At 35.9% G+C, this 72089-nt stretch overlaps 3 protein-coding genes, 1 long non-coding RNA gene and 1 other non-coding gene across 5 annotated transcripts; 1 reads left to right on the top strand and 4 right to left on the bottom strand.

Annotated features, from left to right (window-relative positions):
* Positions 1 to 31972: 31972 nt before the first annotated feature.
* On the top strand, positions 31973 to 32447 carry LOC115230200 (FAD synthase-like). Its single transcript, XM_029800407.1, has 3 exons — positions 31973 to 32113; positions 32202 to 32262; positions 32293 to 32447. The coding sequence occupies exons 1-3, from the start codon at positions 31973 to 31975 to the stop codon at positions 32445 to 32447; spliced, it is 357 nt and encodes a 118-aa protein (XP_029656267.1).
* Positions 32448 to 47314: 14867 nt separating this feature from the next.
* Positions 47315 to 47902, bottom strand: LOC115230199 (tigger transposable element-derived protein 6-like). Its single transcript, XM_029800406.1, has one exon. It carries the CDS (start codon positions 47900 to 47902, stop codon positions 47315 to 47317), a length of 588 nt encoding a protein of 195 aa, XP_029656266.1.
* Positions 47903 to 50805: 2903 nt separating this feature from the next.
* On the bottom strand, positions 50806 to 51279 carry LOC115230202. The gene is made up of 3 exons (XR_003883409.2): positions 51118 to 51279; positions 50964 to 51058; positions 50806 to 50931 (listed from the first exon to the last, which is right to left on the bottom strand). It is a non-coding gene; the product is annotated as an uncharacterized LOC115230202 (long non-coding RNA).
* A 7351-nt stretch (positions 51280 to 58630) lies between these two features.
* On the bottom strand, positions 58631 to 59215 carry LOC115230198. Its single transcript, XM_029800405.1, has one exon. The coding sequence runs from the start codon at positions 59213 to 59215 to the stop codon at positions 58631 to 58633; it is 585 nt and encodes a 194-aa protein (XP_029656265.1).
* Positions 59216 to 70633: 11418 nt separating this feature from the next.
* On the bottom strand, positions 70634 to 70706 carry Trnar-ucg. Its single transcript has one exon. It is a non-coding gene; the product is annotated as a tRNA-Arg (tRNA).
* Positions 70707 to 72089: the final 1383 nt, after the last annotated feature.

Below are 72089 nucleotides of genomic sequence, written 5' to 3'. Positions count from 1 at the left end.
TCTGAGAGAATGCCTCGGCACGTGGAAATTGAAACAGTGAAGTCACTCGGATTTAAGGCAATGTTCACGATTTCGGATTTATCGGCGTTTATAGATAGGCCGATGTCCGAGAGGGAAGGGAGGATAGAACGAAGGTCGTCAAAAACAGCATCGGGGGGACCACAAATGGTTGCGTCATCCAGATACCATATGTTAACTGGGGATCGAACAGAGTGAGCGATACTGTTAACGCCCAAGGCAAAAAGGACAGGACCCAGGGGATCTCCCTGTTGGACCCCGGTGGCCGAAGAAATAGGTATATCGTTGAACATAAGGATACTTGAGGAAGCATAAGAGAGATGCACAAGGGGATAGGCGAAAGGGACTAATTCACGACAGCACTCCAGAAGGTGGTCCCGCCTGATGGAATTGAATGCGTTGGAAACGTCCAATTTGACCATAATAAACTGCTCAAATGATTCAGTTAAGTCACGAATTGAGTGGACAGCAGCTTCGCAGCCGTTAGGAACGCCGACCCCGAGTTGGACAGGCAGAAACTTCGAGGACAAGCAGGGAACAATGGCTCGACACAGAAGTTTAGCGGAGAGCCTCCGGAAAATATTGCCCACGGCGATGGGCCTCACGCCGTTGTCCTTTTTCCCAAGGGCAGTAAGGTTGGCGGAAAAGAAAATATCACGAGCAAAATCGGGGAGGGAACCGGAGATGAAGCGGTTGCACAGGTTGGTGATTGAGCGTAGGAGTTTTCGACCAGCTTCGGCGGTAGTGGGAGACGTCAGGTCTTTCAGATGACCTGGTCTCAGACAATCTACACCACCACTGCTTCCAGGTGAAAAGTCCCTCAGGGCTTTCAGTACAAGAGTTTCCGAGACAGCAAAAGGATTGAGAGCGAGGAGGGTGTCAGGGGACGGCTGAGGCCTGAAGTCGTTTGGCTGAGGGGGATGTTTTTCCCTGAGGAATTAAAACAGCAGGGGTCGTGGGCAAAAGGGGACTTGTCGAGGCAACCAGCCTAACTGCACCACGAACGTCCCGTCCAAGAGTTTACTATTAATCTTTCTGTTGAGGTAATCGACGTCATTCGCGTGAGAGGACACATTATGGGATGGTGAACCAGAGGGAAATTTGGAGCTAGCGAGGTGGTCCCGCAGCCAGCGGATGGAAAAAAAGTTCTTATCATACAAGGCCAATTCTTGTTTGACGGTTGTAGCCAGCGAGATGGAGGAGGTTTTCACACGGGCTCTTAATGGGGCAAAACCGAGACCGAAAGAGGCGAAGCAAAACAGCTTAAGCCAATCGGAATGGCATCAGATGCCAAAGCCTTATCGATTGCGGCGGACAAGGAGGAGGCTGCAAAGATACGCGCAGCTTTTGGGATTCTGGATGGGATTTTCCGGAGACGGCGGAAGAGCTTGATAGATTTGAGAACTTCCTCGGCAGACGGAGATGTTGCGAGTGGCGCTTTTTCGGGGAGTTCTTGCGGGCTGGAACACTGAACCGGCTGGCAAGTGCGGCAGGAAGGACAGTCCCAAATTAAGAGAGAGGCAGAAACGCGCCTGGAAAGACGCACGCAAGAAAGGTGGAAGAATCTGTCGCAACTAGAACAGACTCTCCCTTTCTAAATGACTTAAACTTGAAACTGCAAGGAAGTAATAAATTAATAAACCAAATGTATACCGAAATAACTACTTTTGAAAATAAATTTGAGTTGTAGGAATTACAGTTACAAAAAGGAAATATGACGTATTTTGTGAATTTTCTTTCTACGAATCCGACTGATGGCCCGGAATATACGAATTAAGATCAGAATTTTCATCACGTTTTATGGATTTAAGAGTAAAATACTTATATATAATTTTTTAGGTTCATAAAAATCTTTTCAACATTTTCCAATCTCATTTGATGTTGAAACTGAGACAGTACCAGGTTGTTATAAAATGGAATTACTTTAAAGTCAATGCGACACTAAACTTAAATCAAAATATTTTTCTGAATTGGTAATTTTGAGTTTCTAAAAAATTTTGTATGTGTTAAAAAATATCACAATTAACCGACAATGCTAATATTTGGAAACACATTTTTATATCAACAATTATTCTCCACTATGAATAATGTAAAAAATTGTCTGAGAACGAAAATTACCGATTTACATTTTAACGATATATTACGTTTAGGACTAGTCAGATTAATAAATAAAATAAATTCACTTCCTTGTAATCATTTTTAACTAATAAACTCGCAAGCTTTACCTGGAACGGTTAGTTCCTTGCAAAAAAGATAGTTTGTATGTTACCGCTCACGATTGTAAACGAATCAAGATCCTCTGTCTCAGCCAAGTGATTCTCGTATATTCTTATTTTTCCAACCGATAAGGATCTTTTCACGTTTGGCCCGGATCGCATACAAAAATAAAATTTTGCCACGCGAAGACAAACATCCTGCCGATCCCTGGGCTAGACCGTGGAAACGGGAAACATCTGACGGGTCTAGTTAATCCTCGTTCAAGATGAGACAATTATTTGCACGCGCGTTGTTGTTGTGGTGCACTTTTTCTATTCATTTGTTCACTTGCTATTTGTTATTCAATTCAATAATTTTTTTTTTTAAAAAAAAAAAACTAGCTATTATGAACTGGCTCGCAGGATTGAAAGACAATTCCCGCGTAAAACAGCCAGCGAGATCCTCTGAATGAGGAATATAAATTCCCTCGGATCTCTGGAGCGGTGGGTGCACAAGCGGCCAAGTTTCTTGAGATGGGCAAGCGTCTTGGCCCCAAAAACACAGGAGGTTTCGACAGCAATTGCCCAAAAGCAAAATCGATCGAGTAAATCAACATATTTCGAAAGTTTTGCAAATTCGGCCTTCTCGGCCGACGAGCCGGGACGACAAGCCGTAGCATTTAAGGCACCCTTGGCGAAGGAGTCGGAACAGGTGACGTCCCAAACGAGCTGTTTCCCGGATTCAAAAGCGAACAGCGTACAGCCGTCCGGACGTTTTGCATCATCAAGAACAAGGCCCGTCGGTTCCAGAATACAAGGGAAACCAGCTCTTTCCAGAGCTTTCTGAATTAGACTGTTGATTTCGGTGTGCCGAGGAAATCGGCCGGCGCTCATTCGACAAGACAGAGGATGTAGCCCAAAGGCGTCAACTTTATCCCCACAACGACATGGATGAGGTCTGCAGACAGGGAGTCCAAGGCGATTACAGATACCAAAACGGAGTGAATCCCTATCGAGGACAGTATCCAAAAGCGGAGAAGGGAGAACATTCAGCCAGGAGCCTGAGTATGGCTGACAGGCGGATCGGAAACAAGCCAGTCTGTGTTGGTCGAGGAGTGGTTCCAAGTCGGTAGAAGAACGACGGCAGAGAATTTTGTCCCAGTCTCGCTGAGAAGAGACATCGGAAGGGACCTCAGAAAAATTGCCTTTCCAAAAAGCGAGGGCTGAATCAATATCAGAGTCCAACGATGATTCAGTAGTTTTTTCCAGAATCTTTTGGACAAGAAGATATGATCCAGACGCCGAAGAAAGAAAGGCAGGAAGAGCCAAATCCATACTAGAACGGAGGCCCAGACCCCCGTGACTCACAGGAAGTTTAGCCTGACACCAGGCAATATCGTCGAAATGCACATTGAGAATTTTCTCCGCAGACCTCCGAACCAAGGAATCATAAGATTCCAGCATTTGGGTTGCATAAAAACAAGGTGAGCTCCTCAGGATATAAACAATTTTGGGATCAAAAGATAGTTCTTGAGGATGTAAAATGAAGGATGAGGATCAATGACAGAAAGTTTTTCACAAAGAGAGCAATAAGATTTTTCTTGGCAAGGAGGATTCGAGTAGCTGAGTCGGTGAGAATCGGTGACCCCAGAATTTCCAGATCAGACAGAGGTGTCTGTCTCAACTCAGGAAGGAGTTTGCAAAAAAGAGAGAAGGAGTTCTTAAACAGGGATGGCTCTACAGAGAGATTGACAATCTCGGACTTGCTGGAATTAATAACCAGACCAATGTCGGATAAAGCCGGAATTAGACTGGCTAAGTCCTTTAGCAAAACATCAGGCGGACCGCCAAGGGTGCAATCGTCGAGATACCAAAGATTAAGGGGTGATTCGTTAACGCGGGCAATGGCATCCACGGCAAGAGCGAACAGTAATGGGCCCAAAGGATCACCCTGTTGGACGCCACAGGACGAAGAAATGAAAAACTACCGGCGATTAAAAGTGATGGAAGCGAGTACGAAAGCGATATAAAGGGAAGCAAGTGTGGAACACGGTCTTGGCAGACCTCCAACATATGACCACGGTCCAGAGAATTGAAAGCATTAGTTACATCCAGTTTCAATAAGGCAAGGGAAATATTGGAACGAGTAGAACCGTGAATAAAACAACGACAGGCATGGACAGAAGACTCGCAACCGCCAGGAACACCCACACCCAACTGAATGGGCTGCAGTTGCTCGCCAATAGAAGGAATAACGGACTTGCAACAGACTTTCGCAAATAAACGGCGAAAGACATTTCCAACAGCAATAGGCCTGATACCGCCATCTTTCTTGCCCAAGGCCGTAAGATTCGCGGAAAAGAACAGAATTCTAGCATGGTCAGAAATTTTGCCGCTCAGGAATAAATTGCACAAGTTAGTGCAAGCATTCAAGAGGCGATTCCCGGTATCCCCATTGGCGGAAATTAAGTCTCTCAAATGAATAGGACGGAGACCGTCGATACCTCCACTACTGTTACCCCTAAAGGAGTTTAAGGCGTCCAAAAGTTGTTTGGGAGAAACAGAAAAGGGAAAACAGGACGATTGGGCCACATCAAAAGTTACTGGTTTTCCAATAGGGTGCTTTTCCTTGAGAATGCGAACAACATCGGGGGTGATTGTACGGACGGAATCAGAAGATGACAAGAGACGAACAGCCGCGATGACATCATGCGACATTAAGCAGGAGTTAATCCGAGACCGTAAACGTTTAGAACCGTCCTTCGACGAGGGCTTAGCGGTAGAAGGTAAATGAGAGGGAGACGGAGCGAAAGAGCCAGTCATAAACTGACTCATATTCTTTTTCAAAAGAGAAACAAAGGAGGCACCGGCACCGGGGCGACGAACAGGGGAGCCCAACGCAAAAGTTGGGAAAAAAAACAAACGATTCCAATTATGAATGGATGGATCGGAAATGGCAGACTCAATTAAAGAAGAAAGGTTTAGGGCCACCGAAATACGGGCTGATTTTGGGATTCGGATGGGAATGCGGAAAGAAACACGATAATCATGAACCAATTTAAGGACCGATTCAGAGTCCAATAAAAATGGATCTGAAGGATTGTCAAGAGAGGGAGGAGAGACGGAGTGGTGACCATCATTTAAATAAGAAGGAGGAAAGGAAGAGCAAGAAGAGCACACCCAACGAGAGAGGCCGGAAAGTGACTTCTTTGACAGCTTGATACAGGAAATATGAAACAAAGAAGAGCAAGAATCACACCGAATAGATTTTTTCCGATTATTAACGGATTTACAAACGGAGCAGGTAGTCATTAAGAAATGAAAGAACAAAAAAACAATCAGAAATGCCAGAAAAAACCTTCTTTTCTTCACTAATATAGACCAAAAAACAAACAAAGAAAAACACCACAAGAACACGCGCGCGCGTATGTTATTCAATAATTCAATAATTCTCACTCTCTTTCCCTTTCTTTTTGTCATCCATTTGTTCATTGTTTTTATCTTGCTCTCTTTTTATGTCTTTCTGTTTCCAACCCACTTCTGTTCTATGCTCTACTTGCGAAGTTAGTAACAACCGCAAGAAAGGGAGAGTCTGTTCTAGTTGCGACAGATTCTTCCACCTTTCTTGCGTGCGTCTTTCCAGGCGCGTTTCTGCCTCTCTCTTAATTTGGGACTGTCCTTCCTGCCGCACTTGCCAGCCGGTTCAGTGTTCCAGCCCGCAAGAACTCCCCGAAAAAGCGCCACTCGCAACATCTCCGTCTGCCGAGGAAGTTCTCAAATCTATCAAGCTCTTCCGCCGTCTCCGGAAAATCCCATCCAGAATCCCAAAAGCTGCGCGTATCTTTGCAGCCTCCTCCTTGTCCGCCGCAATCGATAAGGCTTTGGCATCTGATGCCATTCCGATTGGCTTAAGCTGTTTTGCTTCGCCTCTTTCGGTCTCGGTTTTGCCCCATTAAGAGCCCGTGTGAAAACCTCCTCCATCTCGCTGGCTACAACCGTCAAACAAGAATTGGCCTTGTATGATAAGAACTTTTTTTCATCCGCTGGCTGCGGGACCACCTCGCTAGCTCCAAATTTCCCTCTGGTTCACCATCCCATAATGTGTCCTCTCACGCGAATGACGTCGATTACCTCAACAGAAAGATTAATAGTAAACTCTTGGACGGCGACGTTCGTGGTGCAGTTAGGCTGGTTGCCTCGACAAGTCCCCTTTTGCCCACGACCCCTGCTGTTTGAATTCCCTCAGGAAAAAACATCCCCTCAGCCAAACGACTTCAGGCCTCAGCCGTCCCCTGACACCCTCGCTCTCAATCCTTTTGCTGTCTCGGAAACTCTTGTACTGAAAGCCCTGAGGGACTTTTCACCTGGAAGCAGTGGTGGTGTAGATTGTCTGAGACCAGGTCATCTGAAAGACCTGACGTCTCCCACTACCGCCGAAGCTGGTCGAAAACTCCTACGCTCAATACCAACCTGTGCAACCGCTTCATCTCCGGTTCCCTCCCCGATTTTGCTCGTGATATTTTCTTTTCCGCCAACCTTACTGCCCTTGGGAAAAAGGACAACGGCGTGAGGCCCATCGCCGTGGGCAATATTTTCGGAGGCTCTCTGCTAAACTTCTGTGTCGAGCCATTGTCCCCTTTTTGTCTCGAGTGTTTCTGCCTGTCCAACTCGGGGTCGGCGTTCCTAACGGCTGCGAAGCGGTGTTCATTCAATTCGTGAACTAACGAATCATTTGAGCAGTTTATTATGGTCAAATTGGACGTTTCCAACGCATTCAATTCCATCAGGCGGGACCACCTTCTGGAGTGCTGTCGTGAATTAGTCCCTTTCGCCTATCCCCTTGTGCATCTCTCTTATGCTTCCTCAAGTATCCTTATGTTCAACGATATACCTATTTCTTCGGCCACCGGGGTCCAACAGGGAGATCCCCTGGGTCCTGTCCTTTTTGCCTTGGGCGTTAACAGTATCGCTCACTCTGTTCGATCCCCAGTTAACATATGGTATCTGGATGACGCAACCATTTGTGGTCCCCCCGATGCTGTTTTTGACGACCTTCGTTCTATCCTCCCTTCCCTCTCGGACATCGGCCTATCTATAAACGCCGATAAATCCGAAATCGTGAACATTGCCTTAAATCCGAGTGACTTCACTGTTTCAATTTCCACGTGCCGAGGCATTCTCTCAGATGTCCGGATTACGGACAAATCAAATCTTACGATCCTCGGTGCCCCTATGGGGCCTTCTGCCCTCGAATGCTCACTCGCTGGAAAAATTTCCCACTTATCCAAAATGATCGACAAGCTTAAAGTCATAGAGCCTCATGTGGCTCTTTCCTCCTCCGAAACCACTTTTCCGTCCCTAAGATCCTTTACACCCTAAGATGCGCACCTGCTTTCAAAGAGACGACCTTCTTTCCGACCTTGACAATATCCTCAGGCTCGGTACGAGCTCTCTTTGCAATCTGGCTTTCGACGATCCAGGCTGGACTCAGGCATCCCTGCCTGTGCGCTGGGGCGGCCTTGGCTTGAGATCCTATTCCGATCTTGCCCTCCCGGCATTCCTATCCGCTCATCACGCTTCTCGTACTCTCTCAGACATCGTTCTTAGAAACCTCCCCGAACGGAAATTGTCTGAAGTTTACTCTGCAGCCCGTGGTCGGTGGGAGGCTCGGTTTGGTTCGAAGCTGCCCAATTCTCAATTTTCACAGCGTCAATGGGACGAAATCTCTTGTCAGGCAATCTTCGAAGGCCTGCTTCCTGTCTCCAATCAACACCGTGTCGCTTGCCTCCGTGCAGTGCAGGTCGCTGTGAAGGCAGCGGTGTCTGGTTAAAGGCTCTCCCTCTCCCTTCCATCGGGAACCTGTTGGACAAGGAATGCCTAAGAATTGCAATCTCCCTCCGTGTCGGGCTGAAAATCTGCCAGACGCACAAATGCCGTTGTGGGGGAACTGTTGACGAGTACGGTTTGCATCCCCTCGCTTGCCGGCGGAGTGCAGGTCGTGCCCCCCGTCACAGTGAACTCAACTCAGTCATACAGAGAGCCCTCGCTTCAGCAGGCATCCCGTCAATCCTTGAACCTGTTGGATTGGATAGAGGGGATGGCAAACGCCCTGACGGCATGTCCACCTTCCCCTACGAGCAGGGGAAATCCCTTATTTGGGATTCGGACACGTTCTCGTTGGGAAATCCTGGGCACGCTTCGAGGCAGGCCGAGGAGCGAAAGATTCTCAAGTACGGCCACCTCTCCAACTCGCTGTTCTTTACTCCAATTGCCGTGGAGTCCTCCGGGATCTTCGGCCCCAAGACACTCCGCTTCCTTCGCTCGCTCGGTCGACGGATTTCAAGGACTAGTCACGATCCAAGAGAGTTTTCTTGGCTCCTGGAACGTCTGTCGATTGCTGTGATCCGAGGGAACGGTTTCGCCATTCGCGAGGCTGGCCGGGTGTCTCGTGAGGCCTTTAATTAACTTAGCTATTTTTAATTTCTTTTTTGTTTAAAAAAAAAAAGATAGGACTTACTCTCGTATGGGATGTATTCGGTGTCGACTCGTTTTCTTCGTCATCGCTCATGGACTCTGTTTCTCGCCCTAGATCTGCCTCCGCTCATGCTGAAACTAAGAAAGGTGTTACACTCGTTGCTTTTCAAATAAAATGTTGACCCAGCCACGTCCTCGAGTGGTCATCTAAAAGAAGCAACTGTCCACGGAGTTAGGCATTGTACTGTCTCTGGCAGGATAGGAATTTATTTTTCGCATTCATCGGGTCTTGATGCAATTATTGCAAAAATAGCAGGAAAATTGTCAGTGTGGTAAATATTAAAAAGTGATTATTTCTGAGAAAAATCAAGTTGTACACTATATCCATCTTTATTTGTGTCGAGTCTATGGTATTAAAAAAGTAAAGAAAATGAAAGCTCACTCGATTCAGTCTATAATACCGACGCAGAATGTTAAAATGTGAATTGATACGTAAATTAAGATTGAAAAAAAACTTCAATAAAATAAAGAATGAAATAACTTTAATTGAGGTAGGCATTACTTCACAAAACCGCCTCAAACAAGTCGAAATCATGAAATTTCACAAATATGAGTTACTGGCTAATGAATGACCTTTCAATACTTGATGAAGCACATGTAAAAACTATTCCGGTGATTTTGACGTGAGCTGGAATTGTCTTGAAATGCTTTAAAAATTATATAGATAAAATAAAAATTGAAAAGCAACGAGAACTTACATCAAATCCATTTTACTGAAAAGAACTCTCAAAAGTATGCTAATCATTTGAAACTTCCGATGCTCAGAAAGTTTTAAACAGATTGAAAATCAAAAGAATCTTTTTAAAAATAGTTTTTATGATATAAGTCTATAAAATCTACAACTAACTGCCTTAAGTAACCGTTTCGGTACTTTGAAACAAGTTCGTGTTTTTCTCTCTTGGCATCGACCAGGTCGTCTGCTCAGTCGGATCACCATTCAACCCATGATATCTGACGACACCACAATTAGAAGACCTATTGATCCATTATCTAAGGTCCCGATCCTGTCACTGAACAGTCTGGGACTCTTAGTAAACGTCACTAAAATCGAAATCCTTAATGTTAGCGTTCTCAAAACCACCCTCCAATGGCATGGAACAAAATCCTGGACATTATACACGATCGATCAGTCTACGAATCGGCCTATGCATTGTTCTTGTGGTCCTCAGCAGTGCTCTACAATTTACTATCCTACAGGATTGCAAACTCCAAAACTTACATGCAGACTTTTCTGCCTTAGTCTTCGCACTGCCTTTTTTCAATTTCCATTCCTCAAAAGAACAGTAAAAAAAAAGAAAATCGAATCAATTAAAAGTTATTAACATCATATCTTTAAATTATTTGTATATTAAGGCTCAAAATAAATAATCTATTAAGCTCACTCAAAAAAAATTTCAAAGTATAATAATAATCATTTGGAGTCTACACAAGCTCGTTTTCTGGCAGGAAGTGATTTTAATATAGCTGAAGTCCAATCCCCCATGTTAGCAAATTCGACCAATATTTGATAAACTGACATAGTAATTAAACATACCTTGATTAACAGTCAAAATCCAATTACACTCGCGTTTAATCAACTCTGAACTGAGAGGTAGACGTCCGTGTTTTATATTTTTCTCACAAGCAATGTTAAAACACAAATTCTACATATTAACAATAATATGTTCACTTTGTGATGATTGTGATCGATAAGACCACCAATTACATACACTTCTCCTTCACATAACTCATTTATTATGTTTGGAGAGTCCCCCGTTAAATAAGTGATAGATTTATCAACAAAACAGTTCAAAAAATAATCAGAATGAGTGAATATATCCCACTTATTATAATCATGAGGCATTAATTGAGTCATATATTCATCCATACTTGTAAAATGTAATTGTAAAGGATTTAAAGACCGCCGATTGTAACTGTAACACCCGGCTAACTGAGTCGACAGTTTTTTACAGTCCTATTTGATAATTTAAATGGTTTTAACATTAACGGACATGTAATTTCTAAATGAACAATCTATAACTACGTGAAAGAGTTTTTGGGAATTACTCATTCGAGTAATAAGACAAGGTTTACGTTTTTGAATTCTTTTTTCACGTTTATTTTTTCTAAAACATTAAATTTACAAATTCACTTTCGTTCTTGTTTTTTTTCTTGACGTTTTTTAAGCTTAGCCTCTTTCTTAAGTTGTTTTTTAGATTTTATATTAATCACAAGATCAGTCATGTGCAGGCAAACTTAATTCTATTTTAATATAATTAATAGATTAAAAATATTTTTTCGGAAAAAATATAAGTTAAAGTTTTCCAGCTAAGAATGCAAACATCAAACGGTCCCCAGTCAGGCCCCAACTAAGTCTTTTAGACTGGAAGATGGCTATCCAAGAAATTAATGCGATCAAAAATACGAGAAGGGACACAAACGACATTTTCACGTCTAAAAAATAAGGTTGAGAATCACAATATAAAATTTCCCTATCTTCATTACCACGATTATGAAATAAGCAAATATTCAATATCCATAAAATTGGAAGAAAGAAAAATCCAGCTAAATTAACAATTAATAATTACTACCAATGAAATATCTTTTAGATTCCTTTTTAATATTCTCCACGTCACTCATGAAAATAGGATATCTTATTGTTTAAATAAATAATTTTAATTTTAAATAATTAAAAAAATTTATTAATCCAAAAAACCAAGTAAAATACAGAATATCTACTCCTTCAGCGGACATCGAATTTAGCTATTTTTAAGGAAATTAAAATTATTTATTATCGAGATTATATAAATATGCTTTCAAATTGAGATTTATAGAACTGGCAACGGGTTTCATTTGGTCGTAAGTGGCAAGACATTTAAACTTGGGAGAGTCAAGTCCTCCTGTCGTACTCAGCAGTCGAAGACACACCAAAGTAGACAACTACGAGTCATTTAAACCACAACAACATGACTATTAACATCATATTCCAACATGTTTGACATGTGTTCTTTAACCACGTGATGTATAGCACACAGTCTGTCCAATTCAAACAACTTAGGTCCTGTCGTTTGAGTTGTGGTCTAAACATTCTTAAATAATCATCACAGTCTTTGGCATAGCCTTCTTTGACGTCTTCTTAATAAAATACTGCACATCAGTCGAAATTGGATTGTAGGATGCAATGTAGGCACAAATAAGGACAAGTTTAGTATTCTCTGGAAGATTCACCAAGTCATTGTTAAGAGACTCACAATCGGTCTTTAGAAAAATAGATTGTGGAGCCATAAGTAGAGAAGGTTCGAGAATTTTCCACATTGAATGAGCAGTCACATCTTTAGGAAGAAGATTGTAATATTTGAGACCAATTTGAATGATTTCGTGGAGATTAAACGTCCACACGTTCATAACACTGACAAGAATGTCTACAAATAATTCAGTTAAAGAGGAAGGAGGCAGGTGAGCCTCTAAAATTGTCTTGATTTCATCTGAAATGTATACATAGTACATACTAATTGTGTAATGAGGCAAGTGTATTGTCAGTCCTGACATATCACATGGATTTTCACTAATATACACACAAGAGACGTCTATTTGAGGACTATAATCGTTTAATTTGCTCAGAATTGACAATATTTGAGGCGACAGCTTATCCGCTGAGTCAAAAATCTGCAACCTTACATGACAGGGGACACCAATGTAAAATGTTGTCCTGTCTTTCCTGCTATGCTAATAAAGTCAGAGACTGTTTCCCCGGAATCGTTGCATGTCCCACAAAGAACATTCCAAAATATAGACTCGCTGTAGCATTGGGCACAATCCAGATATACTGAATTGAGGGGATTGTCTTTTATCAGGTAGGCCACTGTACATGACTTTCCACAGCCTTGAGGACCGACAATATTTATGGATTTGTAGGGAGTGTATTTACTCTATGACATAGCAAAAATTTATATTTACAGAATTTAGTATTTTCCTTAATAACTCTAATTTCTCACATCTGCACGTCGAGATAAACGGAGGCATTTAAAATTATTTATGTTTCTCATTTTATTAAATATGTTTATAAACAAAGTTTAAATATATTAAGACTTATTATCTTCATAATCAAATATTATTTTTAATCAATGAAAATGATATCATTGATATATTGAATAAACTAAAAGTTATTTAAATGTAAATTGAAAACATTTTACAAGGTCAACATAAACCTAATTTCACCATTTTATTTGATTAGTTTGAAAAAAGAAATAATTATGCCAAATGTTTAATGTCAGAAATTGAAAGCGATTTAACTTTGGGTTCTCCTTCCACAGCATTAACACTAAAGATCGATAGGGCACAGTTGTATAATTTCAAGGGCACTTGCTCGTCGGTAATCGACTTGAGGATAATTTTGAGCGCTCCATGGTGTGTTACCACCAAAACAACAGGCGGTCGTCCCTCAATCGTATATGGGCTATTCCCAATTTCCTCAATTTGAGATTTGAGTATTTCCTTTATAGCATTTTTACATCGTTGTTGAAACTAATCTGTGAAAGAAAAATTACTCACATCCTCCTCTGATTCGACTCCTGCAAGACTTGATCTGGTTATTTGTGAATATGGCAGTCCTTGGTACTTTCCCAAATACTATAAAAATCATTTTTATGTCTAACCCTTTCTCTAAGAGACTCTAAACGTATAGGGGTGTCATTATAATATCTATTTCCTTCGGCAATAATTCTAGCTGTCTAAAATTCTTAGAAATATACACTAACCTCGCTAGCACGTGTTAAATCGCTTGTATATATTCTCATTATTGGGACGTCACTTAGTTCAACTGCTGTTTTCTCGGCCTGGTCTATTCCTAGTTTAGAGAGATGTGTGTCCATTTGACCTGGAAATATAATAAATTTACTATAAGCCTTGACACAATCCCATCTCGTTTGCTTCCGTCCGTCCACTTAAATTGATTATTCGCTAAGAATATACTGCCGTGTGAGGATAAGCTGAAATAAATGTTCGCACATGCCAAAAATAATAATTTTTCCGATCAGTATTTATTAAATAAAATACTTAAAAATCAATAATCATTTTAATAATTTTGTAATTTTAATTATGTAAAACAACGTAATTTCTTTGCACTGCTTGTAGTTACCGCATATTTATTAGATCCCGTCGCAGTATCGATGGGCTACTTTTGTCTTTTTTAATATGGTTGTTTACCTAGGAAATTGACCTTTTACCAATTTGACGTATTTTTATTGATTTAAAAGGACCTTTTAATCGTTTAAAATTGAACTAAAATCTAATTCGATTCAACAAATAAGAAAAGAAGGCTGTACTCTATAATTGTTGCCTATTAAATTAGCCTCATTTTAAATTAGCGATTTTAGTATCTTAAAAATTTCTTCGAGAAAAACTCTTAGATATAAACTATAAAAATCACAAAAAAAATTAATTCTTGTATTCCATTAAATATTTGGTTTGCTCATTATCCAGCCCATGAGTTATCATCATTCTACGCAGCGTCTAAGACTGCCACATCAAAAAATCACCTCTGTGTAGAATTCTCCCTTAACTGGAAGACCCAAAAATGCCCTGGTCTTAATAATTCTCATCGCAGCCATTGACACAGCCGGAGACATTTCATAAATAAACCTTTTCGTTATTCTTCCAAAACTCACTTCATGCGGGGAAAAATCAGCTCCAAAGTTTCAAGACCTCCAACATAATCGTTTATTTCGAATTGGAAGCCAGACTTTAGAAACATCAACGCTGTGTAATTCACGTGTGTCGTGGGGAGAATAGATGGACTCCATTTGGAAATTAAATCCTCGATTTTCTTAATAAAAATTCGAACATCAATCCCTTTTTCATTATCTTGGTTATTCCTGAGATTAATAATCCAAAATACATCATCGTAATATTTTTTTTACATTCCGAGAGCATCAAAATTCTCCGATAGATGTATTCATTATTCATATGAGAAAAACACTCAGTACACGTGTTTGATGAGTCCACAGAGTTCTTAGAACAAAAGGGACAATTTGTAGATGATAAGAGTGCCTCAAATTTATCGTCGCTGCACCGTGGACAGCGACAAGTAAAGCAATAGGGCTTTAACAAGGATTGTCGCTCCTCGTGGCTATTCATGACGTCAATATATGTTATCGTGATAGTAGTATTGCGAGGAATGTCCTTCATGGCGACCACTCGTTGTTGCAATCCATTGAAATTTGTGGCTGCATTGGGAATGCAAGAATGGTCATACTTTGATGTACTGAATTTAACGTATGAATATATTTACTTTAAATAAAGACCAACTCCTATTTTCTCGTCAAAATTCAAAATTTCAAAACTGTTTGTTTGCATTCGACAGTAAATTTCCACAAGTTGTGCAAAATCTTGTAAATCGTGCACATTCGAACAATATTTTTCGGCAATTTCAACATTCTTTTTCATTCGGTCAGATAAATACTCGAAATCTAACCAATTGTGATATTTTACGATTACTAGACACTAAGTCATAAAAACATCTCCCATCCGGGCCCTCTCGTTTGGTAAATAATCCCAATTTGTCCTTTTATATAATTTAAATAGATACTTTGATAATTAAATGATAAAATAAACGAGTTGAGTCAGAAGGGAGATCGCACGAGTGTTGCACGAGTTTAAGTTGAGAACATTCGTATTTATGGATTTTCCACGATTTTTTCTGTGAATAAATAGTTTTTAATACTTGGCACATGCTGGAACAGAAATAAAGGATATTGCAAGCACTGCACTTTTTTAAAGGTCTAGAATATATATTACTCTAAATTACCTATCATTTCTCAAGCACCACGAGCAGTTAACTTTCAACAGTGATTTTTTTAATATGTGTACAAATGGAAATGAGGATTCGATAATGTCTCCACACCTGAATTGCATAATTTATTTTATTGCAAGTTATGTTAATTTAAAAATAAAAAATATCATGTCGAAAATTAATTATCAGAATTAGTAAAATTAAATTTATTAAAGAATAACTCCCAGAAAGTGCTCTTAGATCAGTAATCTCCTATACTGTTTGTCATATATCTGGAAGCTGTATTGAGAGAACTAAAACCATACTATGAAGGAAAGATCAATGTGGGGGCACACGCGGATGACGTGGATTTTATTTCTTCCGACAGGGACGCTCTGAAAAGCCTACTGGAGGTGATGCCAAATAGACTTGCTGAGTGGTTCCTCAATGTAAATGTGGAGAAAACAGAATTTACTGAACTAGCAAGACAGAAGTCTAAGCTGGATGAACATTGGAGAAAAGTAAAGAAACTCGGATCATTATTGGGAGACGAACAAGACGTGATTATGCGAAAAACACATGCAAACAGTGCACTACGCAGTTAAAGAAAAATTGACTAAAACGCAAAGGACTTAGCACAAAAACACGGATACGACTATACAATTCACTAGTGAAGCCAATACTCCTATATAACGCCGGAATTTGGGGACTTTCCGCTACAGACAATGACAACCTAGACTCTTTCCATAGAGATCATCTCCGACGTACTCTAGCCTCCAAGTGGCATTCAAGGTTGAGTAACAGAACAGTTTATGCCAGAACATCAAGCAAACCAATCTCGCTCGAAATTACCGAATGCAGATAAAGGCTGTTTGGACACATTCTAAAAATGGATTTGAATGCACCGGCAAACGCCGCTATGGAGGACTATTTCGAAGCTATGGGTCATGGTTTCCGTGGACGACTAAGAAATACTCTCCCGGGTACGCTGGATAGAGACCTAAAGAGGGCTGGTAAAGAATTGAAAGACGGAGACGATCTCGATACACTGCGGGACGTCACTTAAGATCGCGGGAAATAGAATAAACTAATTACTCTTATTGTTTCCTGTGCTGCACAAGCTTTGTCGTGATTCATGGCATCGCAAAAGTGCCTATAATAAGTGCTCTTCAGACTGCAAGCTTTCGTCAAGGTGCAGTTCTCTGTTTTTGCTGACTAAATTTCAAGAAAGGACAGGATCGGTGAGCATCAAACGAGATGCTTTCAAGAGTCTTCTTAAAAACAGTTGACTGAAAATAAGCTTGTAAATAATTAAAAAATTGGATTTTTGATAGCTTTCTGCTTTCATTGGCAAGAGTTGAGATAGGTCGTTTTATATGCGTATCCAACTCTGTCAACTGTGTTTTAATCGTCATTTCCAAACCTCTTTTAATTGGGAGTATAGAGTTTTTCAATAAATTATTTATTTTGTACTCCCTAACAGTGTCATTTTATTTGGCCTCCTATTTGTTGCATGCTCTTTTACTTTCTAGTATATTGTGAATAATCCAAAAACTTGAATAAGTAAATATTAATTATATAATCTTCTCCATCAGAAGTAGCGACTTCCTCTTTTCCTTTCGAGGTGCTGACAAACACTGGAGATGTTGTAATCACTCTTATTTGGTGATAAATCTCCTTTATTCTTCTTTTCAGTAAAGAGTCTTCCCTACGGTTTAACTTTGCTCCTATAAGAAGCAATCATCCTCTCAAGAGTTTTCTTTATAGTAAGTGATTGTATGTATGCATGTGTTCTCTCACTGATATAAAGCAAACGTAGATATTGTAAGCATTTCTGCATGAAGAATCGAAAAAACTTCTTTTGCAGACACCACTTCGGTGTTTTAAGTCCATAAGGAATCCAAGAAGCATAAGTTCACATAAAACAAAAATTGAGCTCAATCGTCTTCCAAAATTGTTACGGGAAAAGTATAATCTTTGTTTGTTGGCTGGTCGAAAGTGCATCTTGTATTCTATTAATTTTGCTCGGATTCTATCGTCCACCATTTCATATTCAAATGGCACAATATCAACTAGTCCAATGTAATATTTTTACAGTCAAAGAGGGTGTTCATTAATTGCTTTGACCAGATTCACTCCATTCAGTTTTGTATTTGCTAGCCTTTTAATTCCCGTGATTACTTCTTTGTATTTGCTAACCTTTTAAATCGAGGATTATTTTCAGGATTTCCAGTTTAACTTTCAAGTACTCCCAGATACTTATATCAATCAATTTTGTCAAAAACTTTTACCTCCGTTGTTAACAATGCAGTGTTCACGGTTGATTTTTACAGATTTTTCTCCAGCCCAGCTGCACGGAAATAGCGATTCACCTTTTCCATCATTGGAACAGTAACATCCTCATTTTTGAGACGTTTAAGTCATCGATTAAGAGAAAATGATTAAATGAATGAATTTTTTATTAAAACGGAAAAGCCGAAAAAATAGAGAGAAAGTTAATGAGACAACGTATGCCTGTTCTCCGTTGTTTCCCTCTTTTTTTTAATTCGAGAGGAAAAGGCTCTCTCAATAACACTTCCAACCGTTTCCGTCCCGTCTTCCATCTCTTGAGGGATGGGTTGGTCTAGCTGGAGTCCATTTGCCAATTTGATGGCATATCGTCTCGTCTTTTCGATCTTAGTGATAATGCCATCCCTCTCAGCAGTAGGGTACCATCCCTCGAACCGGTAGGTAAGCAATGGTTCGACGCATGTTTTATAAACATATAAAAACGTTTCCGGACAAAGCTGGAAGTGAATTATGCTTCTGAGAATTTGAGCGCATTTCCTTCTCCTTGAGTCGATGTATCTGAAGTAAGAGCCCTTGGATCCAACTTCAACCCCAAGGTATTTCAGGTTCTCCGTTGCTGTAAACCCATAGAGGTTTCTCGGGGGTTTTCGTTTAGCTCCCTGTTTTGCAATCCAAGTGGCGGTGCACTTTTCTTTTGCGAGCGTCAGTCCTTTTGAAATGCACCACTCTTCGACTCTTGTCACGTATCCTTTTAATTTCCTCCACGAGATGTCTTTTCCCACAAAGCATCCGTTATTAGTATGTCGTCCGCGTAGATCATGAGACGACTGGTAGGATCTTTCAGTTTTGGAATATCAGCAACGTAAATATTAAAAAGCAGAGGGCTCAATACCGAGCCTTGAGGTACCACTCTTTTAAGATCGACAGATTCCGACAAACGGTTTCCGCTATGACCTCCTCATTGATAAATAGGTCTTCAGCCAATTGACCGTTCTAGACCCGGGTTTGATTTTGGCGACACTTTCCAAGAGGCCCAGGTGCCATACGCTGTCAAAAGCTTTTGAGACATCGAGGCAGATAGCAATAGTCGCTGTATTGTTAGCAAGACTAAGCGAGATGACTTTCTCGAGTTCTCCGAAACAATCACCACAGGATCTTTTTCGTCGGAATCCCCACTGCTCCGCTGCAAATGCTTTTTGTTGCAGCTACAATGATTCCCAGTTGAATGAATGAATGAGAAAATGATTTGTTGAGAACAACGGACTAACTTAAAATAATATTTACTTAACGATTGCTTATTTAATCAAAATGTAAATTTTAATCGGAATAAATCCACACCAATAATTATTTAGCGATAGTTATAATTCGGGTGATTGATGACTCGTGTGTGCATGAAAAATGTAGTAATAAGCATTCCAATCATAAAGAACCCGAGTATGACCGCAGTCGCAATTTTATAAGGAAGAAATTTGTCGTAAGTCTAACAGTACAAATAAGTAGAAAAACATAAACTGTCGAATTTGATTGTTCACATTTCATAAAAACCAAAAATAATGTTACAATAAGAGATGATAAAAATAAAAGAAAAGATGTATTTCTATATTAGTTAAATATTGAAAACAACCTTATTTTTGTATTGTTGAAGTGTGCAGCTAATAGAGCAGTTAGAATTGTCAGACTCCAAACAACAACAATTATTTGTAGGCCTATTCCAACCATTATATATAACCAATGGAAACATGATTTAAAGTGCCAGTTATTGAATCGCTGAATTATTAATAACTAATTTAAATATTCTGCTAGTTTATGTAAATTCAAATTAAATAAAAAATTGATGTTTCTAGTTTTTTTAAGATTAAAAAAAGAAAGATTTCTTAGAAGTACATTATCACTTTCTTTGCCAATATCTATACCATTTTCAGTTCAATTCTGACATTTTTATATCAATTTCCACAAAACAATATTCAAATTTGACAATGCAATATTTAATTTAATTATTCCGATATTCAATATACACCCCTCGTCACCGAAAACCGGACAAGCTATTCTTGATGATTTTATTAATTAAATATGAAAAATCAAAAACTTACGCTTAAATCAAAAACTTACGCTAAAACGATCATCGAGAACGGACATGGCTTTTCCAACGCATATCAATAGCCATCTTGCGTGGGAATTGCCATTCCATCTTGTCCTCCTAAACATTTTGACTTTAATTTAAACACTTGTGTTTCAAAAAAAAATATCTTTACTTAATAATATTAATTATGTTATTATAGAACTTATATTTAAAGCAGAATTTCAATTTATTTATGAGATGTAAAACCGGACAAAAATAAAAACAAGTCATTTAGTAGTTAATATGCCCACCATTTGCACTGAAAATTTTGTAACATCTATTTTTCATAGACATTGCTAGTTTTTCAATAATTCTGGTGATATATTATTCCATATTTCTGTTAATTTGTCCTTTAGTTCATTTTTGTTTTTGACTACATTTTTTGATAATTCTCTCTTCATTTCTGCCCATAGATGTTCTATGGGCGTTTAAATCCGGTGACTGAGCCAGCCATTGAAGTAAAATAATGTTTTTTTAATATAATCTTGTACTATTTTAGATTTATGGCAAAGTGCATTATTCTGTTATAAAATTAATTAGTCTATCCCGAATTTTTTGGCACATTCAAATATATTATTGGATAAAATATTAGTATATTTTGCGCTATTTAGGATTCCATTAATAAAAACAAGATTACAGACTACTTTATATGAGAAACTGCTTCAGACCATTACTTTTCCACCAACGAATTTTACAGTTGGGATAATATTGCATTTTTTGTATGCAGAACCATTTTCTCTATACACTATTTGATGCTTATTGGTATTAAAAATATCAAAAGACCATTCATCAATAAAAATTACCGACTTCCATGTCTCGTCGGAAATGCTTAAAAATGATTTCGTAATTTTACGTCTTAAAATTATGTTTTTTGTGGATAAAAGAGGTTTTCTTTTAGCAGCTCGGCCATATAATCCTTTCTTATTTAAATTTCGAAATACTATTCTTGTTGAAATTTTTTTTGAACATAGTTTTAATTTTGATAGTAAGAGTTTTGGCACTTTTATTAGAAGTATTATTTGATAGTTCTACTAAAATCAAAATTTCTTCCTCTGTCGATATTTTTTTTTCAGTTCCCGGATGTCTGTTAATTGATCCAGTTTTTTTGAATTTCTGAATCACATCTGATACAGTTGATTTTGAGACTCCTATACTTGCAGGAATCATTCGATAAGTCACATTATGATTATAAAATGCAATAATTTGTCCTTTCAGGAAATCTAAAAGGTGACTTCTTCTTTAACTATACATTTTTAGCTTCTTTTCAACGACTTTTAGATCTATAAAAGTTTTGTCCGGTTTTACATGTCATAATTTTTTTTTTAAATTTCAAATCAATGTTAAAACAAATTAATCAGAAATTAATCGGCCAGCAAGCCGGATGGAACAGCTGTTCCCATAATTAAATTGAAATTCTGCTTTAAATATTAGTTCTATAATAGCATAATTAATAATTAATACACAATTATTATTAAGTAAAAATATTAAGCATAAGTTTTTTATTTTTCGTATTTAATTAATAAAATCATAAAAAATGGCTTGTCCGGTTTTCGGTGACGAGGGGTGTAGATAATGTTTTGAATTTAAAAAAGTTGACAATTGGAGTCAACAACTTTTAATTCAGTTTTAATTTAATTCTTTTAACGGCGTAATCTTAAAGCTAGTATCCTCCACAAACTAGCGAGTAATCTTTAGACCATTTCCGTTCGGGAAAATTTCAGAGAATAATGTCAGAGAGATAACGAGAAGCCGAGCGAGGAGATAGGAATGCCGGAAAGCCCAGATCGGAATAGGAGCTCATGCCAAGGCCGCTTCAGCGCATCGATAGAGATGCCTAGCCGGGATCGTCGAAAGTCAGATCAGATTGCAAAGTGAGCTTGTACCGAGCCCAAGGATATGGTTAAAGTTTGACAGAAGGTCACCCCTTTGAAAACAGGGTGCATATCTTAACGTGTAAAGGATCTTGGGGGCGGAAAAATAGTTTCGGAAAAGGAAAAAAGCCACATGAGGCTCGATGTCTTTAGATAGATTTGAGATTTTTTCAGACAGTGACCCGTGAAGAATGGAAGGACCCATGGGAGCACCAAGAATCGTCAGATTCGTTTTGGCTGTAATTTAAACGTCGGAAAGAATACTTCGGCATATGGAAGTTGCGAGTGCGAACAGAGTTGGATTTAGATGAATGCTCACAATTTCGGATTTGTTTATAATTTTTTTACATTAACAATAATTTTTGACCTGTGAAATATTTGATTTAGATAGTCGTACTATTTGGAGTTATTCGTTTGTTAAAAACTTCACTGGGGATCTCTTACCTTCCGGTCTTAGCGTGGCGTTATGGGGTCCACCATGTCAGTTGGAAAATTCCAATCGGATATGGCAACGCTCAGGAGGCACTTAATGCCTACCGAAGAAGGACTTCTAGCTCTCAGACCCTGGGACATCGTCGTCTCAGGTCGATCATGCGGACAGGATCGAACCTTTCAGAAGGATCTCCCTCGTTTGGATCGGCGATCACGGGAATAACTATAATTAACTGGCTTTGCCCGTGTTTGGTCTTTAATAAATAAATAAATAATAAAAACTTCACGATACGCTCGACTAGCCTCCGAATAGCAAGCCATTTCCTCACAGCGATCGACAAAGGTTCCAAGAGTTAAAATGACTTTCTTAAGTCGTGTCTTATCATTTATATCCGTCGACCGAGCAAACAAAACGAAAAACAGAATGTTGATCAGCAAGCGCTATAACAACTAAATTTACAAATGCTGGAAAAATCAATAAAACGATATCAGTCTTAATACTAATGCAGGAAAAAACGCTTCTGACGGTCATGAACGTATATGACCAACAATGGATATAGCAATAAAATGTCCTGAAGAAGTCGAAAATTTTTACTAGAATCTTGACATGGCTATAGGCGATATGCATGCTCCTCCTCTCATTTTCCTTTGCAGATACGGGAATGAAAAAGTGGGAACACGTCCTAAGGATGAAAATTTTATCGGAGTTCATAGTAGAGGAACAAGCAACTCAAATGGCGCAGGTTTGGCAAATTTCTGCAGTGCATTGGACCTTTGTTGTGGAGCACGGCATTTAACCACCCAACAAGACACATGACAAGGTGCGTGGGATAAATACATAACCAGAATGTGGAGATTGTACCTATTTGCAATCAAATTAATTACATCATTTGTAAGCGTAATCTCAAATGCATATTGATGGACTCAAATTTCACGAAGTAATACTTCTATCGAGTGGGCATAAAGCAGTTTTCACTTGATTTAAATTTCATTTAAGTTAGAATTTGATCAAAAAAACAGTAGAAACACTCCTCTGGAAATCTAACCGTGCCAAACTGACATGCAAAGGATTCTACGCACAATAGATTTAATAAGAGTCGATAAATTTGTCTTAAAATTAAATTTAAATATAAACCTGATGATCTCTGGACTTGATTATCAGACAGAATTAAAAACATGCTTGGTCGTTGCTAAAGAGTGTTTCAAGAAAACCGAAAACTGCCTATCTATATTACAAAAATTGGCATTCTATCATGAAACAGAAAAAGCTTAGACTTCATATAGAAAATATAAAGCATGCAAAGATCAAAACAGAACTAAATTTAAGAGGAACTCCATTCTACGGGATATAAAGAGTAGAGTACGCCTGCTTTATCAAAGATCACTTGAAGAGTATGGCAAAAAAGTTGAACAGCTCAATTATGGCCCAAAAATGTTCCGAGATATTTGATTGCTAAACAGAACGAACAGGCCTAAATAGTTAATTCCACACAATGACTATGAAAGAAAAATGTTTGATAAAAAAGAGATGGCCGGAAAAATTGTTGTCTACTTTGAATCCCTTTTCAAAAATGACATTGAGCATATATCTCAGTTTTTTTTGAGATCATAAATGTCTAACTGTTCCAATTACTATCACAAAGATGCAAGTTTCTCTACGGAAATTGAATAATGGTACGAGTTTGGGTATTGATGTCATTAATGGAGAACTTTTAGAATATTCGCCAAGCTTACTCGCTCATCAGTTATGCGACATACTAAACGGCATATTCACGGCATATACCAACGTTTCACATGGACAAGGAGTCCAAAGGGACAAAAACCAGGGAAATCGGTTGGACCAGTAAAAAAATCTCAGACTTATAATTCTCTTATATCTTTACGATAACTATTTTCGTTAATTGTTCTTCACAGAATCTCTATTATCGTAGACAAATTCTTGTCTGTGGGACAAAGTGGGTTCAGTAGGAGAGACAAGACTGTAATCTACTCGTAGTGTTCTCTGCAAACCAATCATTTCAATTGTTTACTAATAGGAGTCACCATTTATACACTTAGTATAGTTGTCAAAAATAGCATTACGTGTCTACGACAACGCTAGTTCATTTTTCACGATTTGGGCCTTCCCTCTGTCCCCTGCAACTAGAATTTAACAATTAGTAGACGAGTGCTGTTTGGGAACCCGAAAATATATCCTCTGTTTTTTGACTAAACATCGGTCATAAACTGGAGTAAAACAGTACATTTCTCTTGGTGCCTTGCTTTTCGACCTGGCAATTGACTAATCATTTTTGGACTGTCCTTCTGGGTTTTAAGCATTTTGGCGAAACTTTGTTTTTAAAGATGACGAATTTTGCAGACTGGTTTTTAGGACTCATTCAAACCTTTTGCTAACTACAGACAAATTAAAGAAATTAACTGGCACGAAATCTTGGCTTCAGAACTATTTAAGATTTTGAAACTCTTGCTTAACATGTACAGTGTGGCCTACCTCCACTGCACATGAAAACAACGGTACCTCGCTAAACGCATTCCAAGCAGCATGAACGGCGACTCTACTCGAAAACAATTCATTCAGAACTGGTTTTTTTCTCCGACTCGATTTCATCAATACACAGTTTATAACTGCCGCTGCATAACCATAAAAGACGTGGAAAGACTACTTTTTCTCTTAAGTTTCTCTCCATACTTTACCGTCCAGATTGCTGGCATACCTTCTATCTCTGAACAAGCAGGTCTAGACCGTGGCAAAGAAGCAAAACCAAACAAAATGACTATATTTCCTTTTCGAGCAGGCCTTTCATTCTTGTAAGAGACAACGTGCACACGTTCTCATCTTCAAATATCATCCCATAGGAAGAACGACCAGGGCACATTCCGAATAACGCTGAGCTTGCCACAAAAATAAGTACAAAATTCTCTCGGATCATCACTGTTTTACGCCTGTAACATTTGATACATGCCGGTAGCATTCGAATTCTTACGGGTATGATCACTGAACTCGAGAGGAGGATTGTTTTACGTAGTAATGAGAAACGCGGGTCATCAAGACATTCAAACCTATAATCACCCTGAGTCAAGACCGCTAATTTTTTTAGATTATAATCACTCTGAGTCAAGACCGCTAATTTTCTATTTCGAAAAAACGAAATAGGGATTTTAGATTCAATAGTTTTTTTAACCGAAACGGTCCTTTCCATAATAAATAAACCAATTACAAAATAATTTTTTACAAGAAAAGTTTTTTTTAACTGAAACGGTCCTTTCCACAATAAATAAACCAATTACAAAATAATTTTTTACAAGAAAAATATCAATCAATATAAAATAGGCGCAGAAATATCATCTAAAATGAAAAAAATAACATTTCTCACCACCAGCCTCATTTATAATAGAAACAATCAGTTTCTTTGCTACGCGACGTAATCGTTGTAATTCAACTGAAAACATAGCCAGAGCAGTAGAACAGGCCACAGCCGTATCAAATGTTAATTTAAGCTAAAATAAGCAATAGAAACCAACTTGTTGAGTAAACTTAGAGTTAACCAACAATGTCCTTGTATCTGGAAGTGCTCTTTTAACATCCAGATCCTACATAAATAAATCACCCAATCCACACCATAATAAAAAGTGATTTAACCACTATAAACTGATCGGTAATCTCAGTTGGTTTAAGAATAAGTATGTGTTTGTCCTTTACAGTGTAAAGAACTTGTTCATAGTGATCAAAGACATCTTGGCTCATCTCAACAACAACAAGCCGAGCAACACCTTACAGGTGCAAAAATATTACTAACCACGCTGTATTCGATGACTTTCAAAATATTTTGGATTTTCTGAAGTTACTTTTCCAGTAACAATTCCCAAATGGAGACAAAAGTTTCTCACCATTAAAAAACGACGAGAAAACTGTCAAAATATTTTTTAACTGTAAACCAAATCAACCAAGTCCTCTTCAGAAAAGGAATGCCCACTGCTGTCGTCATCAAAATCACCCTCTTTGAGTGGCGCGTCATATGAACAAATATGAAAATCAACGGCCTCAAATATCTGAATATTAAAACAAACCTCATAGTGAAAGAAATGTCGATAAAAAACAATCCATGACAGTTTATATGTCTAAAGTCATTATAACTGTAATTACTCGATTAATTCTATCCAATTCTGAGCAGAAAAGTCTGTATAGTTTGTATAGACTGTTGTAACCAGAAAATGAACAAAGCAACAACAAATATATCCGCAAAGAAAAAGTTTTGCAAACACTTTCTACCATAATAGTAAATATAAAGCAAAAACCAAGATATGCTGACTCCTCTAATATATTTGTGACTACGTGGGAAAGATTTTCTCGAATATTAAAAGTGTCTTCCACCAGGACAAAAGTCTCCCGGCAGATAAAGAGAATTATATTTCCAGCCAAGCATGAGAACAGATTCGAGCTACTTGCAAGATGAACAATCACTGATTCCATAAACACTCTCTGTCCTAAAAACTCGGCGTGTGAAGGATTTTCTTTATTTATTTGTGAATATATCCACCTGTCAATTGGTAACTAAACTTATTTGCAATTTCTTACCTCGTTAAAGACTTGCAAATTTTCAAAAACAAGGGCATGAGCTAAATTTTCCCGCCACTCGCTTGACTCAACGTGAGTAAAAGTCTGGATTATTAAGAATAAATGTATGGACCAACGAGAATTAGAAGAATCAAAGCACAACTCGGAGTCACAAATGGTTGGTTCTTATAAGACATGACTAGAAATATACTTTCGAGTGAAAATAATCGTATTCCACAACCAAGGAGTATAAAATAAGTGGAATATAAACCCGTTCTCTGAAATAAGCACGGAAAAGTGTCGATATTTCAACACATGTTAACAAAATAATGTCTTCGATATAGCATAGCTGATCTATATAGGACGAAAATAACGTGCAATTATTCTTTCTGTCCTGTTCCAGGTGAAAAGACTCAGATAGAATTGTATTTTTAATAAAACGGGTAAACCCTCCAAGATAGGTGAGGAGATGTGAATCACAAAGTAGCTTAACTATGATTGGATCAGAGACTAAAATAAAGTCAAAAATCAACCTCTGAAAATATTTAGAAGCACATGCCGAATTACGGCCTGAACCATTGTATCAGGGTGATTAAAAAATTTGACCGATTCTGTAAATAAGGGAAATTCATTAGAAATCTTAAATATGGATAATATGTCACCTCGTTGTAAAAGAATCCGGCGGTGTCATTAGAAAAATGTAATGAAAGTACTTTTAAGAAGGATATATAATGATTAATAGCCTAAAGAATATTTGTATCAAAAATATAATTATTACCTCCTCCTCGCGAAAGTCAAAATTATAGCTGATAAGATAATTAATTGTGTTGTTTGAGAGAAGTAAATCTAAATAATCAGATTTAATTACAGAGGATTTGTTTGTTTGTAAGACTTTCAAATATAATGCAAAGATTCTGAAGCAAGCAGAGGGCAATCTCAGGATTATCAACAAGAATGTCTTTCATTATCGTAATAATGTTCATCTGCATAAATTGGCTGCATATGTTAAAGGATATTTAAAATCACTTTGATATTCCTTCTGACTGATTAGTTCCCCAAAGGAATATGCGGGTTACTTCATAAATTGTATTCGATATTGCTGTGCTGTCTGCGAGTTTGCCACATGAGAGCAATTCCATAAGTTCGCTGATCGTCAAAAAATAAATAATACAAAAATCTTTCTACAGAGGTAGTTTGCTTAGGCCTCCTCAGAAAACTGGGAATCATCGTAGCTGCAACAAAAAGCAAAAAATATAATTTTAAATCAAAATATTAAAAATAAAAAAATAATCAAGCAATATTACATTTCAATCAAGCGACAAAAGTATTTGAATTTATGAAAAATAAATACGTTCAGAGGAAAGATATTCAAAAACACAATCTACCTTTAGAATTTACAAATAAAACTTAAGATAATTTGGGGATTGAGCTTATTGGTTTATTCTGAAAAAGGATTTAGAACGTAACCCTAGATTTTATAGAACTCGTCGAGGACAAGTTCATATTTGTCTGATAAGTACCAAACCATATGTCACTGCGGCAATCACTGAAGAATTGTTATATTAAAGATATGGGGAAAGGTTAATGGCTCCAAATCGATTTTTTTCTGTTTTCACATCTCATAACTTAGTCTAAACAAGCAATTAAAAAATCATTTATAGCATATTGAGCTGAAATGCGCTTATTTAATATTAAATGGAAAAAATACGACTTCATCTCAATGTTTCACTCATTTGGACATGTAGAAAAAAATAAATTGAGGGCACAAAAACAAAGTCATAATGTTATTAGAAAAAAATAGAGTCAAAAATAATTAAAGCTATGATGGTCCTAGACAATCAGTACATCTCTCCATGCTATGATGATAGTTTTCCACCTGAAGATATATTTCAGAAAAGTTGAACTCCATCCTTAACTTTTCTGAACATTCAGCTACAATTCTTTGTGAGTCGACTTCGCTGTCTATCAAAAATTAATGCAATAAATTACCAATAGTTAAATGAGCTGCAATAACAAGCTTAGAGTGTGTAAGGGACCATGCTCGTATATTATGGCATGAACGAACTCCAGAAACGCTGCTGAGGCATTTCCAAAGTAAGTTATAGTCAACTCCAACGGGGACCGCTAAAATTGAAAAATCAAAATACCTTCCATAAGCACAAAAAATATGTCTCTCATGACTGTATAAGTGCTGATTACCACCAAAATTGAAAAAATAAAAGTACAAATTGGATCTACGATTTTTAGATTTGGCTAACATCATTTAAAGACAATTACTTTGAAATATATAATCAGAGCCGCAATAAAAACACCGATACTCTGAATTAAGTCTCCGATTACATGAATGAACGCAGCCGAGAGTCCAAGATGTTTTCCATGGCTTCTATGTGAATGTTCTTCTCCTGAATATAGCATAATTTACTACCCTGTTGAATCACATCGACTGATTTTGGCAATTCGTGGGAATGTTCGTGGCCGTGATGCAACACTGTAACCAATCTAAACACTTTATAAAGTGTACTCTACATTATATTGAAGAATAATCCAGTTGATGCTATAATAACCATAATATTTGGGTTAATGTCATATTCGTTTCTCTTAATTCTGATAACAGCAGCGTATACGAATACGACAGTTAAGTTGATAAGTAACATTATGGAAAGTAGTGACGCAAGTACCTCTGTGAGTTTTAAAAGTATAAATACCTATTCTATACCAACCAAAACTGAACTTTTTGGTAGAAGGTCGTGAGTGGAATACTAATGACAAGTAGCTCACCCCAACGCTGATGACATCAACCAGCATATGTGAAGAATCTGTCATGATTGATATACTATTTGAAAGAATTCCACCTATTTTAAGAATCATTGATGTACCTATGAATTCAACTAATGTGAACGTAGCAGACAAAATCAAAGCAATCAGAAGTTTCTTTTTCGCAATTCTTGTTTTGTTGTCAATTTCTCGAGGTGGATGGCAAGAACAATTGTTCGCCAGTGAAGTTGTTTCTGTAAAAATCATAGAACCAGAATTCAAATTCAGCATGGTATATAAATCAGACTGGTTACCGCGAAAAAAGATAAGATAGCTATTCTAAACTAGCATAATTTAACGATTGAACATTAATTAAATAATCGATTGAGTGGCAAGTGGTTTTAATAATAATAATAAACCGATTAATTTTAATTCATTAGAACATTGTGAATAGATTCGCCTTTTCCAATTTAACCGCTTTTTAATTCTTTCTACTCGGTTAGGCCAAAAATTTACCGAAAAACAAGAAATTCATTAATTAGTAACGGTTTCGAATATATTAATGATTTATTACGGTATTTAAATTATTCTAGCAGTTATGTCTATTCTTAGAAACACGAACTTAATGATTTTTAACTGATCGAAGCAAATTTAAAGATTATTTAAGCTAATCGTTTGTCTATTCTACCATTTATTTTATTAAGTTAATTTTATTTCATTGATGTTAATCTGATTGTTGTCTGCTGAAAATTAATCTCCTCTTTTTAGAGGAGGAAGTAACCAACACCACTCTTTGATCCTCTGTCTTCAAGTTAGTTGCGATTCTTTTTCCCACACTATCTACATTTTCTTCGTACAAATGACTTGCTTCAATTAAGAGGCTACTGGCTGAATTATCTTTTCATCAGTGATTCTGATCCCGTATTTGTGCTCAACAATTATACTCTCCAGTGTTTTCTTTAACACAATTGATTTTATGTAACTCCAAGTTCCGTCATCGATAGCCAACTTTTCGATGTATTTCGTGAAAAATCTGTAAACGAACTCGTCCCAGGTCTAAACCAGTGGGATTATTCTCACATGAGCGTCGTAAAGAATAGACAACTCCCCGGCCAGTAGATCTTATTTATGGCATTTCTCGACCTTGACCTGCTTAGGTGGTCCTGAGAAATGATTTCCACATCGATGAGAGTAATTTCGTTCTTAATTTTGTGGTACGAAAATATGTCAGACTTGTTGCACTGAATATTCGAGTCTGTAATTATTTGGGAATCGACTCGTATTTCGACATTTTGTGTGAATGTAATTGATTGGACAGGATAAACCTTTAATTTTTTGACTTTGCGGATTGCGTACTTCATACATAGATGCAAATGAATACATCTCAGGACCTCTTTATGTCTTCTGTTGTAATCACTTTTGAGCATTTTTCAACACCGGGTTGCCAAATGCCCAACAGTTTTTTTGCTTCTCATACAATGATTGCAAAATGCTCCCTTGGTTGAAAAGAATAGATTCCTATCCTCCAGTAGACAATATAGTGCCTCACTTCTGGGGGAAACATTTCCTCTCTAAAGCCAGCCGCTGGTCATTTAGACATTTGAATAATATGGAATGCAGAGCTTTACATTTGATTTTCTTGATTAACTAATTCATGTTGGCGGTTGTGATAGACTTCGCACAGATGCTTTCTCTGCTCTGAATACCATATTTGGGGCTAGAAATCCTGCGATCATGGAAAGGGCAATTTATTTGTTTTAATTGATCGCAGAATCCCCGACCTCCTCAGGCAAACTAAAGACATTCTCTTAAGGCCACCCAAAATTGGAATAGCATAAATTCACTTTTAAAAACACTCGACGTTAATCCTTTTCAAAGGTTTTTCCTGCATAAATACAGCCGCTCTTTGTTCGCCGGCTTTAATTGCATTTTGAGGAAGACAAGCAAGCCCCTTTTGCAGGTCGATATTTTCGAATTCGGTGGGCCTACAGGCCCCAAAACTCCACCACAGCGTTCTCATAGAAATTGTGTCGGGACTAGGGAGCAGAACCGGGCAAAGATGAGGACCCTCCTCAGAGAAGCCGGGATCACCTGATTAATTAGTTCTATGTTTTGGACGGCGATCTTGGTTTTAATAATAATAATTAATTACTACTGAATTAATTTAAATATATTTCATGTTGCTCCAAAGTGATGGTAATTCACTTGTATATATTAAAGAAAATACATTTTCCAAAATATGCTCTGATGCTGAACATAAAAAGGAGTCTAACTTTATACGGCAATCTCTTTCGTACTTTTACGAGGCTTTTACTCGTTTTAGGTTGACTTAATTTTATTTAATGAAAATTTATTTACCTAAGCTAATTAAAATTTGACGTCAATTTGAATAGTTTTGATGAAATGTGCATAGCTTTTGGCGGAGGAAAGGAATCAACAATTGTCCTATATTTATTCATGAGTGCGTGGAAGCGACAGTTAGTAAAGTCTACAAACTTAACTTCTAGTGCGGGTTCTTTATCAAAAATAGAAATCTTAATTCTTCACATTTCTACTGGACCCGAATTTCCAGAATTAACAAATTTCATACAAGAATCTGTTAATAGGTTAAATAAATATATTTAAACAAAGATTTAATTTAAAATACGTTCACTACTGTGGGAACTATAAGGAATCACTATATCAGTTTACTAAAGACAACAGAAAGATAAAGGCCGTATTTATGGGAACAAGGGGAGACGACTTTGGTAAAGACACAAATGTTGTAATTTTTTCAGAATATTCGATTGCTCCGTTTATGCCTTGTGATGAAGGTTGGCCTCCTTTAATTAGAGTGAATCCAATTTTGTCGTGGAACTACAGAGAAGTCTGGAATTTTATTGAACGTTATAATATTGATCAGTGCCAATTGTATGAAATGGGGTTCACTTAACTGATTAAGTAAAAGATATTCTTCGATTGGTGAAAAATATACGACTCAGAGAAATCCTAACCTTGTCACTTCTCTTAATGGAAATACAAACTATATCAAAGCTTCAAAACTTGAACAAGTGGGGACCGAACGTATTGGACGGGCTAAAAAATCTGAGTAAAAATAGTATGATAATGTCTTTTTATTTATTTTATCTCATTAAAATTATTTAAAAAAGTATTATCTGAGTAATTAGCTTTTGGTCTAGTTATACCGGGCAGGTAAATGGTCGAAAATCCGTTGCTAAACTCTAGTCCCGGGTTCGATTCTCAGAAGCTGTCTGTACCGAAAGTTCCAATTGGGTTTGACTAGTGACGCCGTTATTGACATACCATTACAAGCGAATTCCAAGCACTATCTGGACTTCGGTACGTCTTAGCTTCCTGTCACACTGAACGGGTGAAGAACTTAATCAATTATTTGCAGAATTTTGTTCATCGTACCTGGATGAAAAAATGATGAATAATTTTTCTACAAATGAAAAAATGCAATTATTTAGAAGATTGTAATTTACTTTTTGAAACCACTTCATTTCACCTTTCTAACCTTTATTCCCCATACGGAAAACGTGTTGAAGAAATGGAATAAGAAACTAAACTTTCTTAAAGCATTTCTTGGAAACTTGAACAGCCACACTTGAATAAAAAGAAAACTCAAAAGACAAGAGAAATTTATCTATGCCTCAACTAGAAATTAATTAGAATAACCAACTTACTTGTTATCTCTTGCTCTTGAAAAATTCTGTGTCTGGTACAAGCGAAATCTTACGTGTTGTTGTTTAGTTATACAAATTCATTTTAAAAAAAAACCTGCTTATATCTTGATGTGAACTCCTCCTGAAAGAGAAAATAACAATGTTATTATTCATAATATATTTAGAGCAGGATGGACAAACGCGTCGGAGAGGGAGACCTTCGATGGAGAGCCTTGCCATCGCAAAAGGGACTGAGTGCACGACCCGTAAGGACTAGGTTAAATCTACTCTTTCGCAAGTGCTGGGAAGAGCTTCCAGGATGTCCAGGAATTTTTGACCTATTTTTCTTCAATGCTTCAAATTACGTTTTTGCGCGAATTTGTCTCTGAATGCACTGAAGAACCTGGCTAAAACTTCTTTTCAGGCTTGCGAAGGAAAACTTTTTCTGCGATTACGCCGTCAGGATGCTCATGTTCTCAACAAAACGAGCACCAGAGTAGCGAGTTAGCCCTATTTTTGCAGGTTAGCAAGGTATTAAGTAGACATCCCTACTCTCTGAGAATTGTTTTTTCCTCATTACGGACCGCAGAATGACCCGAAATATATCTAGGTGGCAACTCAGGACTGACGTTATGAGTTGCATCAATTGTGCAATATCTTACGCGATCGTGCGTAATGCTCCAGAGACAATGGACGATATTTATCTCTATTTGTACTTGGCACAGACAACCTATGAAGGAATCACACAGAAGCTTGGGACAAAGAGTTGATGGAAATTTCGTCGAGCACACCCTGCCAAATGGAATTTTAATGAATTGAAATGTGTGCAGGCAAAGAGGATGGAGTTGATTGTTTTTTATCAGAAGAAGCTCTCAACCCACGAATTTCGGTGTCAGGGAAGGCGAGAGAACAACTTGTCTCAGTTAAATTCCAGACTGTTCTATTGGCGGTTGCATGGAGAGACGAAGGAGGTTACCCGCATGAGGCCAAAATGCCTGACACATGAGGAAGTATGTGGAAATCAGGTCCACTATGAGTAAGTCGTTTTGCTTTTGTATATCTGATACTCTCATGATTACCAAGTTTTGTGGTGTCTGACATCCGTTAGAAGTTCAATGAAGTAGTAACCCATTTCTCTCACTGGAAGACAATTGGGATCAATGAGATGTATAATTTATTTCTAAAAAACTGCAAACCACTTCATGATTGTATGTTTCGAGCAATTGAAAGTTTGCACTTGACCCTGGCTCGATTCCAGAAAGGTTATTTTCCGGGGTCACTTATGTGATTCCTTAAGTAAATAACTCGTCTGCTCCGACAGTGATTATCCGACATTTTTTTACAAATTGAACTCGCATCAATGAACGCAGCCGCGCAACCACACTCAGCGGACTGGTTAAATGCCGTCCCACTATCCTCAGCCGGTTTACTCTTGTATGATTAGTCAGTTCGACTCGGTACCTGTCTTCGACTAGGAATCCCTCTTTGCCATCCCCACCCGTGCAAGTGTGGGCAGTTGATAGACTCTGATGCCCTCCACCCTCATTCCTGCCGGTTAAGTGCTAGACGTACTCCGAGACACCCCAATTTGAACAACGTCGTCAAACGGGGCCTTAATGCGCAAGCTTCCCTTATGTTCTGGAGCTCACTGGTCTTGATCGCGGAGACGGTAAGCGTCGGACAGAATGACGGTCTTTCCATACAGCGAGGGGAAGTTTCTCGTATAGGATGTAACCTGTGCGGACAGTTATTAAGTCTGCGTTGTGTCCTGGATTCATGAGAAAGTAAACGCTTTAAACTGAACAATGGATTCTTATGCGAATCTGAAAACAATTACTTTTAATTAAGTCTTTAATTTGTTTAGTCTGGTGGATAATCAAGTTTTGATTTAAAATTAATGTGACGACAAGCCCATACTTTTGTTGCTTCTCGACCCAGTATACAAGTTCTTGTTCAAGTGCTGGCCCCCGGAAGCTTTTTTAATAGCACATTTGTTTCTTTGCATAGGTATGTTGCATTGTGTTTCCAATTTCTTACCAGTTTCTTATTTACGTCAAACTTTCTTGAAGCGGTACAGTTGTTAATTTCTTAGACAAAGTTTACAACTGTTATCATTTCGGCCGAAGGTTCCATGCATATTATATGCACCCCGGATTACATGCACCCCGGATTGACGAGTGACGCCGTTATCAGTGATACCACTGCGGAACCGGATGTCTACTTCAGCCACACTCGAAAAGAAAAATAGATGAAGCAGAGACCCATGTCTTCGTTTGGATTGTCTTCCTTTGGATTAGTTAGTTTCTTAATAACATGTTCTCTCTCTGTTTTGATCTTATGTGGCTGGCCCAAGCGAGATGTTAACATTCCGTTCTCATCTTGCGGCAGGGCTTGTTGTTGTTACAACTGTAGTCTGATATTTCATTTGTCTAGACATGGATAGGTATAATGGTTGGATGTTTAAGTGGTTATAATTTTTTAAAAGACAAGTGGTTTTAATGAGCTTGAACTAGATTCATTAGAGTAAGACAGCAGTGTTAAAACCAGTTAGGAAGCAATGCTGCACCCTAATTAGGAGACAATTATATAAGGAAGGAACTTTGCAGTTAAAAAATCCCCGAGGGAATATTTAGTGATAAGCTATATTGATTAATTTAAAAATTGCCACAATATCTGCCATATGGAACATATGTGACCAAACCAATAAAAATTAATAAGAATAACCAATATAACATTCGATTAATAAATATGTCAAGTCACCGTTTCAAATAGAAGGCCAATGAAGTGGGTCAAATCGAATAAAATCAAAGTTTTCAGACCAATCTGGACGACTCTCCAAATAATTTGTTTCACAAGATTCATCCATTTGAAGGCTTGCCGGCTCAACTGGAGGAAAATTAGTGTCACCCCCAAAAATATTATCCCAGGAATAAAAAATGTTATCAAATGGTTCCAAATATGAAAAAGTAGGCTCATTAGAGGACGAATTGAGAAACATCTTATCGTCTCCACCAATAGGGTCTTCGTCCAATATAACGAGCTCTCCCAATCCCTTTGAGTTCTCTGGGCAAAAAGGAGTAGAGAGAAAAGTGTCGTCATCTTCCACTGCGGAGAAGATTCAAGTTCTGCAGACTTGTTTGGAAACGACACTTCCTCAATCCTCCTAGTTCCCTCAGATGGGTTTAAAAGTTTTTGAGTTAAAAGTTGATTGCGTTTCATTAATTGCAAATTTTGAAGCTTAAGTTGAGCGTTGGTCTCTTCCAAGGTCAACAACTGCTCTTCTAGAGAGCTCACGTAGATTTTTTTCCTGTCACGAGCTATTTGAGCAGCAATTCGGTTCTTTACTTTTCTATATAGTGGTTAATACTTTTAGTTTACCTTTTCTGAAGCTTTTCTTGCGCAGTTAACCGAGTATTTACACAAGTTAAAGATACAGGAAATTGAACAGAATTAACAACCAAACGCTTATCCATATAAATAAACCAAATTATTTAAAAATTAGTTTAAAATTAGTTTAGCCATATAATATTTTTATTATTATAATATTTAAAAAAACAAATTAATTAACCAAAACGATTAATTATTAATTTTTAATTAATGCGTCTGCTCTCAGTCGATTCTCTTCCTCTTTGAACCAGAGCCAATCTTTTCAATGCCCACACTCATCCATCTCACAGGACCAGGCTCCTCTGTGGTCGCTATCAAGTCTGACTCAATACCTACCCACACTTGGCAAACTTTCTCCTTTGTTTTAAATCAAGACTTTTGACATTTTTCCGGCAGAATTATTTCAAACTTATGTTCTTTACGCATACTCTCCTATCTTTTCCGAATAACCATCGACTAAATGTAAGTTCGTGTATGTTCTTTGAGACCGATTGAGTCGCATTATAAACGTCGTCTATGTTAATAAAAATGGCACCTGTAACCTTGGCGTTGTGAATTACTCTGAGTTTACTGGAAAGCAAATCGTATTTATGGAGCTTTTCCACCTCAACCTGACTTATAAGCATGATTATGTTCCTCATTTTGTCGAGTACGAAGATGTGCGGCTTGTCTTTATTGTCAGGTCAACACAAATCTCCACAGAGTTATTCGCAGCCACTGACTCAACAGAGTGGATTTTCAATTTTCTAGATTTCTTAATTCCATACTCCTTGCATTAATTCTGATGTATACACTTCATTATTTCGTTGTGTCTTCGTAGGTAGTCACTATTTATCATTTGACCACATCTAAATGATTAACTGTTTTTCTGACTCAGTTAAAGTGACTGCACAATGCTCTAGCATTGTCGGAAAATAAATAAGTTCCCGTATTAGACACGGCAGCCCCTTGGTTCTCAGTGAGTTATTTCCATGTGATAACCACCAAGACAATTCCTTCAGATCCACGTCCAAATCATCATACCAATTAAACAAAATAGAGTGAACGGGCTTTCTCCGTACATTCTTGAATTCTTAGTTCATACAGGAAAAGTGCCATCATCGTAGTTCACCTTTGTAGCGACGACATGGAAATAACTATTCAGTTACGAAGGGAGACTACATGATTTTCCGTTGTAAAAAAATTTTACTAATTTGTTGGCTTCTGAAGTAACTTCAAAAAATGATGGTTTTGAAAATAATTTTCTGGATCACCGGAGCTATTATTTAATTAAATTACATGGTTATTTCAGGTCAAATGAACACATAAACCTCTTCTTTTTAGGTACTTTCCCCAATCCCTTGTCAACAAAATTAGCAACGATTCATACTAAAAGTTGAGAATCCACTTATTATATTTACATTATTTTCCTGATATTCTTCTAGTTCTAAACGATTTTATTTGAACCTCAAATTGTTTACCATAACCTGCTGGCAGTCATCATGGCAATTCATCTATTCCCTAATCAACATACATTAAGTTTACCCTCTGTTGCTCGCCATTTCTATAACTCGCCACTTTTTTGGAAAAAATGCCATTTTTACTAACAACAAGCCCTGCCGCAAGATGAGAACAATATATTATGTGACATGGTTTGCGTGACACCTATGGGCCGCGTGTTACCTGACGTGACCTTGAAGCTTAACTTAATGTCAATATTGTAATTAATATTAAACTTCAAAGAATAATAACTTGTTAATTATTTTTTAAGTCTGGACATTGGCACAATCGAAATTTCGCTCATCGAATTTTTTATCTATTAAATTTAAATGTTTAAACTACCTCAACGCGATTGTTCGATAAAATACTGATAATTTCTGCAGATGGATAATATGGAGATTCAAACTTATCCAGTCGCAACGAAGGATTTGTTCCAAAGTCTTTTTTAACTCGAACCTAAACATTAATTTTTATGCATACCTTATCACCAACACTAAATTCATACTTACTATTGTGAACATTCATTTTTCTGTTCATCGCTTTGTAATAATTAGAATTAGGATCAATGGGGTTGATTTCGAACTGAAATCTTTTCGGACTTGTAAACGAATAATTACAATCATCTACATATAGAAATTCAAATTACATGAATTTTCAATTGGACTCGGACAATTGTTTGCATCATCGACTTGATCAGGACTCAACAAATCATTACTTGAATTATCTAAGGAATAATTTTATAATTACAACCATAAAATATTGTATTTATTCCACTTATTCCCCGGTATCTTTCAAAAGGGCTCTCATTAGAAGATGAGTGGACAGAAATGTTATAACTGTACACTGCATTTTCTAATTTTTCCAGCCACTTTTTATTATCATTGTCGATCATTTTTGCCATTTTTCTTGTAATTGACTGGTTGAAGCGTTCGACAATCCCTTGTGAGCGGGGATTGTTTGGCCTTCCGTGAATTCGTTTGATATTGAATTCCTCACATAGATTGGTCATTTCACGATTCTTGAATTCAGTCCCATTATCGGACTGAAGAAATTGACACGGACCATTTAAGAAAAATAATGATCTAAGGTTTTCACAAACTTCATTTGAGGACTTAGTGTAGAGCGGCCTCGCAAATGCAAATCTATAAAAATTGATAAAAAAACTAACCTGCTATATACGTCAATGACCGTTAAAATCCATTGTCTAGACAAATCACTAGCTTGTGATCTGAATTCGCACATTTAAGATACAATCTATACATTTACAATTTGTATGATACCTTTCATTAATTACAGTAAAATTTTCAATTTTCTTAACTAGTCTATATTTTTTTTGCTTTGTAAGATATTCAGGAAATTTATCCTGTAAAGCATCTTTTAAAATTTGATATTCCAAACTATTCTTTACATAACCTTTGTACGAGGACATTGCTGCAAATATACTTGCACGCTAGAAATAATTCAAGAAATTTAGGTTTTCCACCAAAAAAAAATTAATTTCTGATAATTAAATTCCTATAAATATAATTTTTTGTCAAAATGAGAGAGTCTTTAGCTAATTTAGTAAATTATTAAATGATAAGAATGAGTCGCGGTCTAATTAAAAGATTTATAATTTAATCCCATCAATGTCATAATTGTACATTTCAAGGTCACGTCAGGTATCGCGCAAACCATAGGTATCGCGCAAACCATGTCACATATGGGATCTGGGATCATTAATTTATCTATAATTTGTCCGAAATTTTTTATTTTATGGTCTCCCTTAATAGGTTCTTCAATGCTTTTTTTCCATTTGGCGTGCTGAAAACATTTTGATATTGTATCCACCGACGCATTTTTCCAGGCAAGATAAGAAAATAAAAACTCAGAGAAGAGTTATCAACAAGATAAATTATAATTTCTCTTTTTGATTATAAGATAAACTAGAACACTTCCTCATGTTACACAAAAAGATACGCGGTATAAATATTCACAAAATTATTTTTGTAATAATAAATTATTATTTTTTTTAATACTAAAACGTGGCGAATAAGAGAATTTGGCGAGCAATGGAATTTTCGGCCGGATGATGCAGTGCTTGAAGGATTTGGGCAGTTTTGCAAAGCTCCCTGATTCGAATCTCAATCTTATCATTCCGCCTGAAGGTTCCATTCATATTAAATGCACCGGATTGACGAGTGACACCGTCATCAGTGATTTCACTGCGAAACCGGATGTCTCCTCGGCCACAAAAGAAAGGAAAAATAAATGGACCAGGGCCCATAGGTGTCACGCAAACCATGTCACACCATAAAAGAAGAGGAGTTTATAGACTTTACGTACTCTGAAAATACGAACTTTATGAATTTCTACAAAACAATAACGATGAAAATGACAAGTTGGACAATTTAATTATAGAAGATTGTCAAAGAAACAAATGTATCACACATCGAGACGCGATAAATGTGTTTCGGACCTCAAAAACATTTTTACATGACGATCATTTTAATGTGAATATGCTTGAAAGTTTAATAAAAATGCAAAAAAATAGAGAAAATATCAGTCAAAAAAACTATTAATGATTACTTAAAATCTTGGTTTTTTAATAAATGTTTCAGATATTTATTTAAATGTTTAGAATCACTTAAATAGGTAGTTAAAATTATACAAAAATTTTTTTGATAGAAAATAGGATATTGATTGTTTCATATATTTCTCTTTGTGTTGTTAGAAGGCGTGTTTATGATACAGACTTAAATCAATTCATAAGTAAGCGTCCTAATGTCAGAATTTTTAAATTCTTTATCGTTGTCTAATTATAAAATCATAGAAGATCCATGTTCATGAAATATGCTTTTTAATTAAAATGCAACCTAAATCTTAATAATAAATTGGTATGGTGTGTGTCTGTCTATGTGTCTGCGCACACCAACTTCAAATTAGCAAAATACAGATAAACTGTCAGAATCCTTTCCCATTATAATTAGCTAATATCGGAGAAATAGTCCAAAACGAGGAGGCCCTCCAAAAATCGAACGTATTAAGAATATCCCCGATAATGAGGTCTTTAAAATTTTCCCGACAAAAAATGAACAACAAAGATCCCAAATCCCTATAGGTGGTGACAGGAGCAGCGGTTATTGTTTAATAATAATAATTGAAAAAAACTGCATGATAAAACGTTTGCTAGCTAAAATTAATTTTTAAAAATAAAGTCAATTTGTTCCAATAATTTTTGTTATGATCAACTACATAGATTATTTACTTTCAATTTTCAAAAAAAGTTAATTGAACAGGTTTTGTATTAAAAAACATTTATTTATAAAGAAAACTAACATCTTATAAAAATTTATTTTTCAAATTATTTAAATTGTTAAAAATTTTGAGAATTTTTTTCACTATATAAATTAATTTTCGCCGTCCGATTTAAATGATTTTTGGCCCTGCAGACATTGCTGTGTTTTCGTTAATTCCGATACTGCCTATTGTCCAAATTGTCATTGAGGCACTAATGCGGAAATTGCCAGTAATTGCACATCTTCAGCCTATATAGGGAAATTTTGAGCGGTATTTGGTCGGGGATCGGAATCTCCATCTAATTCCATGCACATTGTCACTAATCGCGAACTTTCAATCCGCAATTTTTATTACATGAGTTGTTTACGAAACCTTTATGACCAACTTCCACTTTTTCTGGCTTGCTTTGGGATACATTCCAGGAGCTCTTATTTCTGGAGAATTGTTAATTCCTCATTTTTTCAAAAATAAGATCTTAAACGGATTTCAGGTCCTCATTTTTTATTTTTTTTAGATTTTTACAAATCGGTTCAATTCTGAGCTCATAGAACGGGCAGTCAGTGTGGTTTATGTTTTTCAAACTGTAAACACTACCAAGCATTTTATAGGTCGTTTATCTCTCTGTCGTTATGTATGTTCCTGCAAATTTTCTCCGTCTCAGTATGATTGACTAAATAATTTGTCAGTAACTGGATTTGATCTTTGGGTGTATATTCTGATCATTTCTCGGATTTGCGTAATCTACACGACAATTGTCAGACTATTCGTAGCTATATTAGGGAGGCGTCAGGTTGGTAATACTGTCCGACATGATCCAAATGATTTTTATTGCAATCGGAATTCTAGTTATTTTAGCACTGTCGACATCAAAAGTCGACAAATCGTTCCATCAGATTCTTAATGAGGCTGCTCGAAATACTGAATTAAACGGATTCGGGTCTGAATTGTTACTTATAGTTTTAGAATATTCCAAAAATTGATTTTGGAAATTTTCCTCACGTCAAGCATTTATGGGACAATCAGACCATGATTCAACGCTACTTAGGTTTGGGGTCCGTGAAGAAGGCTAAATGGTACGAATCATATTCTATTCAAGAGCGTTGTATTTACACTTGCTCGGGAATTGTACGTTTTTTACTCTTTGTGGATTTATTGGGATCGTGGCTAAGCAACTAGTTACTGAGGAGATGTTAAAGGAACAAAATTTAACAAAATTCGACGTTTAAAGTTTTGATAAATTTCTAGATCTTGTTCTATCTTGTAACTAACGTTCTTTCAAAGTATAAAGGACTGGCTGGGCTTTTTATCGGGACATTATTCTCAGCCGCATTAAGGTAAATTTTCTTGAAAAGTATTAGTACTTTGTCTTTGGGGTTAAACTCCGTGATCTCTGTAAAAGTGGAATGTAGAAAACCAAGATTCAAAATCCCTTCTAATTTTGCGAATTTTGTGTATGTATTTCAGTTTATAATGATAGGTTTTGTTTTTGGAGTGCTTGTTTCAGGGCTGTCCCTCACACCTATGCTTAGAACCGCTCAATCTCAGCAGATTGCGTTTATTATTCTAAGCAAAACTATAAGTAACAATTCAGACCCGAATCCGTTTAATTCAGTATTTTGAGCAGCCTCATTAAGAATTTGATGGAACGATTTGTCAACTTTTGATGTCGACAGTGCTAAAATAACTAGAATTCCGATTGCAATGAAAATCATTTGGATCATGTCGGACAGTATTACCAACCTGACGCCTCCCTAATATAGCTACGAATAGTCTGACAATTGTCGTGTAGATTACGCAAATCCGAGAAATGATCAGAATATACACCCAAAGATCAAATCCAGTTACTGACAAATTATTTAGTCAATCATACTGAGACGGAGAAAATTTGCAGGAACATACATAACGACAGAGAGATAAGCGACCTATAAAATGCTTGGTAGTGTTTACAGTTTGAAAAACATAAACCACACTGACTGCCCGTTCTATGAGCTCAGAATTGAACCGATTTGTAAAAATCTAAAAAAATAAAAAATGAGGACCTGAAATCCGTTTAAGATCTTATTTTTGAAAAAATGAGGAATTAACAATTCTCCAGAAATAAGAGCTCCTAGAATGTATCCCAAAGCAAGCCAGAAAAAGTGGAAGTTGGTCATAAAGGTTTCGTAAACAACTCATGTAATAAAAATTGCGGATTTAAAGTTCGCGATTAGTGACAATGTGCATGGAATTAGATGGAGATTCCGATCCCCGACCAAATACCGCTCAAAATTTCCCTATATAGGCTGAAGATGTGCAATTACTGGCAATTTCCGCATTAGTGCCTCAATGACAATTTGGACAATAGGCAGTATCGGAATTAACGAAAACACAGCAATGTCTGCAGGGCCAAAAATCATTTAAATCGGACGGCGAAAATTAATTTATATGGTGAAAAAAATTCTCGAAATTTTTAAAAATTTAAATAATTTGAAAAATAAATTTTTATAAGATGTCACAGTCGGATAAATGGACATGCGAATAAATGGACACTTTCAAAATTTCATTTTTAAGCAATATTACCATACAAAATACATGTTAATTTTTTCCAAATCTCACTTTAAACACATTTTTAATAATTTTGGTACCTGTTGAAAAAAGCAGGGTCTCGAAAAAACCAACATCCCACTGACATCAACAATTTTTATTGATTATCGAGAAATCTATTTGATTTTTGGTTAACCATTAAAAAATAATGATTTAAAATTGTAAATAAATCTGTTAAAATTGAGATAATAATTAAAATTTACATTAGAAAATAGAAAAAAATTCTAGATTCCATATAAAAGCTTCGTCTGCTCCTAATCCTAACTCAAATCTTAAACAATTAACCCAAACCCTATGCGGGCTTCCAATTCTTAAAAAAATTTTTTTTTTTTTTGAAACTTTATATCTTTGTTATGAAAGCAAGAAAGAAATTAAAGATAGCTAAAAAATTTAGATGAAAAATTTTAAACAAAATCGTTAGCTCATCTAAAATACCCAAGAGAATTTATCGTTAATTTCAGAATATCTGCATAGATCAATGAGATCTGGTATATACATTTCCATTTTCAAAGCAATACCTCAGCTTCAACTCAATGACATTCTAAAAGCCAACCCAAACACTAACAAAACCCTAACGCTAAAAATAATTAAGCCTAACCCTAACCAAACCCTAACGCTTAACGTATTTCAAACTTTTACTAAATCCTAATTTTGTAGAACCAACTCTAACTTGACAGAAACTCCTATTAAGCCCTAACTCAGCGGTTCTGGTCGCAATCGCAATTTGGCTGAATTTTTAATAAAGAATACATTTCCATTTTCAAAGCATATGTTTTTCGCAAGCTGCTTTAGCCTAAATCGTTGTTTTCTGCTGGGACTGTCGTATAATGTGTTTTCTTCTTGGTTTTCTCTGATTTTTTTGATTTTTTCAAGAATTTCTTTGCTGAGCTTCACAATACGCATAGTTCCACGCTTTTTTTATAAATTAAAAAGTACAATATTTCTCTAAAATATTTAACTAATTGTTAATATTGATGTATAAAATAACTATTTATATATTTTTTAAATATTTTTAAGCTAGGTGTCTATTTATTCGCGTGTTTATTTATCCGACTGTGACATAAGATGTTAGTTTTCTTTATAAATAAATGTTTTTTAATACAAAACCTGTTCAATTAACTTTTTTTTGAAAATTGGAAGTAAATAATCTATGTAGTTGATCATAACAAAATTATTTTTTAGGCTGTGTAGTGCGCTGTTTGCATGTGTTTTACGCATTATCACGTCTTGATCGCCTCTAAATAGGGATCTAAGTTTCTTAACTTTTCGCCAATGTTCGTCCAGCTTAGACTTTTATTTGACAAGTTCACTAAATTCTGTTTTCTCCACATTTACATTTAGGAACGACTCAGCAAGTTTATTTGCCATCACTTCCAATAGGCATTCTAGAGCATTCCTGTCGGAGGAAATAATATTCACATCATCTGCGTATGCCGCCACATTGATCTTTCCTTTATAGTATAGTTTTAATTCTCCAGATAGAGGATTCGTCAAGGAATTTTGTAAGGACATCCATAAATTTTTGACGATTCATCAAGTTAATGCGGGCACATTCCTATTTATATTTAATGCCACTATTCTATCACTTTAATCTAAGAATTTAAGGCCCAGTTTTCTACATAAACAACGTCTCTCGCTTTTAAATGAAAATAATGTGCCATATTTAAAGGAAACTGCTCAGTGTTGCAATATTTAGAGGAAACTGCTGAGCGATCCGTACAGACTACTCTCCATAACTAATTATAACTTTATTTTTTTGTAAAATTCGGCAAAACCCAATTTAAACAATCTTGGAAAAACAACAAAAGAAAATTAAACATTCCTTGTTCCAGGTTTAGTATCTTTCTTTCACTCTCTTCCAAAGTTTTTAATAATAAAGGAGTACATAATATACCTAAAGCAGGATCCTCTTGACTGACGCGGGTATGCCGAAAGGATGTCCGCCCTGTTCTGAACAACACAAACGAGTTATCGCTACTCTTGCAGGTTAAAAAATATTTAGCAAGCATATCTCTGCGAATCGTGTTGTCCACCTTGCGGACCGCAGAGTGACTTAAAAGATATTTCGGTGGCAACTCAGGAGTTACGTTTTGAAGAAAATAACAGGTTTATTATTTTAGAAAAAGACATTGGTATTTATTGTGGTATCCATCCGTATCTCTAGGAAATCATTTGCATCTGTAGAATTTACTGACTATGTCTTAAGCCTCTTTGATCTTTGAATATCATATCAACGACAAAGCCGAACGTGAAAGTATCTAATTGCTTTATTATGTCGTTTATTTATTTATCAGGACCAAAAACACCGTCATAACAATAATTAACTATTTCAGGTGATCCCAGCCTCTTTTAGAAACCTTCGCATCTTTTCTCTGTTTTACAGCGCATTGTCTAAGAGGTCGGGGATCCCGAAAATTGACTTTTTTCCTGGGGTCTCCACCGTTTTCTTTCACAATTTCTTCTAGTCCCTTTGGTTGAATTTGATTACCCGTGACATTCGCTAGGAGGTTTACAATCTTCATTTGAATATTGTCAATTTTTTGACATTTGTATATGCTAGATTGCTTCCCCATACTGTACATCCGTAAACAATTGTTGGTTTAATTTATTGGGTGTATAGAGACTCTAATCCGTAAGTTCCTTTGGCGTCTTCCAAGTTTCCAAGAAATGCTTTAAGAAAGTTTAGTTTCTTATTCCATTTCTTCAACACGTTTTCCGTATGAATAGTAAAGGTTAGAAAGGTGAAATGAAGTGGTTTCAAAAAGTAAATTACAATCTTCTAAATTATTGCATTTTTTCATTTGTAGGAAATTATTCATCATTTTTTCATCCAGGTACGATGAACAAAATTCTGCAAATAATTGATTAAGTTCCTCACCCGTTCTGTGTGATAGGAAGCTAAGAATGATCGCGCTGAAGTCGGACAATCTGAATAATGATACCGTCCTCTTAAAATTTGACACATTCAGATTCCGAGTCACTCTATCTGGTAATAGAAACAGACTGCTGACCATCTAGCCTCACGATGTGTTAGCAGTGATTATTTTCGAAGACATAATGAAGTGGTTAAGTGTATTCATCTTCAGTTACAGTGACTCCTCTGAAATCGGCCATTTTTGGTTCCACGTGTTTTTGTGGTCAATTCGAGAAATGGCCAATTTGAGAAATAAAATCAATCTTTTGTGTAAATTAAATTTTGAATAAGAACAACTTTTATCCAGAAAATTTTAAGTAATTAAGCATTATTAATGTTCTTAAAGTAGAATTGGATGCCCATCTGCTTTTTTTGAGTTTTAATGACATTTTCCTTATAGCGCCTTATGGATGTAATCAATTGAACTTCATGTTCGTTCTCAATGTTTTTTAGGAGGTCGTTTTTAATTTTAGTTAACTTAACCACAATGTCTTATTTGTCAATTGAATCATTGGATTCTACTTCATTGGATTCTACTTCAGCTTCTACTTCTTCTTCATTTTTTATATTTTCAATATCCTCAACGTCTTGAAATGTATCATTTTCAGAATATTCAAAATTAAGAAATTCTTCGACTTCTAAGGGATCAAAAATGTCAGTTTTTTCTACTGCAATATCTTGAACTTCAACTACATGATTCTTTTTGAATGGGTTGCTTAAAATTCCAAAACAATTTGCAATCGTTTTTTCAGACACATCTTCCCAAGCCATTTTTACGAAAATTACAGTATCCTTTAGAGTTAACTTTTTGTAGGAACTGTATACTGAAATATTTTGCTGTTCCAACAAATCAGTCAAATACATTAACTTGTGTCGAGTAAAATGTGTTTTAAATGTTTTTATTATACCCAAATCCACAGGTTGAATAAGACCAGTACTATTTGGAGGAAAAAACAACATTTTTATGTTATCCAAATTTGATGGAACACAATGTGAAGGACAATTGTCCATGAGAAGTAAAATTTGCTTTTTTTCATTTTTGAGATGGTAATCAAAGTTAGTAAAAATTGTTCCTGTCATCCAAGCCAGTTAGTAAAAATTGTTCCTGTCATCCAAGCTCGTTTTGAGCTATAATAATCAATGAAACATTTATAGTCATAAGATTTAAAGCATCTTGGCATTTTAGGTTTCGAGATCATCACAGGTTTCAATTTATGATTTCCACTCATATTTGAACATAGCATAATAGAAACAAGATCTTTGAAATTTTTATATCCTTGAAATCTGTTTCTACAAATACTCTTCGAAGGAATCAGCTTGTAATACAATCCCGTTTCGTCCAAGTTATAAATTTGATCGGCATTATAACTCTTTGATATTTCTATGAATTTTTCGATAAATAAGTCGACATCTACTGGATCATTAGTTCTCATTTCTCCATGTAACTTGGTCATTCGAAAACCATGCCTCTTTTTGAATTTATGAAGGTATCCATTTGAGTTTTTAAAATTATCCAGTTTTAATTCAGACGCGAATCTATCAGCCAAATACTGACATGAAACATCTTCATTTTGATTTTTATAAGTTAAAATCTGTATTTTTTGATAAAAAGTGAGACGAGTATAATTACCACGAGAATTGTTCGAAGACATAAAATAACTGAAATTTTATTAATTTGCAAATTATATAAAATATATTTTAAAATTTATGGTCAATTTGAGAATTGGCCACTTTCAATGGAAATTCGAATTTTTCTTAAGATAATTTTATAAGTGTGGTCAATTTCAGAGGTGGCCAATTTCAGAGGAGTCACTGTATATCGAATGTATAGAATTAAACAAAGCAGGAAATTGAAAGGACATTCAATAATGTCGATCCAAAATGTTGAAATCAGAGTTGATACGTCAATTATGTTTTAAACGAAATTCCAATTCAATAAACCTGACATTTTGTGTATGACAAGAGGGAAAAAGAAATAAATTAATCGAAGTAGCAATTACCTTACAAGAGCGTTTTAAGCAAGTTGAAGTGGAGAAATTTCACAAATAAGACCTGCTTGTAAAAGAACTGTCGGTCTTTCGAGAAGCAAAAATAAAGATTATTCCAATTGTCTTGACATGGGATGGAGTTGTGTCAAAGTTCTTTAAAAGTCACATTGATAAGTTATCCATTGAAAAAGAAACTAGAAATACATCTAGTCGGTTTTGCTGAATAGGACGCTGGAGAGTATGTTAATTGAACACTCACACGGAGTGAAGATAGACAACAAAGAGTACGTCTCTTCCACCAATCAACTTGCGGAGTTGGCATGCCGCAAGGACACTCAGGTGAACATAAACCTTGACACAGAAATGGGAAAAGAAAAGAAGATTGACAAACTTTTTTTAAGCGAAGAAGGGAAATCATCTGACGATCTGGATTCTTAGATATTTCAAAATAGAATTGACATTTATTGAATAAAGAATTTTTTAAGTTTATTGGATCATCTCTCAAAAATCCTGAAGCAAGTTGAGGTGGAAAAGCTCTATTAATACGATTTGCCTGCCAGTGAACTAAGAGTAATCCATTACGCCAATGTATATTACCATTAGTATTGACATGGGAAGGTATTGTGAGTAAATTCTATAAACATCTCTACGACTCAATCGGTCTCGAAGAACCCACTCGAGCTTACATTAAGCCGGTGGTTATTGGGAAAACATTGGAGAGTATGCGTACAGAACACACGTTTGGAATAATCCCATATGAAGAATCTTAAAAGATCGGGTTAAGAAGTACAACAACGAGAAAAGCTTTGCCGACTAAGGCCATTCAATCGGACCTGAGAATGACCACAGACGAGGCCGGCCTTGTGAGATGCGTGAGTATGCCCATCAAAGAGATATGCTCTGGCTTGAAGAGATGGAGAATCGACTGAAAGCATATGCATTAGTTAGAAATTAATCATTAATTGTTTTATTTTTAAAATTTTTTTTTATAAAAGACAATGTTATCTGTATCCTATAACGATACTTTTTATGCTGTTTATAGTTTTTATTTTCAACAAGGAAACTCATTAAATGATTTTCGAAGTGATCTAAAGAGTCAGCCAAATACATACTATGACAAAAGTTCAACAAACAGAATCATTTCTGGTGGCGCACATCCAGAATTTACAGGTTTTTTGTTGTTTTCCAAGATTGTTAATCGGATTTGATAAAAACTATGTATACTTTATAGATCAAACGCGTAATCATATGCGGTGTAAATGACGTCATTATTGCGCAGGTCGGTAAATACGTAGATTTTACCATAAAATAAATATCTTACGATTTGTAATAATTTCTAAAAATGGTAAATATCATTATTTCACTGACATTAGGATTGTGACCAAAACAACGATACTTTATTATTGATAACAAAATTGTTTGACAACAAAATTGTTAAAAAAATAAAATGCTCTTTCAAAAATAGAATTAAGAATGGACTGATTTCTGACATTGAAATTCCAATCGAAGATAAAAAAATTATATTGTCACATAGATTTTCAGCTCTGCTTCTCCTCGAATCTTTCTACTTATTTCCTATCATTTGTTTCCCGAAATTTTTTTTAAATTTCCACATATTCCCGCCAGATTTTATACTCAGCCTCAAAGCTATTTACGAGTTTTTAAATATAATGTCACTTATTTCCTCTGACTATCATCAAATTTACAGAATAATAATGAGCGAATATGGTTAAAATACTACATTTATATTTAGATGCGAACACGTACTTTGAAAATGTCAATTCTTTAGTATTTGATGAATTTTTAGAACACATCCATATCCGGAGATACAGCAGTCTCTGTTTCTACAATCAGGTGATCTCCGTAATTGGAATTCTCATCAATATGGATATCCATATTCTTAATGACGTCTTTCATGTTACTCAAGAAGATTATGATAATATTTTTTCAATGAAATTTAATATTTTACTATAACGAAAATTTAATATTTTCAATGACGCAGTGCAGGCCGGTTTCCAAGACATCATGCAATGAACCTAATTGTCAAGAACGCTTTACATGCAACTGGTTTCCCGGCACAGCTGGAGCCTCCTGGTCTCATCCGCACAGACGGAAAAAGGCCTGATGAGATAACAATTTTCCCGTACACCAACGGGAAGTGCCTTGTTTGGGACTGCGCCTGCACCGACACCTTCTCAGAGACAAACCTGATCGCCTCAGCCTCCTCTCCAGGATATGCTTCACAGAACTACGAAAAAATTAAAAAATTAAAATATTCAGAGCTCAAGGACAGGTTCATAGTGCAACCGATTATTGTGGAGTCATCTGGAGTCTTCGGTCCGGAATCAATCTCTTTCATTAGGAAACTTGGATCCCTGATCTCGGTTCAGACGAAAGATAGAAGGGAGACCGAATGGCTGTTTCAACGCCTTTCAACAACCGTTGTCAGGGGTAATAGCCACGCTATCCTTTCTGCTCTTAAGCAACCTTAATTAACTTATATTTTCTTTTATTAAAAATTGTTTTTTTTACTATAAAATTTACTATAAAATATACTTTTTGAGATTTTTAATGAAAAAAGTTTTTTATATTTATTTTTCAAAAATTAAAGTTTATTTGAACTAAACCAAAATCTGCTGATTCCTCCGGGATCTTCGGCCCCAAGACACTCCGCTTCCTTCGCTCGCTCGGTCGACAGATTTCAAGGACTAGTCACGATCCAAGAGAGTTTTCTTGGCTCCTGGAACGTCTGTTGATTGCTGTGATCCGAGGGAACGGCTTCGCCATTCGCGAGGCTGGCCGGGTGTCTCGTGAGGCCTTTAATTAACTTAGCTATCTTTAATTTCTTTCTTGTTTTTTGTATATAAAAAAATATACAGTAAAACCTCTGGTGCTCGCCATTTTCGGGACCGAAGAAAAAATGGCTTGAAGTTGTCTCTATTTGATGACCAGAGCTCTTTTCAATTGTAGCACTAGCGTATTCTTCTCCAAGCTGTTTTTTGGATTTACGACCATATTATCATGTCTGAATTCGATATTCAGTAAGGTGACCCAGTGGGCCCATTGCTGCTTGCCCTCTCTGTTGACCATATTGCACGGAACTTTACATCCAGTATTAACTTTTGGTACTTGGATGACGTGACGATTGGTGGACTCCCAGAGTCGTTATGAAGGACGTAAACAAGATCACTTCTGGCTTCTCCAAGATCGATCTATCTTTAAACGACGGCAAATGGAACTCGTCAATATTTCGCTTGCCCCTGCCGCTCTCTCCCACACATCTTCCTCTCTCTGCCTGATTGATGAGTTAAGGCTTATCACCGATCTAGTTATATTGGGCTCGCCAATTTCCAACCATGCTTTAGTAAAAGCCCTATCGTCTGAATATGAAGAAAATTAAGCTGCCTATGATCGGATCCGTAGGGTTGGCTCACATTTGGCGTTTTTCTTGCTGTAGAATTTTTTGTTCAAGACTGACTTAGTTCTTCCGTATGTTTTGTTTCCGCTAGTTTCCTGTTTAGAATCGACAATCTTGTCTACGAAATTTTAACATACCATCTTGATTTGAGTTTCACTGATGACGGTTTGACCCGTGCCAGCCTATTTACACGTTTCGGAGGATTAGGTTCGCTCTTGTACCGACCCAATCTTGTGATCTTTTTTCCACCTGGCTTCTAGAAATTTTGTTTTCTTAGTTCTATTTCCCTCTCTCGAACTCCACGAGCTACGGAATTCTTTTAAGTTTTTAGATATTTCTGAACTTGATAAATTTTGACCACCTTAATCTATAGTAGTTGCCCAACAATGTATTTAAGTACTTAACCACTGCATTGTGCGTCTATGTGTAGATGTGAGGAACATATAATATATATTTTACTGCCGGATAGTCTTTTTATAGTTCATAGATACTATAAACCCCTCAACAAAGAAGAAAAATATTTATTTAAAAAGAGGCTGTTAGTAGATGGTAGATAAAGTTCGGTTTCTTTTTTAATCAATAAACGACATTCCATTCCAATTATATTAATGAATTAAAGAGGTGATGCTTTACTGGGCGAGAGGCTGACACGATCTAGAAAGAGTTCGAGTGTACTATCGCGAGGGATATCCGCTCAAAAAACCATCTCGATTCGCGGGCGTCGCATGTGACTGTCGACATCCGAGACCCGATCTCCTGAACGAAGCTGATTGCCGTTCCGCCCAAAGAACCAGACGTCTCAACTGCGAATGGGAAGGAATTGGTACTTCTTCACAAGTGAAGAGTACTTTCGCATCTTTTTACATTCGACATTAGTGGCGATTGATCCAGGGGCGGATGCGGACATCAGCAGATTCTCGGGCGAGAATGAGTCCATACACGTGGCGTCCAAGGTAAGTGGCTTCCCTCTGTTGAAGGGAAACACAGTTATCCCGTCCTGTCTCTTCCCGTCCTCTAGATCGACCCCAGTGGGTTCGAGTATGGAACGGATTCAGGCAACTTCTAAGGCTCTCATGATGAGATCATTTAGCGCAGCGTGCCGCGGGATACGGCCAGCGCTACGTCTACACGATAGCGCGTGCAGACCAAAGCGACAGATTTTCGCACCACAGCGGCAGACATGTGGCTCACATAGGCGAAGACCAAGGCGTAAACAAACCCCTGTCCTAACGGACTCCTTGTCCAGAAGGTTACCAATAATTGACAGTGGAGTGGCTTTAATCAGGAACTGCTGTGGGAACGACATCCCGTCTCAAAGAAGGTCAAACGATGTTGATCGAGGGATGCGCGGAATGACTTAATACGCGGTTGAAAGCGAATTTCGTCCCAAACAAATTGCTTTTGCGGAAGGTTCGGAGTTTCAAGACCAAGCGAGTGCCACTTCAGATCCGCCGATGATAACTCAGGAGGCTCGTAATATTTGAAGTCAGTTGAGAAAACCGTGCTCATGAGTTTCTGCTATGAAGAAAATGACAAAAGGTACGCAGGCAGTGCAACATTATTCGGGGACCGAAGTCCTAGGCCTCCGTGGCGTATAAGGAGTGATGCTTGGCTTCAACCCAAAGAATCAAATTCGACATTGCATATAGATTCAATCTTCGAGCGAAGGGAGTTTCCAAAATCAGTGAAGATGTTTTTATACAGAAAGTATGGTGCGCTTCTGAAGGAGTAAAGCATGTTAAGTTCACCGGGAAAATAGACATCACATTAAAGTATAGATTACAAACTGTGCAGAGAAGAGCTATGATTAATGAAACAGTCCAAAGCGTACGTCATTGTGATGAAATGAGATAGACTGATTATCAAGTACTAGAATGGGTATTTACTGTATCTAAGTGTCATATGAGATAATATTCAATCAAGTGTCGTTAAAAGACATCGGCAGTTATTTTGTTTGAGAGTCGCAGATATAATGATTTAATACCGTTTTTAGAGAAAAGAAAGACGTGGTTTTAAAAGATATTTAAAAAATTTGAAGAAACAAAAGATGTATATTTTGTAGATTTTTTGTTACATGTACCGAATACACGAACAGAAGCACAAAAATAAAGAATTTAAAAAACTGTTCAGAAACTTTGTCTGCTTTCCAATCATCAGGAGCAATCAAAAAGCCAAAAAGTTATGATAGAGCAGAAATATAAATCATCATCAAAGTAATCCAAGATACTTTTATTTGCAAAAACCCGAAAGTCTAAGAATTAAGATGCATCCATCTAGATTTTAAACTAACAATACTCGAATGCAATGCCCTCAAACAAATTAGAATTATGTATGTGGATCTTAGCGAAAAGATATAGTATCAACTCAGATTAATCTCCTCACTGATGAAGTATTAATGAAATCAGAGAATGGAGACGCAAAATTAGTGGAGAATCCAGTAGTTAGCATTATTTAAAAACTTTAGCATTTAACCACTAGCGGTTTGGTTTTCGACCAAAAAATGATCCTATAAAAGCATCAAAATGAAAAAAATAATTAATGGCTATCAGGATTGATCTTAGTTTTATTTCTAATTTTATTTCTAAAATCATACGTGAACTTCATGATTCAATTAATGCTTTAAAAACATAATTACAGAAGCAATTAAACTTTCCAACATTCTTTTGTTTCACGTTCTTCCCTTGTGTTACTTCGGGGGCAGTATAAACTCTGCAACTGGCATTCTTTAGGAACCAAATTGATTACGTAAAATGTTTTAAAAGGAGGATTGCTCAAAGGATGGATGAAAGTGATTCTTCTTATGAGTTAGAACACTAACTACTATATTCCGACTGTTACTAAATGCTAATAAAAATTAGAAAAACATTAGGGGACGCCATTAGAGGAAGGCAAAGTTTTTTTTTAGAATTTAAAGAGAAATATTATGGAATGTGTAAAAACTTTAATAGGCTATTTAACATGGAATGGATTTAAACATTAGTATGATTGATAATGCGTTTCTAATAGTAATAATAAAAATAAATTAAAAATATATTTATTAATTCTTTGTTCTATATGTATTAATACAATAAACTCAATCATTCTCGCCTACGCTGACGACCTACTCATTGGATCACGTGACCAAGACCTCTCGAAAGCTTCCAAAAAAACACAAGATCTCTTATTACAAATTCGAACTTGGCTATATCAAAACAGGATGAACATCTCCCACAAAAAATCGTCCACTACCCTATTTACGTCGGACAAGAGACTTGGAAGCCTTACTATTGATCTTTTTCTGGACAACGAAAAGATCCCATTCACGAAGAACCCTAAAATTCTGGGGGTCACTTTTGACACCCACATGTGTTTTACTGCCCATTTAGAGAAGGCCATCGGATCCAGTCAGAGAAAGATTGGACTAATCAAATCGATTTTTGGTGGACTAAAGACACCGTTCCCGGCTCTCGGCACTCTCTACAAACAATTCATCGAACCAACAATTGGCTATGCCTGCGCCGCTTGGGGTTCTAATCTCTCATGGTCTAACCGCCTTAAAATTGAGACTACACTATGCCGAGCCGCGGCTAGCATAACGAAAATTTCCAAATTGAACGACATTACCCCAACTCCGCTTGACCAACTTATTAAGAAAGATGGAAAGGGTTTCTTAGCCTTTCAACAAGACCACCTGCCAAAAGACTTTAACAACCAGAAGCACATCACCCCGATTCAATTCCTCACAAAAACTGCTCCCCGCCCGTCCCACACTTGCGTTGGGTCCAGAGTCCAGCATCGGGAAAAGCTGAGAAAGATTTTGAGGATTGTTGGAATCACCTAATTAATTACCCTAATTAACTGTTGGTGATTCTTGGGTTAAAATAAATAAAATAAATAAATAAACTATCGTGGCTTATGATTCAGTTCAATGTGGATGATTCCCCTTTTTGCCTTGAATTTATTTCTAACAACTCAAGTTCTGGATCTATTCAATTTTTATACGCATCATCTATAATTTCCTGCTCTGTCTATGGTCCTCATGAAACAAATGCTCCTTCCGAACAGCCCGGAAAGGCAAACATCATTTTTCACTATAATTCACTAAAAAACTGTAAAAATAATTCAACGTTAGAAAAATACTTGAAATCCTTATTTATTCAAGTTATACAATCTGATCTATTTCCATGCTGCAGTATTGAGATTTTTGTTCAAGAAATAAATGGTGGAAATTTCCAATTGGCGTGTGCCATAAATGCAATATCTAGTGCTCTGGTCTTGGCATGTATTCCGATGAAATATATAATTGTTGCTCTCTGTTTTTCAGTCTATGGACAAGAAGTAACTTTGTCTGCCCCAAACGATGATAAAATTGTCGTTGTTGTTTTTGAAAGTGTTAAACAGTCTATTTTGTGTTTTGATTCCCCCTTTCAGATAGCTCATTCTCAGTTGGTTCAATGTTCTGTTTTGGGTGCTATACATGTGGTGGAAATTGTTAATTCGTGGAGAAAGTCACTTCTTGATAAATCATCTTGTTCATTTTTTTAATTTCAATTACTTTAAATTTACAATTATTTTTTTTACGTTTTCCTAGTTTATTGTTTGGAGCCATAGATGGTGATGGCGATGCTCAGCGAAAATTAGATACAGATCCAGGGAATGAAAGCTTTGAAGGACAATAGCCAGTACTATGAAGCGATCAGAGTACTACGAGGACGTAAACACTGACAACCTTTATTCATAAATGAAGAAAATGGAAGACGAATCGCAGATTCTGCAAAAACAGCAGAATTAATTTCAGTCCATTTCAAGAAATTGGTCAAATCAGAAAGAAACGGAATTGTAGCATTTATTGGCCATCTCAGGAAATTGGAGTTGGAAATAATCCTGAAAATTTTCAAAGACCATGTTCTATGCTCAAAAACAGTGATTCTCAACCTTTTTTTGGTGTCCCAAAAAGAAAAGTCAATGTACCAAACCAAGTTATTTCGTGTACCAAAAAAAACAAAGACTTATTTATTTCTTTTAATTAAATTTAGAGACTTGAAATATTTTTCTAACTATTTAATGAGAGCCTTGGCTTTCATGCATTTTAATTAGTTTCTGAATATCAGGGTCCAAGCGTGTAAAAATAATCTGACATCTCCTCGCGAGCAGATATCGAGCTTTATGTTCATCGCTCAATATCCTGTTTACTACGCTGAATCCTGATTCCACAAGATATGTCGTTGGAAAACATAAAATTTTAATTATTTGTTCCCAAATCTTTGGATATTTTTCTTGAAATTCCTTTTTTTGCCAAAAGGTAGACGAATCCTGGTTTTCAAACAAAATCATGTAAGAATAATTATATTTAATTTCTATAAATAATAATAATGATAAAAATACCAATAAATTCATCTTCAAATCCATTTGCATCTCTACAGTGCTAGTCAAACAAGGATTTATCATCCATCTTGATATTTCCATATTAATAACGTCCTCAAATCTGATTGTCATTTCCTTTTCCAAATTAATTAGATAGTTAACAACAATTTCAATATCAAATTCATTAAATGCTTTACATACTGGATATAGACAATCGTATTTTCCTGATTCAAAGTTATGTCTATAATTCTTTAACTTTCACAAAATGTAATTATTGTAACTCTGACAAAATTTCCCTGCATTTTAAAGGAAATTTCATTAAATTTAGTAAAATCCAATTTAAATAATACAGTGCCTGACAAAAAAATTGAATGAATGAATGAATATGGTTTATTTATTAATGAATATGACAAAAAAATTGGATTTCTAATAAATTGACTTTTTTTAAAAATAAATTATAATTTAATTTTCTTACATCATTCTTGGCAAAATTAGAATTATTTTTATAATTTTTAAAATTATTTTTGGCTTTTAGAATTTAATTTTAAAGCAGAATTTAAAATTTGACGGACAAAAAAAATTGGATTTTTTTATTTTAATTAAACAAATTAAAATTTAATAAGTTGATATCCCTCCACGTGCTTCATAAACTTCCAAAATTCTTTTTTTCATTGATATAACTAAATTTTCTAGGTATTTTTTTCAGAATTGACTCCTATATCACAACTAATTTTGTCTCCAAATCTTTCAAGTTTTTCGGCGTTTTTTGCAATAATTTGCTCTTCATCATTGCCCAAACATGCTTAATTAGATCAAGGTCAGGTGATTGAGACGGCCAATCAAGAATTTTATATTTTCTATCGCATATAAATTCTTTAACTTTTCGAGAACTGTGGCATGGAGCATTATCTTGTTAAAAAACACATGAGTTTAACCTCATTTTTAAAGTTGATTGCTCCAGATTATTTGACAAAATGTTTAAATAATAAGCACTGTTCATTTTTTCATTTATAATAACAAGATTACCGACGCCTTCATATGAGAAACATCTTTAAACCATTAACTTTCCTCCACCATACTCAACAGTAGATACGATATTGGACTTTTCATAGACAGTACCGTTTTTTTGCTGTTATAGATCCTTATTTTGCTGATATAGACCTCAAAACATGACTCATTGAAGAACATGACTTTCTTCCATTCTTCGTCAGATATGGCTAAAAACTTTTTTGCAATTAACCATCTGGATTCGATGTTTTTTGATGTTAAAAGAGGTTTGAGTTTTGCAACTCGGGCATGTAATACAAATGAATTTAGTATACGACCAATTGTTCTGGAAAATACCTCCACATTAAATTGAGTTTTTGTTATCTCAGAAAGAGACGCAGCAGAAATTGAGGGTTCATCTCTTGAGATTAATTGTATTGTGTTTTTTTGATCTGAAGAGAATTTCGGTAAACGTTTAGATCCAATTTTTCGCGTTGTGGTGCTTTCTTTGGAAAATTTTCTTGTCACAAATCCCACGGTCGATCTGAGAATTTTCAGTATTTTAGATATTTCTTCAATTGTTTTTCCTGAAGAGTAATGTCCAATTATTACTCCTTTTGTAAAATCAGATAAATGGATTTTTGATTTACGCTTCATTTATACGAGATCAGCTCAAAAACAAAAAAATCCAATTTTTTTTGTCCAGCAAATTTTAAATTCTGCTTTAAAATTAAATTCTAAAAGCCAAAAATAATTTTAAAAATTAAAAAATAATTCTAATTTTACTAAGAATGCTGTAAGAAAATTAAATTATAATTTATTTTTAAACAAAGTCGATTTTTTACAAATCCAATTTTTTTTGTCAGGCACTGTAGATATATTTCTCATTTTCTAAAATCAATCTTTCTAATTCCTCTTCATTTTCCGATTCAAGAAATTCCAAAATATCTAGTAGAAGGTCTACAAATCTTTGTAAAGCAGTGCCTTTGGACAACCAGCGAACCTAAAAAACAAAAATAAACTTCAGTATGATGAAAGAGTCTTAAATAATCTTCATTCCTATCTATACAAAATTTCCTAAAGATCCTATCAGATTTTGGACTTGTTTTAATTCGATTGATCGTTTTTAGGCGGTGTAATACGCAATGAATATGAATTAAATTCGGACATTTCTGTTTCAAAAAAGACGCAAATCCTTTGTACTTCCCATCTATGGCCATTGCCCCGTCTGTAGCACATGTGATTAAATTGGAAAATGGAATTCGTTTTTCCTCAAAATACGTTTTCAATACATTAAAAATTGACTCTCGGTTAGAATCTGTTATCAAAGGTCTGATAAACAAAATCTCTTTACAAAAAACTACTTGTTTGTCAAAAAATCTAAACAAAATATTATTTAAAATACCTACCTAACATAGGTCATTAATATAGATTTATTATCACATACCAGACATTCGTCAATCTGCAAGGAAAAAACAGTTTTTCTAAGTATATTTTTCAAGGAATCTTCGACGCTTTCAGCCATTTCGTCAATTTGGCGACGAATCGTATCATTACTCAAAGGTAAATTCTAAGAACATAAAAATGGTCACACTACTTATAAAATTTCAGATGGATTATGTCCCAAAATATCTTGTAAAACAATTAAAATTTAAGTTTTTCATTTAAGAATTTCTATTATTGAAAATTTAAGGGCAAATTTTATTAAAAAATAATTAAATTATATTAAAATTATTAATATTATATTTAATTTTGTAGTTGTCAAATAATTCATTTATTAGCTCTCCAGTGATCACACAGTTATAATTGTGGGATATTAGTCTTAGAACAAGAATTCCTTCTGATTTTAAATAATTGATAGTGAATTTCCGAATCGATTCGTCACTATGACTAAAATTATTTTCTTGTATTTTAATATATTTTTTAATGTAGTTAACCATTGATTTTTTATTAAATAAATTCCAGCACCAAAAGGTTAAATTTACAGAATTTAAAATAAGCATTAGAACCATCCAAAACCAATAAAGTGAGAATATTATCTCATTATAAATGTTTATTGGCAGTGTGCACTGAACTTGAAATTTACTATCGACCATTTTACTGCCAAGTTCTCTAATATAAAAATCACAAAAAACAATATGTGGGAAATATGCAGAATAATCCGTATGCTTGTTTTGAATAAAACTTTTAAAAATATTCATCCCATAAAATGTAATTTTGCCATTCGAAAATAAAATGTCGGTCAAATAAATTTGAAGTACTAAATTAAATATGTAGAGAAATTTTGTTGCAACATAGACATGTGATAAATAATATCCATTGGAATTATCTGTAAAAATTTCAAATATTTTTGTTTCACGATTTTCTAATTTTTGCATAAATTGCGAGTATTTAATATTAGTTCAAAATGTTTAGTTGCAAAATTTAAACAAAATTGGTTGTCTCGAAAATTATTTACTTTTTCAAACTTAAATGGAATTTCTAGAAGACTGCTAAAACTAATTTTCCTGCTTTTTGCATAACAGTCCAGAAGAACCAAGGAAGTTGGTAACAAATTGCACATGCAATTAAAATCCAGATGACCCAGTTGTAATAATTATTTTTTTCAATCAAATACATTTCTGATTCATGGATGCTCTGATTAATAGGAACTTTATATTTTTTAGATATCAAGCAAACATCTAAAATATATCCGTGGAAACTACCTAAATTAATATTATTAATAAAAAATACTTTCTAGATGCCTTGGGCACATGCAAAATATTTCTCCCTTCATTTTTTGATTAGTAATAATCGTAACAAAGAAGAGAATCAAATAAGTAGTGAATGAGTGATTAAGTCGGTCGATGAAATCATCTTGCCTTTTAGTTCTAAAAGTATTTTTGAGAACTTCAAGTAAGTCCATAACTAATTGAAAACGTAAAATCAGTAATAAATAATCATTTATTAATTTCGTAATTAAATCACTTGAAAAATGTTACCGTAAATTTCATATACTATTCTAGTTTTTGCAATATGGACTAAATTTACATAACACAGACTGCATTTTTTGCTTGACCAGTGACGTCGTCATCAGTGAAGATTCATTGCGGAACTGGATTGTCTATCCTGGAAAAAAATAAATAAACCAGTAAAGATCATTCCACGGTCCTACCTACGATTAGCTAAAAATAAATTCTTTATTTAAAATAAAGTGTGTGTCCTGCTTGTGCGGAGCTATAAAATAGTATGCCTCTATGGAAAAGGCTATATTGAATTTTGACTTTATTCTAGTTTTTGGAAATCTGTTGACGTCATGACTCATTTTAAGATCTAAGTTAGTGGTTTTTATATTCGAAATACAAAAATTAAGAACAATAATACACCTGTTAATTTTAGTCTGATCTGATAGTCTAAATACAAATTTTGTTATTTACAAAATTGTATTCATAAGTTTAGGAATAAATGAACTTACTAATTGATTTTTAAAAGTTTATATACTAACAAAATAAATAATTGTCAACAAACTTGAAATAATTGTCAACAAATCTGTTTGAAAGTAGTAATATTAATTAGAAAAAAAATGTATTTAGTCAAATATGTCAAGAATTTAAAAAAATTGATCAATTTCTGTTTGAATATTTGGCAAAAAAATAGGAAGTGTGTTAGTAAATTAAAATTATTGAAAATAGAAATATTCATCGATCATAAATTATTTTGTTAAATTTTAATAACTATAAAATTAATTTTAAATAAATTATAAATTTTGAATTAATTGTTCTGTGTTATTGTGCTCACGTTTAATTCCTAACGAAATAGGAACATCTTGTTTAAATAAATGAGCTCAGATATAATTCCTCAAGAAATTACTGTTATTAGTAAGTATCTAATTTAATATCATTTAAACTGTTGATTAAATAATATTTTTAGTTATGAATGGAAAAAACATAGTGGGCAGAAAAAGCGGTTTGTGTTTCTAATCTAACTCCCAAGGTCTGAGAAGTTTTTCATGTGTTTTTGGCATCGGAAACAAGAAATTTACGACTACAAACGACCCTGTAAGCGAGGGAAATCCAAAATGGAACGAAGAGGCCACAGTGTATATAAAAATAATTCTAAGCCCAGGCCAATCAAAGTTGACTGCAAAGACGATCTTGTTCTTAAAATTTGCGACAATTCCAAAAAAATAGGGAAAATTCAGGTCCCATTGACAGATATTTCTGTTGATCCAGTTCGCAGGTTTTCAATTTACATAAAATATAGTCTAAAAATACTTCAAATCAAACCATCAAAAAATTTTCCAAATTGTTCAGGACAAATAACCTTTAAATGCTGGGTCTCCAAAGTATATCCCCTGGATATCGCAGATAAATCGATCCGAATAAGATCCATGTCCACTTTTTTGGCCAAAAAACCCAAAATAAGTGCATCCAAATATTCAATTGACGGGTCTTCTGTCGTAACTGGTGTAACTTCGATTCCTTCAATTCCACCTATTGTCGAAGATTACACAAAAAATAACCACAAAGACCCACGGAAAGGATCTCAGAAGAATTCATGGACAGAAACGATGATTAGTAGTGGAATTGGCGACTCACGACAAGACTGTTCTGACTGTATAAACGACGACCAAGTCCCCCATGTGGAGAAAATTGACCCAAGGTTCATAAAAATGAACAAAAGACAAAAAATTTCTATTCACGGAAAAAATTTTGGTTCTTCGATCCAGGACATTGCCGACGTTGAGATTGGAGGGATATCAATATTGTCAAATGTCCTCTATCATTCTTCTAGTCTTTTATTTGCTACGATAGAAGCTAATTTGCTTGTATAATTACTGTATGCTATAATTACTAGGATTCAATTGAGGAAGCTGAAGTTATAATTACTTCTAGAACCAGGGGAAAGGGAACATGTAGTACCTCTCTTTGTGCACAAAATAGGGGGAAAAGTGTTAAGGACAGAAGAATGTCTCAAAAAATTAAAGATTTTGTGGTATGATTTATTATTAAAATTTTATCAACAATTAGGTTAATGATTCTGTTCACTCAAACCGTACGTTGAATCCATTTGATGACCAGGCTTCTGTACTAAATGCTAAAATTGACGACTTGAATAAAAAAAATATTGGTTTTTTTAATTATTACGCACTTAAAGATTTAATTGCAGAAAATAATTCGCTTAAACAATCTTTTAAAGATTTGAAGGATCGTTATGATCAACTCCTCGTCAAAGTGCTTGTACAATGTCCTGAAATTTTGGAAGTCCTTTAATATTTAAATTAATGATTTATTCTTAGTTATGCTTATAAAAATAATTTTTTAATTAAAGTACAAATTTTAAATTACATGAAGCACAAATAGATAGGTCGATTAACAATAATTGTTTTAATTTTTAAAATTTTGCTTTTATTTTACCTGGTTTGAAAAATGCCTAGTCTTCTGTCTAGGGTGTTTTCAATAGATTTCAAAATGCAATTTTTATATGAAATGTCAAGCAAAAATTTTAATCTTCATTCTCCACCTTGCGTCTCCTCAATCTCCTCAAATATTTTTTTCTTGCGTTTCATAATTGTTTAATTATAGTGCAAATTTCGAAAAACCTGAATCAACCACTCTAGCTAAGCAGGACAAGGAATACTTTTCCTTTATGGATAATTTCCAGTTAGCATGCTAGCAGGTCGTATTTGTACATTTGCTTCACTTCTACCTGTCTGAGGCGATGCTGGGACGTTCCGATCTTGATAATGGCAATCTGGATCGTTGTATTGTCATGGAAAGAATATCGGGTTTGTTGTTTTCACTACAGTGTCGATTCTGATTGTTTTATTTACTCTTATTTCGTCAAACTCATTAGTCACAGCAGATTGAACTGAATGAATTTTGCTGCATAAATGCAGATGCATGCACTTGACGGTCTCGTTATCTGTTTAAAATACAGTCCGATTCCGGTTTGGATCGCCAATTGGGGCGGTGTCGGACTGTATAAGCTGCTGAGCATCCTCTCACATTTCTTAGTAAGGTTGTCAACTGTCTTTTTGCAGAATTATAGTGCTTACATTAATTTTCACCACACCAGAAAAACAAATTGCGGCCTTTCAGTAAGCATAACATTCCATCAACTGGCGGAGAGTTATTTCCGTTTATTAGCCACCTTTCAGATTTGACAACGTTCACTTCAGTACTTTTCAAACACTGATATAGAATTTAATGTAACAGTTTCTACTCAATTTTTACTATCAGATGTTTAATCTTTTTTAGTTCTTTGGATGTCAATCCTTTCACATTGCCAATGTTGTACTTTCAAAAAATAAAATCCCCAATTGTGGGCATATATGTTTTTTCTTTTTTGTATGACCATTAGAATCTCTGGCCTTCTCAAACAGTGATTGACTTTATGTTCAAGGTTTCAAAGAAACTTTGGGAGAATTCGTTAAGCTTTACTACTTATAGACTCGAGACCTGACCATAGACTTTCTTTTTTTACTTGCCGGAAATTTATTCAATTGTCCGTTACGATTTAAAGAATCTTCTTGTCGATGCATTCGAATTCTTTGGACTCGATATCAATAAGCCTAATATAATAATTGTAAGGATACTGCAAATTCGTCGATTATCTTGAACAGGTGCACTGAATGTAGTTTTGTGGCTCGTAGACTTTTAGAGTAGAAACCAGTAGACTGACAAAAGAATAAAATCATTAAACTTTATTCCTTTCATTGAAAATGACTAATTAACTTATTGAGTTTGGGTAAGTAATTCAAAAAAAATATGTATTTAGAAAAAAGAAAAAATAACAGAAGATTTACATCAAGACAAGACTACGTGTTAATTATTTTCAAGCCTAATTTTATATAATTAAATAATGTTTAAAATTTTTTAATTGACCTAGTTAACAAATAATTCATTGATTAAAAGTAGAAAATTGTCCAAATACGAATCAAAAACATACTTTGAATATTTAAGTGTAGGCTAGACAAGCGATGTAAACTCAGCGTATAAACATGTAACCTTTGTTTATTAAATCAACCATTCTTCCTAGGAGATATTAATCCTCATTAATTGGGCCTTGTAAATTATATTCATGATGATTCTCGAAAAGAATGCCAAATAAAACTCTTATGTAATTTTTATAATTAAAAGCTAATTATAACAAATATCAAAAACTTAAAGAGTAAATCATAACTCCACTAATTATTAAGAAATCATTTCCCATAAGACATGTCCAAAATAAGGTGATATAAAAGCAGTAACACACGATACAACCAAGTTAACTTCATTATTGGTTAGCAGGTCCCATCCAGAAATATGTTCAACATCTTCTCCAGGAGAATCAGTTATTTTTCCATCTTTATTTTTTCCTAGAAAAACCAAAACAAATTTTAACCAGAAAATTGTAAAATAGATCCCAACAAAGAATCAAGAACTGATCCAACAGTGCCAGCTATACAACAAACAAGTATTATCGGCCACTGAGGATCCTCAGCAAGTGTTGAGAACATGTAGTGATATATATATGTAGAAATATAAAATATCACACCGATCACAATCCCTCCTAAAAAACTCATAAAAGTCCCGATCAAAGTGACCCCTCCATTTACTCCCGGAGACACAATTTTAAAAGAAATTATCGAATATGTTGTAAATGATGTAAAGGATGATCCTATTTCTGAAGCCAGGGTATCGGCCAGAGAGCATGACAAAGACCCAAGAAATGCAATTTTTGAATTTGAGGTTAAAAATAATTTCCCAAAATCAATTGCGGGGTCGTTCAATTGCCCATTTTTTAAAACTCCCAAAATTGAAAGAGCGGGAATTCCGCCATTACAAATTACTTGAATCCAATTTCTTTTTGAGTCTAAATAATAAATAAAAGTATATTTCCTGGTTTATTATAAATGCGTCTTTTAGTTGATTTTCGAAATTTTGTTGCTTTGGATGCAATTCCAAAATATATTATTAAAGTTATGAAACAAATTGGAGAAGAAACATAAACAATTATACCAATAAAAAATGCTATTGTGTTTAAAATATACTTATAATTAAATTATATTTTATATAATAATAAACCAGTAATTATCCCAGAACTTGTAAGCGAGGACCTAGACAGTCTTGAGATTATGAGATTAAAAAGAATTGCACAAAAAATGCGAAAAATTGACGGGGAATTAATATCTAATATTAAAAATGCGTGATTACTTGAAAAAAGTGCTAGACAAAGCCACTGAAAGAATGATACATTAATCGAAATAAGAACTAAAAAAGCAAATAAATTTTTTCTTATGTTGCCAAACAAGCGCCATGGAAATAAATATGTCAGCATCACAAGACTCAGATATTGAAATACAATAATGTTAAATTATTTATTCGTTTTTGATAAATATAAAAATCAGAGATAAACTCTTTAGATAGTTTGATTAATCATTAATTTTAAAGATTAACTAAAATCTATGTTGCCCGTCATATTAATAAATAAATAAAATTCTCGACGAGAACCTCAAAGGCATCGGGAAACGCCTTAAAGCTAAAGAGAATCTCGGAATTTTTTGCATGACATATGTCACGAGCCTAGCGCTTTACTGAACTTAAGTGGTTACATTTCTGATCGAGTTCTGATCCTGCAAATTACAAGTCAATCAGTCTCCTATATCCTATCTAAAAAATCGTGGGAAAAAATGTCGTTAAAAGACAATCAACTTATATTAAAGATAAAAAGTATCTTTTGCAAGACCAATGGAGATTTCGGCGTAACAAAGGCACTGGAAATTTTTTTCACTTCTAAAGGTTTCTTGCCATTCCCCCGATTGATCCCAATGTGTTCAACTATGGAGGGGATTCCGGCGACTTCCAAAGCTCTCACGATAAGGTCATTTAGAGCAGCGTGTCGTAGGATACGACCAGAACTGCACCTACACGATAAAGCGTGCAGACCAAAACGACAGATTTTTTGCACCACAGGGGCAGACATGTGGCTCAAATATGCGAAATACGAGGCGTAAACAAACCCCAGTCCTAACGGACTCATTGTACAAAAGGTTCCCAATACTTGGTAGTAGAGCGGCATTTAAACAGGAACCGCTGTAGGAAAGACAGGCCGTCTTAAAGCAGGCCAAACGATGTTGTTCGAAGGATGCAGGGAAGATCAGTAAGAATGTCCACATGCAGATAACATGGTGCACTTCTGAGGTAGTAGAGTAATTTGGCCAGGGCGAAAAAGTTATTCGCGAAAAAAAAGCCGACATGGGTGTCCAAAGTTGTAAGGCGGTTCAAAAAACGAATGAGTGTGAAATTTTTAATACGAAGATCAGTCTTAATAGCGGTTGATAGAATGGAGGATCCGAGAATCAGGAGATCGTTGACATCAATCGTGCGCTTTTGACAAGACCAGTGTGGAAGGACGATGATAGATGGTCAAAGGGTTCATTACCAAGGTTGAGGCTAACTAATTTAGATTTTGCGCAGTTCTCCAGTTTAATCTTAAGAATTAACTAGGTTTAGAAGATAAAAAACTCTAGTACACGAAACGTCAAAATCCCCTTCAATGACAACCGCCGGCTTCCTGCATGTCAGGGAGTTCGTGAGTACTAACTAATCCAAAAAGACGCTCTATTGTTGGCACCTGTCAGCGACGGCAATCCTAGCGGCTTTCGAAATTTTTATGCATATCTTCCGTGCCCGGCGCAGACCGGCAACAGTGGATAACACATCTTTGAAGAGGATGTCACGAACAGCTGAATAAAACAAAGGTGGAGGATTTTGAAAAAATTCTGACTTTGAAACACTTAGACCCGTTGGACATTTCCAGATTGCAAGGGCCGCAGATGATAACTTAGTTAAACCGGCACGAGATAAGTGAACATCTCTCTGGCAGTTGAAGCATTTCCTCGCCTTCTTCCAAGTATTATTGGTCAAGCAAATAAGGCATTGGAATAATTGAAAAGATTCGATATGAGACGGATTTGTAGTTAAGTGATTGATTAAAAGATGATATAACAAAGAATTATCGAGAAAGAATTGATATGTTAGGAAGCTGACGCTCGACTGCAGAGCCGAGGCTAACAGCCTCATCAGCTTTGGAATTACAGCAGGCTTCAGTCATCCATTGGAAATGACATAATCCTCCCGGCCGTTAGATGCCTCAGATGCAACCAATTTGAACACAAGTCCCAGGGGTGCACCGAAAAAGTCCGGTATCTGCTCTATGGGGGCGAACATAAACACAAGAACTGACCGAAAACAAAACCCGGTTCCAACGACCCTGCTGAGAGAACCTGCATAAATTGCAACAATCCTGGATATCTGGTGGATGCCAGTCAGCCAAAGCCAAGAAAGCTGCCATACGGGTTGTAAACAGTCCGCTGCCTAGAAACCCGGTCCGCTGGGCAAAGGTCGAACAAACAGAATCAGTATGAACGAAGGGGTCCATCCCTGGTCCGTCCAAAGTCGATGTCTGCATCCAGACACTGCCAAAACTCAACCCATTCATCAATCCGAAGCCGATGGCTGACATCAGTTCCAGTACCAGAGCTGGTCGTACGACTGTCACCTGCAAGAAGACAATACTTCGTCGCAAATAGATACCTACTCGGACCAGGACCTGTGCAACAGAGATGCCTTTTTAAAATTCTTTTGCCTTTATGTGGAAGCACTGATAAAACTAGGTGTAGAACCTGAAATGCTGCAACAGCTCCTATTATAGGGAAGCACACCAACAACATAGCTCATATTAAGATCATCGCTGTGAATGCCCGATCTATCAAGAGAAGGCACCACGATTTCGTGAGATGGTAAACAGCAGTCGTCCAGACATTATTGTCGCCAACGAGTCCACGCTCAAGGAAGATTACTCATACTAAATCCCCCGGTACCTGAATCTAAAATGGACTATCTGCTTTATCCTAGAACCGGATGGAACATATTCTCTCTTGATAAACTTCAAGTCCGTAACTTCAATATTATCGAGGACACTCTTTGTGAATTCCTATCTCTGAAGGTGAAAACCGAATCTTTCTAGCTGAAAGTCGGAGCCATGTATTGGCAAAACCTCTCTCCCTGGGACAACTTTGTTTGAGCGTCTGCTCGCATACTGTCGCGGATTTAATAAAAAAGCCCACGGTACGATGACATGGGGAATGGCCATTTACCAATTGAGGTCAAAATTCACGCGGACATCGAAAAGTAAGAACTTTAATCCACTCGATACATCCTATCAAAGATCAACTGGCCGCACTACTAAGCTCTGTGAGTGCATTCTAGCACGACTACTGTCGCCTGGTCAGTTACGGCTTTGTCCTTGATATCGACATCTCGAGTGAGGCGTAAACGAGATTCATGCAATGCTATCTGAACACTCAAGCAAACAAGCCACGTACTTGGCAGGGGCAGAAGGTTAATCCAAACACCAAAGTTACAAACTTCCTCAGCGAAAGAAAGAGTTTGTAGTACAAACTCAGACGCAATGTGAACTTTATCGCCTGACCCACACTTAAAAAAATAATGTGTGCGATTGGACGAAAACTTGATTACACGATAAAGCTCAACGTCGCAAGCAAATGGCACAACCGAGGTTGTGCAATCATTCCGGCATGCCTGCTTAGCCGAAGGAGATTCCAGAAATATTTGCAGAACACCTGAACTCCAAGAGGCGTATTCAGGAACACCGCAAGGTGGCGAGTCGGAACCACTGCTACGCCAATTGTCCTCGGACCATTACTTGATCACCTCCGCAAAAGTGATTCGTACGGTAAGAAACAACGTTCCTGGCAAGACTGTCTTTGGCAAACCTGAAATGGAGCCACATATCAAAAGTATGGAAAATCTCCAAGGTCCGGATGGTCAAAAAGCCTGCAAAGGCAATGAATCTAACTAGCAACTACCGTCCAATAGCCAATAATCTCAAGACTAATGAAAAAAATCATGGCCAAGTGCATTGACTTCTTCGCCGAAGTGAAGAACGTGTTGTTCCCACAAAAATGGGCAATGTCTGATTGTTAGTTTTTGCGAACCCGGTAATCTATAAAATTTTTTTTAATTTGTAGGCTACCTCTTCTACATAAACTTTATACAATAAAATTTTTTTAAATTTATATAGAAAAAACGACCACGATGGGATTCGAACCCACAATCTTCTGGTTCGAAGCCAGACGCCTTATCCGTTAGGCCACGCGGCCTTTGATTCTAATTCGCATTTCATTAAATGATACGCCTATCTTTCTTCTACTGGACTTGAATTTATCTCTCCACCCTTTTATTTTTTAACAGTGCAACCCTTTTTTGGGCGATCCCGGAGGTTTTCCAAAACAGACTTTAGACTGTATCTAAATAATAGCTATAACTAAAAATATGTTTAATTTCTCTCTATAATACAATTAATCTTTATTCGAATCCTAGACAATATAAGCCATTACAAATAAGCATAAAAGTAAAAGACTAATTTTCTCTTTGACTTCTCTCTTCTGAAATTATCATCCTTTCCAACTCTTTTATTACCTCGCATCGAGGTACCCTGACCTAACAATCAAATATAATCACAAAAACCTCCTCCCGAGAATTAACTCGTTGAATAACCACAATTTCGTTCGCAATTTCATCCTCCCCAATGATGACCGCAAACTTTATTTTCTTGTCTTGACATATAATTTTTTGCCCTTTAAATTTTGTATTTTCTTTATAACAAAACTCGGTCTACGTATATGATTCGATCACGGATACATTAATTCCCCCATCAAACAATTCGCGACACAATTTGATCCTTTCATGAATCATTTGATTACTCTTCTCTTTGCTTGGAATCGAAATCACAAACACGTCTGTGTAGTTTGTCTTCAAGTTTTGATTATTTTTCTGAAAATAATTAATTTTTGTAGTTATTTATCGAAATATTAAAAAAAACTTTTAATTGCGATTCTGAAAATGCGAAAAGGCGTTCAACTCCAATGGAGAAACCGACACAGGGAATTTGTGATCCCTTCTCTTGAAACATATTTACTAAGTTATCATAACGGCCGCCTCCCGCAACACTTCCCACAGAATACTCGTCTTCACACTGCCCTAATTGAAATATGCAAAACACAAAACCTATAAACTGTACTTCAAATATAAGTCCTGTGTAATAATCCAACCCTCTCGCCAAACTCAAGTCGAAATTTAACTAATATTAGCTGTTAAACTACTTTGGAAGCTATTCCAAAAGATTCGCAATACTCAAAAAGGGTCTCCATTTCCTTCAAAGCTTCTTGAGCACCTGCATTTCTTTTCAATGTTTCGTCCATTTGTAATTTTTCGACCAACTCCTTTCCTCCTATATAATTATCATATTCAAGTTAATAAAATAATTAATCATTCAAATAAAACCGTTTAGTTGAACATATTTCTTAAGGTTTCCAACCACATGTGAATTAATATTTTTAATTTGCAGCAGCTCAGTTTCAACTTCATCCCATGAAATCTCAATTGTATTAAAAATCAGAGTACTTTGTCTAATTTATCAATCGAAGAACAAATCGTTGTGAATTTATCAGGAGGAGAATCTAAAGATTCCAACAACCCGTCCA

Source organism: Octopus sinensis, unplaced genomic scaffold, assembly GCF_006345805.1.
Source record: "Octopus sinensis unplaced genomic scaffold, ASM634580v1 Contig14888, whole genome shotgun sequence".
Taxonomy (NCBI): domain Eukaryota; kingdom Metazoa; phylum Mollusca; class Cephalopoda; order Octopoda; family Octopodidae; genus Octopus; species Octopus sinensis.
This window is presented reverse-complemented; position numbering and strand designations above follow the sequence as displayed.

Excerpts from the sequence above, each read along its gene's own strand:
- LOC115230198 (XM_029800405.1), bottom strand. The coding sequence starts at position 59,215 with ATGAAGCGTAAATCAAAAATCCATTTATCTGATTTTACAAAAGGAGTA.
- LOC115230200 (XM_029800407.1), top strand. The coding sequence starts at position 31,973 with ATGAGTGCGTGGAAGCGACAGTTAGTAAAGTCTACAAACTTAACTTCT. Across the intron at positions 32,114-32,201 it reads CAAATTTCATACAAGAATCT|TTTACTAAAGACAACAGAAA; the intron begins GTTAATAGGTTA and ends TCACTATATCAG. Across the intron at positions 32,263-32,292 it reads AACAAGGGGAGACGACTTTG|AATATTCGATTGCTCCGTTT; the intron begins GTAAAGACACAA and ends TAATTTTTTCAG.
- LOC115230199 (XM_029800406.1), bottom strand. The coding sequence starts at position 47,902 with ATGACAGGAACAATTTTTACTAACTTTGATTACCATCTCAAAAATGAA.